The 72089-nt window shown below is 39.6% G+C and overlaps 1 protein-coding gene across 2 annotated transcripts; it reads right to left on the reverse strand.

Moving 5' to 3' along the window:
• Window positions 1–16577: 16577 nt before the first annotated feature.
• Window positions 16578–34405, reverse strand: wscd1b (WSC domain containing 1b). 2 transcript variants are annotated; one of them, XM_075486505.1, is made up of 9 exons: window positions 34096–34405; window positions 32356–32970; window positions 26138–26252; window positions 24899–25083; window positions 20483–20604; window positions 19744–19936; window positions 19089–19253; window positions 18787–18987; window positions 16578–17595 (listed from the first exon to the last, which is right to left on the reverse strand). In XM_075486505.1, exons 2-9 carry the CDS (start codon window positions 32744–32746, stop codon window positions 17243–17245), a joined length of 1725 nt encoding a protein of 574 aa, XP_075342620.1. In that variant the 5' UTR covers window positions 32747–32970; window positions 34096–34405; the 3' UTR covers window positions 16578–17242. The 2 variants fall into 2 exon arrangements, with proteins under 2 accessions (XP_075342620.1, XP_075342619.1); XM_075486504.1 differs by having other exon boundaries at window positions 34049–34405.
• Window positions 34406–72089: the final 37684 nt, after the last annotated feature.

A 72089-nucleotide genomic window follows, 5' to 3' on the forward strand; every position in this document is an offset into this window, starting at 1 on the left:
GCTTGTTAGAGGTTGGGGGAGGGACCTGAAAGTTGTATCAGTTTGAATTTTCCGACTTTAGACTCGCAATTTTGAAAACCTGCACAGCTTTAAAAACAAGAGAGCTATTACAAAATAAAAGCCATAAATAAGACTGAGTCATATACACTGATTACTTATACCTTTTTTTTTTGTGATCAAATTTTTATTGTATTTTGTGTCAAACAATGAAAAACAAAAAACAAATACACAACACATGAAACGACAATGGACGACTATCAACATCCATACCAGCAACCCCCCCCCCCCCACACACACACACACACACAGGTCTCCTTCCTAGCTCACTCAGGTCTCATTCCCAGCTCACTCACCCGGTCCTAATAGAGAACACAAAGAAAGAAGTTTATCAAAAAGAAAACAGCTCAGGATAGTTGATGTGTAGATACAAGAAGTAGAAGAGGATAAGAAAGTGAAAAAGAAAGCAACAGGACATCATCACAGGCCATCAATGCAATAATCTGTCAATAAAAGATGACCACAAGTTAATATTCTTGCTCTGAGCACCGTGCATACCGGCCACAGATTTCTCAAGTTTAGCCAGATCTATGACTGTATTAATCACAAAGCATGGGGAGTTTTCCATCTTTGTGCGATTATTTTTTTAGCGGCAGTTAGGGCTACCAAACACCAGCGTTGATGCATCAAGGAAAGGTCTAGCTCAGTAAAATCGTTCAGTCGCAAAATCCTTGGAGAGCAAGGGATGGTACTGTCAAGAATAAAGGAGATCTTTTTAGAAACCATTTCCCAAAATGTTTTTACCCCAGGGCAGTCCCAGACCATATGTAGAAATGTTCCTGTAGCTCCTAAGGAGCACAGCTCGCATGTCGGTGATGATTTTCTTTTCATGTAAAATAATTTAAGAGGAGTAGTATAAAGTCTGTGAATAAAGTTATAATGAATCATCTGATGGTTAGGGTTACGTGATGATAAAACTATCTTTGGCCATACTGTTGTCCAGTTGATTGTGGAAGGTGTAATTGAAAGATCATGGCTCCAAAGCGTATCAACTTGTATAGGCTTTTCCACACATTTGGCAATGTGAGTATAGAGATTGGAAACCAAACCTTTGGTGGATAAACAAATCTTTTGTATTGGGTGACACTCCAGTTTTTCTCCCCAGGGGACCCCGTATGCACGAAGAGCACTACGGATTTGTAGGTAAAAGAAAAAAGAAGTACCAGGTAAATTGTAGTGGGATTTTAAGTCTTGAAAAGATCTTAATGTATTATTGGATGTAATGTCGGAGAGGGTATTAATCCCTTTATCACTCCACTGAGGAAAAGAAATTGGGTGTTTCCCCAAATAGAGATCAAAGTTATTGAATAAAGGGAGGTGAGAGTGATATTTCAGGTGGGTTTTGGAATAACATTCTACAATTCTCCAGGTGGCAACAAGGTGTGAGACAAGGGAGCCAAACTTGGATGTACACATTTTAAGAGGAATATTGGAATGGATTAAATCCTCAAGCCTATGTGGTTTAACCAAGTTTTCCTCCAAAGGTCGCCAGGCCACTTGTGCTCCCGTATTAAACCAGGTGTTGAGAGGTCGAAGAGTTGAAGCCCAGAAATAGTGCTCAAAGTTTGGGACCCCAAGGCCACCAGAGACTTTCTGTCTTTGCAATGTAGACATTTTAATCCTTGGGCGCTTTCCTTTCCACACATAATTACACAGCAGTCTATAGCCGCTTTCAGACAGACCGTTCTAAGAAAGTAGTTATCAGAACTACCCTCCTCGAATTTCGTTCTGATAACTATCCTTCCCCAGCGGAACTGTTTCAGTCTGCATTCGCACATGAGTCGGGACCTGATAGGGACTGATGCGCCGCGCGCAGCCGTCTGCTTCAGTGACGTGTTAGCCGTTAGCCGTTTAGCGCTACATTCAAACACAAAACAAAACGGTAAAAGTAAGGACAGTAGAAAAAACACCACCAAGAAGCTAATATGGAGAGCGGGGAGGCCACTGTGTTTATGGTCTGCATGATGGTGATATTAATCATGGACGATCACATCAGGCGTCTAATATCGAGGCTGGAAAAGCTCACAGAGAGAGTCAGGAGACGATACTTTTTTATTTCATGAAGGAAGAAAGGAGAGCAGAGCGCTGCAGACAAATGAGACCAGTGTAAGTTTAACTTATTAAACATGCGCCGGTTGCGTCCGTGTCATATGAGGAGACATTTCAGCCGTGATAGCATGACATGGGGCGTAGCTACCGACCACCACACACCTCCGTTAGATTCGTTCTATAGAACCATGAAAAGACCCGACCTCGGAGAAGGAGCTAAATAGTTATAGGAACTAAGGGAGAAAGCCCCGAGTTCCTGTATGTCCGAACACGGGATTAAAAGGTTATTAGAACTGCCAAAGGTTCCTACAGTCCGAAAGCGGCTTATGTAATTTCTCCCAATGATCAGGAGGGGGAGCCAAGGGTAACATGGTACTGCAGAAATTAACTCGTGGAAGGATATTCATCTTAATAATTGAAACTCGTGCGCTAAATGTGTTGGGAATGGACATCCATCTCGCTAGATCATTTTTCACCTGCTCAAGTGTCTTATTATAGTTAAAAGCCAAGGTAGTTTGTAATAAAGGAAAAATGGATAATCCCAAGTATTTAAATTGGTCAACCACAGGCACATTGGTTGGTAGCGATACTTGCTTCGTAATATTGTTCAGAGGTAGTAAAGCCGATTTAGACCAGTTAATCGTGTAACCTGATATATCAGAGAAAGAATTAAATATCGATAATACATGTGGAGTAGATTTAGTTACATCCCCCAAGTATAATAAAATATCATCACAGTAGAGAGAAATGAAATGGTCCGTTCCATGTACAGTAATAGGAGTGTGTGATGATTGACGCACCTTCTGTGCCAAGGGTTCAAGTGATAATACAAACAAAAGCGGAGAAAGAACACATCCTTGTCTGGAGCTGCGGCCAACTGGGAATAAAGGTGAACAAATATTTCCCGTCATCACCATAGCAGAAGGAGAAGCATACAGTGTTTTTATCATGTTAATATAATTGACACCAAAACCCATATGGCGAAGGACAGCCCATAAATAATGCCATTCCAAAACGTCGAATGCTTTTTTTGCGTCTAGTGATAACACAGCATAAGGAGATTTGGCCACGGCAGATTGCTCAAGTATATGCAATAATCTGCGAACGTTGTCAGCGGATAACCGCGATTTCACAAAACCTGTTTGGTCGGGATGTATAAGTTTGTTCATAAGTGGCTCCAATCTTAGAGCAAGTATTTTGGCGAACAATTTAATATCGGTGTTCAGAAGAGATAATGGACGGTAGTTTGCGCAGTCGTTCGGATCTTTACCCTTTTTATGCAATAATGTAATCGTGGCGGTATTCACATCCCTTGAAAAGGCTCCACTTGAAATCGCATGGTTTATCATGTTTAACAATAAAGGGCCAAGTTGAGACCAGAATTTCAAGTACAGTTCAGGTGGAATCCCATCAAAGCCCGGCGATTTACCTTTATTAAGACTGTGTAAGGCCGACTCTAGTTCGGACAGGGTAATTGGCGCATCAAGAAAAGAAGCCTCATGAGGTAACACTTTGGTAAGATTTAGGTATTTAACAAATACTTCACATTTCATAGGGTCATAGGGAACCTCAGAACGGTAAAGATTAAAGTAGAATGTACGAAACATTTGGTTAATTAGTTTCGGGTCTGTTACCAAAGTTCCGTCTGGTGCCTTTATGGATGGTATGTGCGCAAAGCTTTCGCAGAAGCGCAGGCTTACGGCTAATGACTGGCTAGGGCGAGCTCCTTCAAAATAATGGTTTTGTCGTGTGCGATGAATAAGGAAATCAGCCCGTTGTCATCTTTAACCTTTTTACGTTGTGATGTTAAATCTACAGAGACAGTATTATGCATAGCGTATTCCAGTTGTTTCAGATCGCGCTCCAATTCAAAGACTCTGCGCCGACGGGTCTTATTTAAATGAGAGGAAAACGATATGCAGTTGCTCCGAATGTATCCCTTCACCGAGTCCCATAATACACGAACGTCTTCCACAGAGTGCTCATTAAAATGTAAAAATTCGACCAGACCTGTTTCAAGCTGATTCACAAAGTTCTCTTCGTGTAACAAGGAAGTATTAAAGCGCCAGCGTGGGGCACGGTCCCGAAACGTCGAAATGTTACCTCGACAGATGACCGCTTTATGGTCAGAGAAAGCCAAGGGGAGCATATCAGTACTCACGTTATCAAGAAAACTGTTAGATATAAAGATAAAATCTATCCTTGAAAATGACTGGTGTCTTGCAGAATAAAACGAGAAGTCACGTTTATTGTTATTGGTAGTACGCCATATATGCATTAATGCAAAATCTTGAGCCCATTTCCTTAATGCACCCGGCGCTAGCTTCTGATCACTGCCCTCTGTAATAGCCATCCTATCTAAGGAATGGTCCCAAACTGCATTAAAATCTGCTCCAACTATCAATCGGTAGTCAGATAGGTCATGCATTATATTGGACAAGCGCGCATAAAAGTCAACATCAAAAGTATTGGGCGCGTATACAGACAAAAAGGCTATTTTCTTATTTTCAATAATGGTCTTCATAAATGTGATTCTGCCATCCGAGTCATTACCCACATCTACATTGGTGAACTGAAAGTTTCGTCGAACGAGGATTAATACACCTTTAGTTTTATTAAGAGCAGAAGCACTTGCTTATACCTTTTTAAAAATAATTAAATGGTTGTCCTTGATAATAAAGGGTGTGGGGAGTACACAATGAGTTCACAAACACATCAGAAGTGGTTTGGTGTTGATATCTTTAAAAACAAGAGAGCTATTACAAAATAAAAGTCTAAAATGGAATTAACTATGCTCACTGAGTAAATGTTCTACCTAAAATGATTTTTCTGGAAACTAAAAGGATGTGAAAGCTTTATAGTGAGTTCACAAACCCATCAGAAGTGGTTTGGTGTTCATTGGTTGAATATCCAGTGAGAACAAAAAAAGGCGTTGCACTTTTGCGACGGTCCCTAAGCGCTCCGGCTGCCGTAGTTCACTTAGAAGTATATTCGGCGCAGTTACTCTGATCTTTCAGGCTTACTTTGGTGAGTTGATAAAGCCTGTGGTATGTTAGTCTTAGTTTTCTGTAAATATTAATACCATCCTGAGGCTAATTGGTGCGGTTTTCGTGACGCTATTACAATTACAAAGACGGAAAATAGGCGAATGTCGAATATAAAACCAACTTCACCCCGCTCTGCCTAGTCGGGACGGTTGAAACACACATGCGGGACAGATGAAAACACCTTATTTTAAACAGAAACTATTGAGCTTACTATTTTTTTTAAGCAACATACCGGACAACATACTAGTGTACCCGTCATTGCTCAAATTTCACATTATTTCTCATAATATAAATAGGTCAAAAAAATATGTTTGTCAACGAAATCACGATGATTACAGCTGACCTTTATGCACGCGCACCCACTGATCTATAACGTGTGTGTCAATCGCCCCGACAGCGACTAATAACACATAAACCTTTTTTGCCACTAAACTTCAAAACTCTGACATTGCACACTTTAGGACATGTTTAATTACTAATTCACCTGTTGTATAGTCATATTAGTTGGTTTTCGAGGAAATCGCTGTGTTTCAAAAAAATAAAAAAATAAATAAAAAATAAATAAAAATAAAAAAAAAAATTTGCTGTGTTTCAAACGATTGGGATTCGGAAACTATGGCGGCCAAAAGGAAACTATGGCGGCACACGCTCACACGCCACACATGCCATTTCTCACGCTGAGAAATGATAAATGATAAATGGCGACACCTATTTATTGATTTACTGAATTTACAGTATATTCATATATTAAAACACTGATTTCTTATTACCACTCTTTCAAGAAGCTCCTTCTCTGGCTGCCTAGAAGGGTCAGAGGTAAGACTTTCAGTTGTGGCTGTTTGGGTCCCTCTGCTCAGTCTTGACTGGGATATGTCTAGGATAAACCACAAAAGAGAACAATAACTATTATTACTTTAAAAAGACAAATAATCTTTACTCAAGAATAGTAGCCTAAATACCAATTTACATCTGAAAAGGAATAAATAATGACAAGCTTAAACTATATAGTCATCATTACATACTAGCATCAATTTTAAGATCTTGTGAACAATTTCACTTATGCTACTCATAATCAGTTTCCAATAGCCTTTTGTAATGTCTAGGAATTCCAACTAAGGATACAGCCATATTTGCCCATATTCACATTCAAATAAATGAAGATATGACCTGCTGATGATCCTGACGGTTCTCTTCCACCTCGTCTACAACTTCTGCACGCATTCAGAGCATAATAGGTTATGTCCGCTGTGCATTCATGGAACGCGTGCTTGCAGCTTAAAGGTAGGGTAGAATATCCTGGATTTTGAGTCCAGCGAAGCTGCATTTTGAAAATACACAGGTAAAAAGTCCCAACCCTTTTCTTCACTTTCCCCCCGAAGGCACGCCTCTAGAGTACATGAACGTGCACGAGCACGAAGGTGCACGAGCGCTGTTCTGACAGCAAGCATCGATCGCTGCCGTATTTAGTATTTAGTATTTAGTTTATGCTAACTATACGTTTAATAATGCTAGGTGCTAGCCAAGCTGGCTCTAGTTTAGCTTCCTGCCAAGCTTCGTTCACGGAGCAGGGTACGCGCACAGGGGGAAGGAGGGGGAGGGAGGAGCAGATTGCAGTTTGATAGACGGCATCAGTATCCAATCATTGTGAACGGTCCGTTCAGTATGATTGGATACTGTTTTTCCTAGATTGTACGTTCTAGAGGCCACTAAAACTTTTCATATTTGTGTCAAAACTTTTAATTAATTGGTTGCAATGGGGGTGTGAAGAGCATTTCAAGCAATATGTAAAAAAATGTTCCAGAAAAAGATCCCCTACCCCGCCTTTAAAGCTATTTCAGACCTCACCCAGCAACAAGAAATTCGGATTTCTGATTGGCTGAGAAATTCTATTTTGTTATTTGTCGATGGGTTGCTAAATCAAGACAGCTGTACCAGAGCTATAGTTCTGAGCTGTACGAGCGCACAGTAACCTGCCATTGACCCGTTAATAGTATAGGCCATTAGAATTTCTGTGCGACGAAGTTTATCATTTCTCAACGTGAGAAATGGCATGTGTGGCGTGTGAGCGTGTGAACTTGTTGAAATGCGTGAGACTTGAGAGCCCTGTACTTAGCTAACTTTCCGCTTAGCATGCTAACTTCAGAGAGCATGCAAACAGTCACACATTTCAGTATACACGTATATAAAGTATAGTCAAGTATTTCCAATAAAATTTGTGCTGTATAAAACGTAACACTGTATACCATCAATACCTACAAAAGTTCTCTTCAGAATTCTTTGAACCAATGCTTGTTGCTTGAACTTGCTTCCATGTGCATCTTTGCAAAATTTCTCCACTCCAAATTAGAGCTCCGAAGAGGGGGGAGGGGGAGAGGCAGGGCATGAGAAGTAGCAACGCAGCTGCGTCAGGTTTTAGGTCTAGAGCACCAAAGTGCGTAAGACCCCACTGTGCTCTGTTTCTTATTCTTAGTATTCTAATTAAATTAGATATTATTATTGTTGTTGTTGTCATTGCTCTTGTGGTAGCACCATTTTCACATTATTAACTGTTGTGGTTTAAAATACATAACCTAATCCACACAAATCCAATGCGCTCCCTTGTGGTGGCTAACGGGGTGGCAGCGAGTGATCTGATGGTGGCTGTAGCCACTCCAAGCCACCACGTGGTGGCGCCACTGTAAACACCGTAACAGGTGCGGCTATCGTCAGGTGGCTGCACGCATTGATATGAAGGTAGAGAGAAAATAGCGCCAAGCGATTGTGAGGTCTGACTTTTTCTGGATGAACAATTTTGTGATGCAAATGTATTACTCTTTTGAACACATATTATTTTGAGAAGCAAAACGCTTTATTTTTGTGGCCCCAGCCAACTAGCCGGACTACCTTCGTCAACGCCAAAACGAGGCTGGAACTCGGCTCACAGGACGCAGCAAGGGGTAAGTCAAATTTAATAAATTATATTTCTAATATGGGATATCATACAGCTTCATGACAAAAGAGGCAAACTATCTGATTTATACTGGGCTGATTTTTAGCCCTAATTCTGACACATTTAACCATCTGACTAAATAAACTTAAAAAAGGAAAAACCTGTGAATTAGAGTAGATTTACTGGGAATGGGGCTGTATTCATTTGTAGTATGTTTGAGAACGCGTCTCCAGTGGCGGCGTGCTTTTTTCACCCCTGCATCCAAACGCTTTGCATTGCACTTGGTGATGTATGGCTTGGATGCAGCTGCTCAGCCATGGAAACCCATTCCACGAAGCTCTCTACAAACTGTGTTCTTGACCTAATCTGAAGGCCATGTGAAGTTTGAAGGTCTGTAGCGATTGACTCTGCGCACTATGCGCCTCAGCATCCGCTGACCCCGCTCTGTCATTTTACGTGGACTGCCACTTCGTGGCTGAGTCACTTTGTTATAATACCACTGACAGTTGACCATCGAATATTTAGTAGCGAGGGAATTGTGATTGGAACACCTGAATTTAATCATTTGCCAGTATAGTGTATTAGACCTTTTCAAAACTGGTGTCCTGTCTGTCTTCTCAGCAGTCAAATTCATCATGACTAATTTCAGGTTCATCATCATCCTCAGCAGGTTGTTTTTTTGTTTTTTTTTTACGTAAAGGCTTTGGAAGCATTTGAGAAAGAGATTATGTTACTGCTCACAGAGGATGTGCTTTACATTTTTCAAAGATCTTGTTTAACTTTCTTGTTCAAATACCATTTGAAGAAAATTGTGTGACTTGTGATTTGATACTTTTCTGAGCAACACACTGACAGTGTGACATTTCGTAGTGATCACCGGACTCCCCATCATCATTCTCTTTACATTGAGTAGCCACATCTGATGTAAAATATCTATAAGTTTCACACATTAGGCTTGATTTTTTTCGTAGATGATCCAAACTCATCCGCCTATCTTTTGAATGACCCGTCTTTCCTCACCTCTTCATCTTCCCTTGATTATTCGTCCGACTATCTGATGATCCAAACTCACACCCCTCTCTGTTCTACGATCCGTCTTCCTTCACTTTCACCTCTCCACCTTCCCTTGAATATCCCAATTTTTCCGTAGATGATCCAAACTCTCTGTTCTATGATCCATACTTCTTCACCTTCACTTTTCTTCCTTCTCTTGAATATGCTGATCTTCCAGATGAGCCAAACTTATCCCTAAATTTTTCTCTTTTTCTTTCTTCACCTCTCCACCTTTCTTTGAATTTCCCTCTGGCATTCCTGTAGTAGATCGTCTAAACTCATCCTTCCAGCTCTCCTCCAACCCTTCCTCTTCCAATTCTCCTTCTCTCTTCTCCACCTGCACCTCCTTCCTGGCCACGTCCGATGTGTTAACACTCTTCTTTTCTTCTATCTACTGACACCTCACCACCCACTTTCTGTCTGTTCCTCCTCCATCTTTCCTCCGCCAGCCTCACCACATTGACTTACACCTCTTCCTTACAGACAGCACAGTGTCTCAGTGTTTAGCACTGCAGCACCACAAAAACACCTCCACTTAAGCCGCGTTGAATGTACTTCCCATGTTCTTCCCTGGGTTTCCGCCAAGACGCTCCTGTTTTCTCACACAATTCAAATGCATCAATCAAAAATATATACAAAATAAAAAAAATATTAATTATATTTCTGTATGTGTCTGCTTGTTCTCCATATAGTTGTTGGAATGAAGATTTAAATATGACTAAAGCTCTACTGTGTATTATAGCTACTGGATATAAAGAATATTGTGTAATAAACAACATTATAGCACTGTATATGACTCCAATCACATTATGTAGCTTCATAACAGCAGAAAATGTGCAATAGGGAAATTTTTTGTCCACCGTTCAAAACATTCAAATTTGTGTCTCAAATGCTGGGACAAAACTTTATTCAAATGAAAACAAACATATTGCCAAATTATTGTTCAACTCGTTGTAGAACTCACTTATGTATTTTTTTTATGTACAAAACTCTGATACTAAAGCATCTTTTAATTTTTTTGTCAAAGCCTACTTCTACCTGCATGCTTCCACAAGTTTTTTAGAAACCTGCAGGTTGCACCTTAAGCAACAAACAAACAAAAGAAATCTTTTCACTCGACCTGTTTCTTCTAGAAACGTAATATTCTGGACTCCAGTTTTCCTAAAATACCCTCAGAAAAGTCAAGATGTTTCACCTTCCTCACTCTGCAAAAACTCAGGCTTCTAAAGAAGAAAAAGATAGGTAAAAAGTCATTAATAGACGTATATGTATATGACTCATAAGTCCCGTATAGTCCTGTAAAGTGCTGCCCCTACAAAAGGTAGAAGGGAAATATGACTCGAGCACACGGCAAAGACTTTCATTTAAGAAAACAAGGTGACGCGCAGCACTTTGAATCATACACTTTTGTGTGACAGGCGACAGAAGGCGTTATATGACATTTCACATCTGAGTTATGAACAGTTAATATGACAACACCACTAAAACACCTTTGTGTCTTCCTGGTTCAGTTTACACGATGTCGTTGCTCTGGTTATGGTTATGGTTAAGACCAAACCCACTCTTTTTACAACACGACCATCACACTCATGAATGCCTTTTTCACACTTCATGTGCAATTGCTTTCAGCATCACTCGAAGTTACTTATTCTCCAAACGCAATTATAGGTTGTACCTGCCTGTCTGGACCTATGACCCATGTGCACATTGTGGCAAGAAAGACAGACTCGTTTGAAAGGTTATGGGGGTGGGAACTCCTCGAAAAGACGACCTTGTTTTCTTTGGTTGCATTTGCACTGCAGGACACCAAAGTGACAGCCAGTGGGTGGTCGACGACTGAAAATGTAATTCTGCTTTGCATACAAGCTCACTTTAAGACTTCACTCTTGGTACAGTCCTCTGGGTTTTGTTGAGGGTTTTAGAAGCTAAGGTTAAGAATCGTTCTTTACATAGGCAGCTTTTTGTAGCTGCTTATATATTTTTTGCACACACAAAAAGTAAGAGGAACGACCTTCAATACTTCTGAGAATTATGAAAAGGTGCCTGCAGTTAAAGTTCAACATCCAGCTGCAGAGTGTGGTACTCAAGCCCAGAGAGCTCAGCTTGACAGTCAGTTTTCTTGGAGGAGAAAGTGAATGCTAAGCTAAAAATCAACCAATAGTCCTCTGTTGTAGGAGTCGTTATTTCTAAAGTGTGTGGAGGAAGAGTGTATAATTTGTGGTCACAATATTTTGGTAGCACAAAAAACCAGGTTTGATCACAGAATTATATTTTCACCTACACTGAAAGTTTTAATTACACTGATATTTATTTAATCCGTTACTAACAGCTGCTAACCTACTCTTGACCCAATTATACTGCCAGTGTAGTTCTATTCAGGCCATATTAGCTGATTTTAATTAAACAAATCAAAGGAAAACTAACAGAATTTCTCAGGAAAGGTGTTAGGTCACCATTTGCCAGAAGTCTGTCAGACTCTACTGGAGCAGTGTAACATCATCCTTCCAGAAGACATTCCCTCGTTTGGTGTTCAGGTGACGATGGTGGAGAGCTTGTTCTCTGAGATTCATCCAGAACTGTCAGCGCTGGCTCATCTAACTTTCTGTGAGTGAATGACAAAAGAAACGGCATCTGCAGTCTACCTGAATCTTTCTTTCCTCTCATTTTCGTGTTGTCTTCCAGTGGAACTTTATTCCAGTAGTTAGAAAAATACTCCTTTTTGCACATTTAATTATTTTCACGTTGACTTCTCCAGTAGGGAAACAAAAATCACTTCTGACATCACACACTGTTGAAGCAGATGGTGCTGGGTGTCTTAATTCAAGTCAGCCTAGCTGTCAGTCCACACACTGTTGAAGACAGACACCTGACTGTGAGGCCTTATGGCATTGCTTCGCTAATTAAGCTTACTTTGAAACTTTCCATCCTCTGGGAATAACAGAACTGCTAAAGACGATCAACATGATGGCCCATGTCAATCAACCTCCAACAAGCTACTTTTAGCTTTAAATCACTAACACCTACAATATATATATATATATATATATATATATATATTTTTTTTTTTTTTTAAGATTACATGCTACATTTTCTACTTTCCTTGGACCACTATCCATCTCTGCTGGAGGCAGCATGCCAAGCTAATGTCTTTATTATGAACACAAAATGGTATTCCATTTCAGTATGATGTGTGCTTACGGCATCTTGATCAAAGTCCAACTTTCAATCTCTTTTAGCTCTGTTTTTGTTGGGATTTGTGGATTTTAAGACTTTGGATTTGTTTTTTCTTTTTCTATTCTATGTTGCACCGCTGTGAGGTCAAGTGTTTTTTTTTTGTCCTGTCTCCATGTCTTGTTTTGTCATTTCCTGTTTTATTTTGAAAACGTAACTCTCCTCTCGTTTCAGGTCTCTCGCCCTTCCTCGTACGTCTCGGTCGGATTGTCTGCTGAGTATTTCCACCTGTTCCCTGTCACCCTGTGCATTAGAGTCTGCGTCTCCCTTTGTCTTGTGCCAGTGTGCCGTATTCGTTAGTGTCTGCGTTCACTCTAGCTGTCCCACAGTTAAGTCACAGCTTCGTTCACAGTAGTCATTTTGGATTTTTCCAATTCCTCCTAGAGAGAGATTTTGATTTGTAATTTTCACATCTTAGTTTGGTTAAACCTATTGAATGTTTTCATAGCCTTTTGGTTTCCTCCGAGTGGAGCAATTCTTTGTTTTCTTACATTTTTCATAGTCAAGTGCCTCCAGTTGTCAGAGTGTTTTTTTTGTTGTGATTTTTGACCTTAGTCTGCTTGACCTTGCCTCCGTAGCGGGAGTGATTTTCTGTTACTTCTAACGTTTTACAGTCTATTGTGTTTTCCTCCTTTTAGTAGAGCGACTATTTTTTTGATAATTTTTATAACTATGCTTCTTCCATTTTTGGAGGAAGTGTTTTGAGATAATTCTATAGCCCGCATTAATTTCTCTCTCTCGGAGATTTGATCCTGTGCCCTTCAATAAAACATTGTTTATTGAAGAACCTTATCCCTGCATCTGCGTCCTGAGTTCCAGCCTGGGCCTGACATTCTGTTGTCTTTTTTGGACTCTTCTTGTTTTGAGTTGTTGGTTTAAATGAGTATTTATTCAGTTTGTATTTATTTAGTCTCGTTTTGTGCTTTGAGTTTCTGGTGTTTTCTCTGGTTTAATTGTTTCTTAGTTCTTTGCTTTGCTCTCCTGTGTTCTTAGTTGGTTGTTTGTTTCTTTAAAACTCCCTGGTTTCTCTGTGTTGCTCTATGTTCCTGCTTGGTATTTTGTTTGCAATTATAGTTTGTTTGTGATCTTGAGTTATAGGTTTTTGTCAGGAATTACTTTGGTTTGTATTTGTCTAGTCTTTAGTCAGTTACTCTCATGGTTTGTCTTTGCAGTTTTACTTTGGTCAGTTAGTCTTGGATTGCCCCAGTTCTGTTCAGTTTCTTGTTCTGCCTTCACACCAGTAGTTGTCCTCAGTTCCCCTGTTTGGTTCTTTGCTTTAGACTCACTTGTATTCATTCTGCCTCAGTTGCTGTCACTCACTAATCAGTCCCCCAGAGTATTGTGTGGTCATAGTCTTTGTCAGGTCCTCGCTGGTACAACCCCATGGTTTTCTCTTGTTGCCTTGTTAATGCCGATTATCACTGTCAGGTTTTTCGGTTCTTTAGTTTTTGTTTCTTACTCAAGTTTAGTTCCATGGTATTCCAGCTCGGCTGCGCATGTTGTTACCGGTCAAGTTCCCTCCAACCTCCTGTCTGCTTGGTGTATGCATGTGGGTCCTCTCTTCACTTCATCTTCACAAACTGTAATAGTTTTTGTCTCTATCAACTCCTGAGGGACTAATTAGGTTGTTTTCTGCCCATTGGTATGTTCTCTGATCAGTTTTTAACTGTGTCTGCTATCTACTGATACTGAGCATGCAGTGTACAGTTGGTTTTTTGACCTTTTAGTCTAACAAAAAAAAAAAGTATGCTGAATGCCATGAGAGAAAGATCTCGACTAGCCCTTATTCTCAAAACACTGAGCTTGAGAAGACCTGAAAGAAAATCCAGAGTAAGATTCTAAAACCCCAATTCTAGGTAAATTGGGATACAGTGTAAAATGCAATTGATAAAAACAGAATGTAATTATTTGCGAATTTCATAAACCAAGATTTCATACATAATGGGAGATGGAAACAAATGAAATGTTTTGTGAAAAACATTAGCTCAAAATGAACTTGATGGCAGCGACATTTCTCAAAAAAGTTGGGACAGTAACATGTTTACCAGTGTATAGCATCCCCTCTTCTGTCTGTAAACATCTGGGAGCTGAGGACACCAGCTGCTGGACCTTTGGGAGAGGAAAGTCGTCCCATTCTTGTCTGATATGAATTCCAGCTGCTGAACAGTCCTGGGTTTGCTCATGTCATTCTGTTGTAACAGATGCTGTATGTGGTTTAACTTTGTCTTGCTGAAATTTTGTAAGACCTTCCCTGGAAAACCAGTATATACCTTTTAGTGCTGATGGCGCCTTTCCAGATGTGCAAGTTGGCAGTTCCAATGACACGAATGCAACCCCATACCATCAGAGATGCAGGCTTTGAACTGAGTGCTGATAACAAGCTGGATGTCCATGACTTCCACGACAAATTTCAAGTTTTGATCCATCTGATCACAGAACAGTTTTCCATTTTGCTTCAGTCCATTTTAAATGAGCTTTGGTCCAGAGAAGACCGCAGGGCTTCTGGATCATGTTCACATATGGCTTCTTCTTTGCATGATAGAGCTTTAACCTACATTTGTGGAAGTTCCGCTGATCCGTGTTCACAGACGATGATTTCTGTATGTGTTCCTGAGCCCATGCAGTGATTTCCATGACAGAATCATGTCTGTTTTTAATACAGCGCTTCCTTTAATTTTACTTTCAACTTTCAACATTTGATGTTTTCTATGTTCTGTTGTGAATGAAATATTGGTTTATGAGATTTATGCTTTCTGGTTTAATTTATATTTGGTATTTGGTATTTTATTAGGATCCCCATTAGCTGAAAAACATATCAGCTACTCTTCCTGGGGTCCACACAGAACATAAAAACAAACATCAACATACAAGACAATATATATATATATAAAAGGAAGAAAAGAATGAATTCTCTTCTTGGGGGATAATACACTGAAACAGACAAAAACAAAAACAAACAACAAAACACCAACAATAATAAGTAACTAACTAAACAAAACAAAAAAATGACAGTACATAGGTAAATGACAAAACTCAACCACAACAGAAAATATACTACACCAAAATATTAACACAGCATCCTAACTTTTTCAGAGTTGGGGCTGTATGAGCGAAGGATCTTTTTTGTTGTGATGGGATTTCTGTGAGAGTGTACATTTTGTCATCATGTCTGAGTGGGAGGAACTCGTCAGATGTGTTTATGGAGTTACTTACTCATATACTTACTGTTTATGATACTTAAAAAGTGATGCTGACCAGAACAGGAAATTGAACAATCCGAAGCTACGCACCAGCCGTCTTTACCATCTTTGTATCAGAGTCGGTTTTGTCCTTCAGACGGATCCAGAATGTATGTTTGCTTAACTTCTTCCAGCTTGAAGAAAGCGTTTAAATCAGATGAAAATATGTTTATAATAATGATCCAGTTCACAGAGAGAGTGCAAAACGGCTTATAAAAGCAGGGGATGCATATTTTCTCCAGGGTTTGGATTTGGCGTAAAAGTTGCTTTGTTTTGTGCTACAGTCTTGTAGCTTGTCACTGGAATCAGTGGTTTGTTGTGACCCTGTGACAATGAGTAAACACAACAACTACAGCCCTGCAACAGATGTAATATTTGAGGAACACAAAAATATATTCACGTCCAAGCGTCCCTAATATTTTATTTAAACCCAAAATATTGAGTCCCATTCAAAAGGTCATAGTCTAGTTTTTAACTCCCCAATGCAATCAGAAGCCTTATCTGACTCTTAATATTGTCTGAGTCTTTTTCTTAAATTTATTCCCTGTGTATTCGAATGTTAATGGAGAACCCTGTTCACAGTGGGGTAGATTTCAGTCATTTTCTTCTGATCGTGTCGTTGCATTCTTAAATTCAGAGCTAATAATGAAAATAGATTAGCCGGAATTCTTCTTAACGTTTTTTTTTTTATACATTGCAGTAGCTGTTATTCAACCAGCAGGTGGCACTGTTTTTCCAAGTGAACAACAATTATGGCAGGTTCACAGTGAACACAAGTGTTTGCTTCGTGCCTCTGTTTGGAGTTAAAGATTGAAGACTGTGGGTGCACAACACATCTTAACATTTAAATGAAATGTGTTCTGATAAACCGCAAACAGCTGTATACACAACCTTGCTGAGAGCACCTTTGTCATCTGTGTCTATTATGGTGAAATGCATTCAGGTTATGCCGATGTACACAACTTGACTCCATTCAAACTCAATGCATTTAATGGAATAAATCGGTGATAGAATTTCATACACAGTTTAGAGATGTTTCTTTTTGTGAGCATATTTCTGCATTCAAGTACAGTCAAACTGGCTGCATGGAGAGTCCATCCGAGGTTTTTATCCATCATTATCATAAACCTGTGCCAACCAGTAGATAGTGCTTCTGTGTTTATCATCTTTGTTAGTAAGGATATTTCTATGAACATGGATGTATGATAAAAACACAATACATGTACTAAAGCAAATTTATAAAGAACAAGAGATAATCTATCCTGTATTTACACTTAAATTTGTGCAGTCGGGCACTTTGCTGGATTATCCCAATTTTGCAAGCTGACAAATCATGTCAAATCCTCTCTGAGTGTTTTTCATATTTACTGCTCTCAGAGAGGTGGTCGAGGCCGTGAGGCTTTCATGGCTGTTAAGGGATTTCACAATGAATTGTCATGTTTTTCCAGTGACCTCTGATGTGCTTCCATGACCTCGCGGCCACACGTGGTGCCTGGCATGTCACAGAGTGAGGTGGGCCTCTTACCTCAGTCAGCCTGTCTATTCCCTGCTGAGAATTTGGTGCAACACTTCCCTCTCTCAAATCGCTGCTGAAACAGTCATTTCAAAGATTACCTGTAGGACATTTTTGCAGATCATCATCTGGGAAGGTAATCCTGTGGAAGTCTGCTAAAGTTCCTGCTTTGTAGTGCCTGATCAACAGTATGAATGTATGAGTCAATCATCTGTCTCATGTCGGAAGTGAATGGGTCAAAGGAAGGCTGCTGCGCCCTCGAGCGCTTGAAATGCCCGTCCTGGTTGCTTTGTGCACATAGAAGCCTCTCCTCGGTGACTGTGATGTTTAGGAAGGCTGTGATGAGACGGAGCTGGGGGAAAAGAGCTCTCTGCAGGTCCTCGTAATGCACTACCAGCAGACGCTGCCCAAACTTCAGCCAACTTAGAGCATGGGATGCCCACCAAGGGGCGTAGTTGGAAACAAATTCTGGCCATTCTGCAGGGAAAAGAGGGCACCTTTGAGGGTTATTTACTGCTAGTTACATCATGTATACTTGTTAGATTTTAAGTGTGTTTTACAAACTATCTTCTTCTGTTAATGTTGAAAGATGAACAGCATACAAAAGTTTGACGATTAACAATCGAAAAGACATCCTTCAGTTTAAGAATTGTCCAAATTGAATGTCTTTCAATTTGGAATCCTGATTTCAGGGGCACTAGGGACATTTCTTGATAATAAACAATACATTACAGTGTTACTGTCCTATTTTTATCAGTATGATGCTGCAGCAGTAGTTCAGCCTGCAGTCTCTGTAATATGCATTGCCTACAGAACAGTTTTTCTTGAGATTATTTCTTTGATTGAAAACTGTACAAAAAAAGAACATTTTACGTTCCTTTAAATTGAAATTTTCAGTGTTCGTAAGAAAGATATCTCAAGACCTGCAAACATTTTGCCAGGCATATAGCTTAGATCGATGCAAACAGATCTTTTAAACACTCGACAGTTAAATGGTAGCTTCTTTTAGCATTGATTTCACAAAACACGCGGTTAAACAAGGGTGATTTTCTCTGTGCCAAAGGTTACAAACAGACTCCTGCACACATACGAACTTGCAAAAATAAATTGATATTTTGGTGCTAGATGTTGGAAGAGATGTTAGAGGTTTGGAGGGGTTGGATGTTCTTGTCGTGGTCTTGTAAATAAAAGTTTAGGGCTTCAAATTTATCCTAAAAGGATATCCGGGAATAAAAGCTTGTGATGTCAATCTGTCATCTGATGAAGGCCCAGAACCAAAACAAGGCTAAACAAAAAGTATGTTTTGTTTTGTGTGGGAGTCACACTTGTCTCACGTATTAGATGTGCCAAGTGTTCCTTTCTTCAGATTCTCTGTGTAGGAAGTGTTGTTGAATTGATGCCGAAGTCAATTTCTATTACAAGTTAGGAAAAGGCCTCCCAGTTTCAGCTGATTAAAAAAAAAAAAAGCTAAGTCTTCATCTCTTTAATAGAGAATCTTTCAAAGAGAACAGTGAGAGAATGTAGTTGGCGTGACCACAGCATAAAAGAAACCAGAAGTGTGGGCCTCATTATAAAAATGTCTCTGCTTCATGATGACCCTTTACAGCACTGACAATGACTATTCTTTGACAAAGCCATAAACCACTTGACTCTATGGGAGTGCGTTACCTTTACTGTTCCACTGTGCATCTGAGGCATGTCCCAAATGTCCGGCACACTTGCGATTGAATTCAGCCATCAAGGAGCGGTAAGGGTTTCGAATCAGGAGGATAGCAGAATCAAACATTTCAATGTCTTTCTGACCACTTTCATGGGTCTTTACACAGATGCTGCGGCCACTCTTCCAGTAGTCCTTCTCTCCTTTGAAACCTGGTACCAATGAATAAATGAAAACACAATGGTCAGCTCTTTTGGAATAATTCACCAGGCACTCACTCAAATGCTCATTACAAGAAGAGAGCCCTCCCTACCTCTGTTGTACAGAGTGCCATCGAAATAGAAGCTGCCAGTGTAGTAGCCTGTCACGAGCTCGATCAGGTGCCGGACCCAGGTGTTGCCTGCGCCAGGAAAACTAGAAAGGGCCACCAGGGAGGCAGATCTCTGAGGCAGAAACATCCTCTCTTTGCACCTGGAGTCTGGAATAAAATATTGTCTGCTGTATTTACACCAGTTGAGAATCTGCCGTGAAGCATTGTGAGTCATTTTCAAAACAAGTAACACAAAAAGCCCTGTGTGACACAAATTGCGGGATGATTGCGAAAGCAATTAAATAGATCACAGTTGAGATGTCAGGAAATTTGGAATTAAGACTGCTTTCAAATGTAATTTCATCCCCTGTCATTCACTTAATGGTGTTCCCAAGGAAACAATACAACACACGGAGGCAGTTTCAGAATATGGACTACTGTCATCAAAGGCAATTCTTATTGGACATTTTATAAAATGAAAGCACAACTGGAGCTTTCACTGGGGTTAGTGATCTGTAAAAATGACTGACATGGCAGAAAAAGATGGGAATAAAATAATCAAGTATTTATTGTACTGTGCTATCACCATCTGTTAAACCAATCATTATGAGGTTCGATTTTTACCCCGTTGCATGCAGATGAATGACAAAAGTCTCACCAAGCACAGGAGTATGATACACCTGGTAGTAGTCATCCTCTGTTGGGACAGTGGGTGCGGAGGTGGTGGTGGTGTAATTCGGTGCAGCGCTCTCGACACATTGCTTATTGTCTGACTGCTGGCTGATGCTGAAAAGAGATGACGTCCACATACATAGACAGTGGGGCCTCTTGAACACAGCCAGTGGGAGCTCCTGCCAACCAAAAACACAAATTCTCCATGTATTTCTCTCACTCTCCAAACTGATTTCTCTCTTCAGACTTCTATTTCAGCCAAGAGTGATGTGTTAGCTCCGTTCAGCAGGACAGTCTCCATCACATCCCCATTACCTGCCTCATTTTTGTTCATTATTATTTCTCACTTTTCCAGTCACAAAAGGTCACATTCAATGTTGAAGCGTGAGGAGGATGCAAGGTTTTTATGCATCCGCACACACTACACGATGAGAATGAATCCCATTGCAGTCAACACCAGATGATCTGCAATCTTTCCACCAGCTATTTCTCTGTTTTTGGAGGAGCTGCAGCCGCGAACATCTTACTTCTGGAATCAGAGAATCTTTTTCTCATTAGAGCCACATAAAAGCTTAAATATTCAGCAAAGTCCTAGGAGCCCTACACTCCCACATATGATCTCATAGGGGTGGAAACAGCTCTATGAGCTCGCCTATGCTGTTTGAGGGGAGAACGGCCTGTAGGCTGACTATCAAACTTCTAATTTCTAAAGCAGTAATTCAAACCTTATCAGTGCAGGTCTCAATGCAGGATTGTGTGGTTAGGTTCAGTTGAAAAGTGTGGATGGGGAAGGTGCTGATGGTGTTCGTCGTCAGCTTGAAGCAACCACTGTAGTGAATGTTTCTGACTGGGGAGAGACAAAAAAACAAGAGGATGTGATAACTTCTAAAATGGGACTGAAACTGAGTAAAAGACATGTAAATCCTAAGTATGTCTGCAGTAATTATTTGTCTGTACTTGACTGAATTCTGCTACACTGTATAATGTATTCATAACTCTGCTGCTAATCTCAAGAGACAATGAAACTTCCAATCATGAATATTAATACTGTTAATGATTATAAACTCCTTTTATAACAGATTCGCCCTCACCAACACCATGAAGGAGGTGTATTTTACAGAGCTGAAAACATATTTTAAAAGAGCAAACAATGGCCTTTCACTGTTGCAAAGTGGGTTGTTTCGAAACGGATTACAATATGCTTTAATCATCAGCATAAACATAGAATATGCGAGAAGAACCACATCTCAAGGATTTTTTAGTGAAAGAAAGACTTAAGATGGAAAACATGTGGAACACACAGGTTAAAATCATGGTGTTGGGCTTTAAAACTCTGACACACATGTTGAAGCAGCCACACTCTAATCAAACATGGCCAATTAAGCTTAAGTCAAAGATGCATCTGTTTAATCGGCATCCCAAAAAAACCTGAGTGTAGTCTCTGTCAGACAATCAAGGCATCTTCTTTGCTCACATTTTTGTCAAGAAAAAACCTTGCTGGCGTGAGAAGGTAATATAAGAAAAATGCAGCAGGATTGAATTCTTCTTATTTGCAAACATGAAAAGAGCAAAACCACAGGTTTCAGTGTCCGATGTCTTAAGGCTCTAGCATGGTTGCCGCGTCTGCTCGCGCGAGCGGTGTTGATGACGTCACGAGTTCGTGCCCGCCATAGGACCCTATATAGTGGCGCAAGTCGTTGCGCGCCAGTAGTTGCAATTTTCTCCGTCACAGAGGTGGCGCTGCTACGTGAAGGTTACCTCTACTCTACAACCATGAAAGTCGAGAAGAAAACAATGCCGCTGTCAAGAGCAAGAATACTGTAATTAATGATACTGCTGCAGTTTTCGGATCATTTTAATTTTTTAATTCAGTTAAAAGAGGTGAAGGTTTGAAGCCCCCGGCATCACCAATTGGAGTCTCTGCCCTCTTCTTTGCCTTCACGTATCTGTCCCGTAGCTTCTTCCACACATTCTTACAGAACTCTCCCTCTTTCCCCAAAGTTCTGCCAATCTCTGTGCAGCAGTTTTGGGAGTTTACGTGCTCCCTGTACTGTTTCACTGCAGTTTCGTACAGCTGCCTGTACAAACGCACCTCCTCACTGAGCCGGTCTCACATCTGTCCATCCGGTTCGTTGTGCTCGGCGCCGCCAAGTTACAAAAATCGACTGGTGCACGACAACGCGCTGCGCCGTCTTTTCAAGGGAAGCGCCAGGCCTGAAACGTCATTTTGACGTCACGGTCCACCACCGCCGTGACAGACGCGGCAACCATGCTACCGCCTTTAGGCTCTCTGCTGCATGTCTATTCATCCCTGCCGTTTTTCAGTCACAAGCATGAATAAACAGCTGAGCGCTGTCGTGCACAAGGACCTTCGATTATTCACATTTAGTGCTGTGGATCTCTAAGCATACAACTGATTGTTAGGGCTGTGCAATACTGCAAAATTTGGTATCGATCCAATACTAAGTAAATACAGTGCCAGTATTACCGATACCAATACCGATACTTTTTACTACTAGTGTAGGGGAGATCAATGTATCATAATTTATTAAGTGAATGCATCATCAATATGCAAATTTGAATGAAAACTTGAATTTTTATGATTATTTAATTAAATATGTAAGTTTTCCTTTAATTAATCATGTTTATGATGATAATTAACACAGGACAAAGTTTACAGGCAAATAAAAATACTTTTATTAAGGAACACAGAAATGTTTATAGAAAACTTCAAACTTAAATTTCCATTTTGGGGTGGCAATCTGCTGCATGTCTTCCCCATCTCTCTGTCCCTGCTTCCTGTCTCTCTCTCCAACTGTCTGTCCATTAAAGGCATAACCCCCCCCCCCCAAAAAAAAAGAATTGATCTCATCACACAAGTATCGATCAATACCCAATACGATATCGATATTATCGATATTTTAAATCGATCCGCCCACCCCTACTGATTGTTGCTAGTTTTGTTTTAGATTTGTGATATGAGGCTGCATTTACAGTGGCTTCATTTTCTAATGACAGTTTTGAGCGGATCACAACAGCTTCACGTTTATGCATTTTTGACTGCTGATGACAGCTCACAGACGACTGTCAAGAGTACTGTGGCGCACTCTCCGGCACACGAGTTTTTCAGGTGCACAACAGGCAGATATAATGACTGTCAGAGCTGTGATGGACAGACGGAAAGACTTGTCACCTAAAAGAAAGAAATTCTCACACATCTCAGAATATGTGAACACTTTACAGATGTGAGGGCCTGTAAGGCTTGTGGACACATCCCTATCTCCAAATGTCTATCTGCCATGCCAGATATTATGGCGCAGTTGGCGAGGGAGGAGTGAGTGAGTATGGGTCTAGAGTCAATGAGAACACGAGAGACGAGGTGAAGGAAGATGAAAGTAAAAAAAAAAAGGAAAATAACAAACAAACATAACAAGATTGCCGAGAACAAGATAGAGGCCAAGAAATAAGCCTTGATTGGGTAAGCAGAATGAATTCCCTCGAGAATGGGGTTATTATCACAATCAGCCCAAGAGTAGGAATATCAGAGACTGAAGTGAATACATCTCCACATACAGATGTGTTTCTGTTAGATATCAATATGGCAGAGAGAGGGAAACTAGATCTATTGACAGCTTTTTTCCAGCACATGTTAGAGAATACTATTCACAGTACATGCAAATCTATACAGACGGGTCAAAATATCCAGATCTTTGGTCAACTGGGAAAGTATTTTCACTTCCTCATAGGCAGATTGTTGCAAAATAGTGAACTTTAAATCATTTACGGATTTACACAATAGAAATATTGGCTGTGCTCCTGGTCCTGCAATGGGTCAAAGAGAAGAGGCAAAGAAATACTCCAATAGGCTCAGACTCTGTTTGGGTTCTCAAGAGCTAAGGGTCCTCCAACTCCAGTTGCAAAACATTCCAAATATAGCATTACAAGTACATTCCAGACTCATTTAACAAGGCATGTCTGAAGGGGCCTGACGAGATAATTCACCAATACAAGCACTGCATAGAAATGTCTCAGATTTACAAGTCTTATTAAGTCAATAAGAAGTCAATGCATGCTTTGAATAAAATGATAATTGAGTGGCAAAGGGAATAGAACAATAGTGTGAGGGGGCATCGTAATAAGAAAGTCACTATAACCGCAAGAAAAACATGTTGGCTAAGTAAGGAGGAGATAATGGAGCAGAAGGTGGCAGTAATGCACCTGATACGGTAGCTGCCACCTGCCATTGAAAACCAAAGAAGAAGAACAAACACACTAACATGGTGAAGGAGTACAAATTTCTCAGGAAACTGAGCAGAATTTGTTTAATGGTCGGCGAGAGCACCCATGCCTCTGTGATGTTTCTTGCATGTTTCTTGAGAGAGAACTTCCCTTTTCTTTTCAACAAACAGGTGAGAAAAACAGATTTAATCACCAGGTGCTACTGGTATTATAGTGTAACGTTAATCATAGGAGACGGACTTGTTTGCATGACAGCTGGAACTGCTTGATAAAGATCAGTTGAATGAGTTGGGGGTTAAGTCTGGGGAAAAAATCTTGTAGTATGTGGCCCCCTGCTGCAGATCTCTTGTGTAATATGAACTCACTATGCTCACAAAATTCCTGATAAATAGAAAAACATGCCACATAGTGTGAGCACCACAACAATCTGCGCCATTGAAATTCTTGTAGTGTGAACGTGTCTAAACACACTGTGCTTTAAATGAAAGAAAGAAAATCTTCATTTACGATAACACTAAAGATATGAAGAAAGAATTGTAAAAGCGCATTTCTAATAAATATGTTCGGTGACCTCTGAGTGAGAATGATAAATTCCTGGAAATTGTGTATCTGGAATTTAATAAGAATGAGCTACAGTGTCCATGTTTTAGGTAATAAGGAACATGTCCTGTGTGGCTGGGGTGTTTTAGGACAATATTAACCTCGGAGAAATAAGATATGCTGCGTGAATCGGTTTTACATATACGTACTGAATCCATAGTGGATTTCTTTTCTTTATTTTGGATTTCCAATTAAAAAGCACTGGTGGATGTCTTCACTTGTGTACAGACATCCACAGTGCAGTTTGTGCATAGTATAAATGGCAAAGAGTACTGTGTCATCATTGAGGAACATTTACTCACATTTTCTGTGACCTGGCAGCTGCTCCTCCACCATATAAATGGAGAGACGTCCCACACCGCCGCAGGGTGACCCCCTCTCCCCACGGCACACCAGATTACACTCCTCCTCCGGAGCCTTTAGGCTACTGATCCGGTTTCCACAGTGGCACTCGGTCCCATACTCCAGACCTGCGAATTGGTACCCACTAACCACACACACACACACACACAGATATAAATACAGTTATTGGCTTAGCCAAGGGCAGTTAATTTCCTGAAACTGTTACCCACAGGCTAAGCCTATCCTATAGGACACGAGGAAGGATTTCAAGCTTATCATTCAGCTCAAACTTCCCAGCTTTAAATTCACTGTTTACCACTTTGATATTTGTCAGTGCTGCTCCCTCTGCACTCACCTGACTACGTAAGCCCCGTTCTGGCTGAACTGCCGTCACCTCTGATCTGTACTTTAAATATCCAAGCGATTGTGACTCATCCCACCACCCCCTCTCCTTTCATCCTGCCTCCTTGGGAAAGACAGAGACCTCATCAAAACTGACCTTTTCATGTATGTCCTTTGAAGCTTCCTCATAAATTGCCTTGACTTTTTACTTTTGCTCATCGCAGTAATTGGCCCGCTCAGGTAACGAGTGCAGCAGCTTCCTTTAGGGATGGGTGGTGGGCGGCTTCTGTGTGCACTCAGTGGGTTTGAGATGTAAGCAACTGACTCTAAGTCTGACTGCATCCATCAGTCCTCTGCTGCTCTGTTTTAGTGGGGCTCCACTGCTGCCTCGCTATGACTTAAAAAGGAATATTCAAGCAGGTCATTCCTTGAGTTTGCTTTGAAACATTCCACCTGCCACTTTGCATTTCCTAGCAGGTTTATTAGAAAGCCATACCAATGCTGCTTATTCAGCTCACACTGACCCTATTGGTGATTTTCAAAGCATGGCTGCAGAAAAAGCACATTTCAAACTGCTGATTTATTCACCAACTGCTATAGTAAGCTCATTAAGCTTTCTACCACATACACACGCATCCCTTTTCCCTTCTTCTGCAACTGATCAAGCCTTCTGTCCTGGCCTGCTCTTCATTCTCCCCTCTTCCACCCGCCTCATCTTTTACTGTCACCCAGCCACCTGGCTCTCCACTAGCTCCAAACACAGAAGCCATTCATGGAGGAGACTGAGATCCAAAGCATTTACTCACACAGCAAGGCCTCTGTTGTCCCTTCATACAAGACAGCCGTGCGTGCATTACCTTTCTGAGCAGGTGTCCTGACACAGAGAGCTGGTCATTTTGCGCAGGTCATAAAGCATGGTTCCTCCCAGGGCTCGATCACTGGCATTGTGCAGAAAGCATCCCATGTAGGTTCCTGAATGTGTCAAAAAAGTAAGATTAAAACTCAGTCAGGCTGAAAAGTTTCTTGTTATGGCACTCAGAAAAAATCCTCAAAAGGCAGAGGCATCGGAGTAAAACTAAATTGATCAGTGATCCATGCCAAATGTAACTGACAGTAGCTTCAATAATGCCTACTTTCAAAACAAATTTCTCCATTTTTCAGCTCATCATATGTAAGAAAGTACTCTTTTTCTTTCTTTTGGCAATGTCTCTAGGGTTGTTCCATCTGAAATTGTCACCCTAGGCTCTGGGAAACAGTACTCTGAGATTTAATTGAGTAATTATTAACTAATTGAAAAATAATAAGCTTTTGAAGCTCTAATAATGTGAATTATAGCAGTCACACGTTTTTATTTTGATTTAAAATTAAACAAATTCCCTGAAACTTAATAATTACAGGACACACACACACACACACACACACACACACACACACATGCTTGTTTCAATGTCTTAGTGGGGACCATCAATTTTAACAATGCATTCCCCTTGCCCCTTATTTTATACTAAACCATTGCAAATGAATGCTGAATCTTAACCTTTACGGTACACCTAACTAACCATAAAGTAATTTGAACCCTAACCTTAAAAAAATTGTCTTAACCTTCAAATAATCACTTTGGACTCACTGAGTCTGCGATATGGTCCCCACATTTACAGAAGGTCCCCACAAGCTGACATCCTATCCGCTAGTTCCCATCATGATACAAAAAAAACCCAAAAAACAACAACCCACACACACTTAGCTGTAACACTCTCTATTGATTTGATTTGGTCATAAATCAGCCTTGCTGTGTCTTTAGTTTGACTCTGGACACATTCCCTAAGAGCAACAGCCCCAAAGCAGTCTTTCCATCATCACTTACAGTAAGAAGAGCAGCGTTTACTGTCAGCCATAATACCAAGCTAATTCGTAGCTGATGTGACTTTATTTCATTTCTGATTATTCCAGTTATTCTTAAACCTACACTCTATCAAACCTACATACTTTCTCTAGAATAGAAATCTCCCTTACAGAGAGAAAGAAGTAACACATAATATGCTACAGAAGATTATTATGTCTTGACAAGATCAAGTCGCCATATAAAATGTCACCCAAATTCAGTCTTTGATGTTTTGCGTTTCCTTGCTACATCAACCTTCATTCAGATTATGCATAAAAGCCTTCTTTATGAATGCCATTTTCTGTGTGGAGGGTAGCATATGTATTTCTTTTGTCTGCAGACTTCATTTGCATCTTTTCCTCAAGTCTGAGACCAGCATATTTTTAGGTTATGTGCTAAATGCTTTTATCCATACAGAAACTGCACACTGTGAAGGGGTTGACATATGTCTTTTAGTGCGTGGAGTGCATGCTGATAATTCCTTAGTGTTGGCTTTTAGGTTTAATGCACAATTCCTAGATTAGATTTGTATTTATAGATTATTTACAGGTTTCAAGGACAAAGAGGATTTGGCTTTCGATGTGAAGTTTACCCCTTGCACTGAACGGACTCATGCCAACAGCTCAAAAGGGGGATTTTAAAAGTGTTGGAGGAAATACATGCCACTGGGACTGAGGAGATGTGGCAACAAGGTGTGCAGACAGAATGGAAGCAAGCAATGGACTGTGAAATCTCTGGCAGCCAACCATCACCATATCGAATTCATGATTCAATCAGTCTGCGATGTCCTCTGAAGCCCATCCAGCCTGTTGTGCAGCCACCAGCCGCCTGTGCCCCAGGAGACTAATGCTGGAGTATACCAGCAGTTACTGCTTGAAAGCACTAAGAGGCAGGGGCTGCCAAAGTCGGTGGAAAGAAGTATCTCTAGAGGCATCACCCAAGGTGAGATTCCCCTTCGCCCCCCTAGCCCGCCAACAGGGTAGGTCATTGCTTTAATCAAAGTGAAGGAGAAGCCCCAGGCAGTTGCAGCTGAGGGTTAATGGAGGGAAGCAACCTGAATTCTCACACATGATAGAAATTACTACACTTAGGCCTGACACTGTGTGGCTTTTTTAGACACTAAGACAGATGGCTGTGCTGGAGCCGATTCCTCCCTGCAGGATTGGATGGAGGAGGCTAATGACAGGATGGCCAAGTATGAGGACGTGTGCTTCTGCCAAACCTAGCAACTGTGTATGTTCATTAAAGTGGGCGCAAGGAAGAATCACAGTGATTCTGCTGGGTTTTCAATATCCCCACAATTGTGAGAACAGGCATCAAAAGCGTAGCTAAGAGAATCTGAATGCGTAGAAGACTGACCTAAGACAAAGGAGGATCATCTCAACAGGATTTCAGTTTGCGGTTCTTACTTTGCTACTTCTCTATTTCTAACCGGTGATACATCCGCACATCTCTTGGTGTGATATACTTGTGGAATATATATTTATTTTTTAAGGAATTTGTGACTCATCCATGCAAGTCTCCACGCGCAGCCACGGAATGCATATCTCATTTTGATTCGAAAATGTTGAAATGAATAGGTCGGGAGCCTGAATCTATGAATATCTGGACCCCCAAAAAATGCATGAGGGAACCTTCCACAAGGCTGCGTAATAGCATTACTGTGGCATGCCCTGTAATAGCTTAGCCTCTGAACAAAGATGGGGCAAAAGGTCAAATAAAGAGAATTCTTTTAGGTATTTTTCAACCTTATGCTTGTCAAGAAGGGAGTCTGACAGATAGCAGCATGTCACAAGCAATAAAACACAAGTAATTGTTCAAAGACCTCAAACAAACAAGTCGGTCATTACAGTTGTATACGCATTATGCATCCGTTTTTCTCAGTGTTATCATTTCTTCCACATCATGAGTCTATATGTGTCTCATCATGACACAGTGTGGCCTTGAAGACACTACTTTTTTTAATTTTTTTATTGTAGTTTACAAAACCAATATTTTTATTCAACTCTATCTGTCTGTGGACAGATTTTGTCGCCACAATCTTGATCCCAACCAAGCAGATTGCTGTCAGAATACTTTAGAATTGTACAGCTGACACCAAAGTGTTGAGCGAGTTAGAAGATAGGTGTGGTAAAAGAACTACACAGGCTTAATCCCATCGAAAGAGGGTCTCTGGTCAGCAAGATTATTTCTCTTACTTCTAGTTTGTATTCTGGTCATAAAAAAAATAATTTACAATTTTTTTAGTGAAAGGATTCTTGTTACTTTTTTTTTTTTCATTATATAATCAAAACAAACAGCGGCCAATTATTTTTGATGAGATTTTTCTCAACTCATGAAATAATCAGTACCATCTCAAACGTTTGGGCTCTCATCCAGGGATTTCAGCTTTGAGATTTGGATAACGAGATTGTGTTGGATGGATGAGAGCTGTTAAATGACAGCAAAGCTTGGCTGAGTGCTTTATAATAGTCCTTATAGTCCATTGTGCGTGCTAAGGAAGAAAGTGCTTCTTAAGCCATTTAAGATGTAATTCCACAAATGATGAGTACAACCAAGACGGGTACGTTTCATATATATTGAGCTTTTTCTTTTGATGAACTATTTTGTCACTCTGTCCACTAATTGCCTCAGTTTTTTGTGGGAGGTGACTTCTTCCAACGACCCTTTGGTTGGAGAAACTGTCCAAAACACGGAGATAATCAGTTGACATCTCATGCATGTTAACATAGGATAAGCTGGTACCGGCAGACATTTCTGTCATTTAGTTTGACATTATGGAACTCGTTTGCTTTCTTGACACAAATAAATTGAGCAGATTGGTATTACGCTCTTGTCTGCATGCTAAACATGAAATTACAGCAAATTAACTGTTATCTTAGCACAAAGAGTCAAACTTGTGGAACCAAGTAGCATGGCTTTAAGATGTGCACCATGAAATGCCTCTTTAGTTCAACAGTTAGCATATTAAAAGCTGTTTGTTTCATACATCCAAAAAAAGACACGTCCTTGTTTTATGAGATGTGAGCTGGAATACTTTTTGATAAGAAACCGTGGCAGCTGTGGAAAGAGCCATGCCAGTTGTTTCCACGCTAAAGACCTGCTGGCTGTAGTATTAGTGCATTTCCTCAACAGATGTGATTGTAGCATCCATTTACATTTACTATTTACCGAAACAATTTACACAATTAGATGCTTGGAAATGTACTTGATTGTTGGTTTGCTGATTGTTTCAGCATCAGCTGAAACCATTAAAAGAACAGTACACCTGTTTTTTTTTGGTTAGGAAAAATACCACAATTAAAGCTGCAGTCTGCAGGATTTGTTGTTGTCATACGTAAAGTCCTACTTTTTGGCATTTTAAGAGTTTACATGATCTATCAGAACGCTTGAAGTTGAAAACGGTGACCTCCGTAGTCGCAAAATGCAAGAAATGCTTATTTTTTAACCGAAAAATAAAAAGTTATTCAACTTCCTGTCCCGCCCCATCAAAACACATGAGAACTCGTGCACGTAGACGTGCACGCCAGATGCGCTTACGTGACTCCTCATTCATCAACTCACCTGTCATTTGCGATCATGGAAGACACAGTAAGTAGACTAGCCCGTAATGAAGTTCAATAGTCTAGATAAATAAGCGTGGGGACGAGCCTACCTTGTATCGCGCGTGCACAATCGGTGATTGACAGGCATTGGTTTCCTTTTACCGGTCCGGTCTGCAATTTTGTAAACAAACCTGCTGGCTTTGGAGGGACCTAGCGGGACATATGGGGGACCTAGAGAACTCATTTTTTTTTGTATTGGGGTATTTAATGTACTACTTTCAGAATCCCCGGACAGTTCCAGGCATTATGCTTGAAAAAGAGTTGCAGACTGCAGCTTTAAGGAGGCCCTTAACTTTTCAACCAGTTACTTCCAGGGCAAGTGGCACGACAGACCTGAGTAATTGCATTCTGTGTCCGGAGTAATACTTTTAAAAGAGAGCCTTTGCCAGAAGGCTCTTACTGAAACTGATCTCATTCCTGCCGCCAACGTTTTTCATCAGTATTACCCCCCTTAGTGACTGAATGGTCATGTAGTGTCTGTTTATATAAAAAAAAATAAAAAAAAAATAATAATAAAAAAAAGGATTAAAAGCTCTTGTAGGATGCTTTTTAAGAATGAGCTGGAAGAACAAATGTTTCACTGGAGAAAATTCTGATCTATTTATCATTTCAACAAAATGGCAAAAGCACTGACAGGCACTGTTTAACAATCGAGTAAATCTCAAGGGATATGTCTAAGTACTTCAATAATCATGAAAGCTACTTGACAAAGAGCAAAAGCAAGATACTGTGTCATTTTTATCCTCGTGGTCACTCGTTTATTTTGTGAAAGTTACTTTGGCTCTGCCTGCCTTTTCCTCATCTGGTTTGGAGCGGATTGGTGAGCTCTCTCCCCCGTCTACAAGATTCTGCAGCACTGACATTAAATGTCATATAAATGTATAATGAAGCTCTTCGAAGTGTTCCAAGGTCATGATTATCTGTTCATAAATGTAGAACGAATCTCTGTGAGCATTACGAGTCCTGAGCAGGGAGTGCTTTTGCTTGGCTCCCGTATCGCTATGAGCTTAAAAAAGTAAAGCACAGAATAGAGGATAAACTTGTATATTTGCTGCTTCATATATTATTGACCAAGAAAATCACATCTCACCTAGCGCACCATATTTCTTTTTCCTCTACCCTCCACTTTTCTGTTTCAGACAGCAGGAGTGTACGAGTTGTCACACGTTTCTTTTTTTAATCTCCTTTAGTTTAATGGCAAAAGAGATGTACAGCCTTGGCTTCACACTTACAAAGGCAATTAATAATTGGTAAAACTACACACAACCCAAGGCCCGCTTTGGAGGACACACTACGGTAAAAGTATCTGACTTTAGCAAAAGCAGGACAATAGGAACCGATTGAATTGATCAAATTACATTTCTGCATTTTCAACAGAATGCATTAGGCTTGCTTCTTTCCTGTGGTGTAAAATCCATCACATTTTGCGTTCACACAATGCTGGTGAGTCCAAAGAGTCAGGAGTGACACTTGTGAAGTTAAAACTCCACTGCTTTTGATTTGCGACCCCAAGCTAAACACACGGCCTTGTTTCATATAGAGACCAAATGTATTTACAGACTCAGCCGAAATATCTGCAGTTATTTACCTTTGTGTTTGCTGTTCCGATGCAAAGACACTCTTTGTTCTGGACTGTCTGGCAACAGATCGTGAAACCAGCGGCGATGTAAGTGTTGGACCCCTAGGCTTCGAGAAGCTTCCCAGTATCGCCCTGCCTTGGCTCCCACTCCGGATACAGACTGAATAGTGGCCCATCTGGAACGTGCCCTTATGCCCAGGCCCGTTGTCCTGAGGGCAGTTGGAGGTGCTGCAAGAGACAGCAAGGGCGGCAGGCTGGCAGGGTTTGGCTGAGCCACTCTGATGCTGGAGCGCTGCAGGAGCAGGATGCTGCCTGCCATTAGATAGGCGATTCCCAGGCAGAGCAGCAGCATCTGAGCCCTCTTCAAGAGGCAGTGCAGCTTGCAGAAGGGTGCCCCCATACCTGCACAGTTCTCTGTCTCTCACGTCAGTGAAAGTCCATTTGATGAATTGGGAGCTGTACGAATTTTGTAGAAACTCGCAGCATCCGGCTGTGGTGTACATATCCATCCATTATTGCCACACAGTCCAGCAGCAGTAGTGGAACAATGGATGTGTCACAAAGAGGGGGGCGTTAATATCCCAGGCTGTGGACAGTGACTCCAGGAAGATATTCGAGGGAAAGCTGGGGGACAAAATGGAAAACCCAAGCAGATGCATGTAAAGCACAACCATAAGTCAACATATGTCAGTATATTTAAAAGGACCCCATGTATAAGGCTGGTGGAACAAATGCACTGCTCATTTTGGGGTATGGGCTTGTGTTTCTCTCTTGCAGCATTTTTCTACACATCCTTTGGGGTCTGCAGCTTCATTGTTTTCCTTCCTACCATTTGTACTCAAATAAAGAACAACCTTGAAGTTGCATCCTGCTATTCCTGTGACCTTTCTGTGCAATTTTTTATTTTTTATTTTTTAAAAATCTAACCAAACCTAATATATTTCTTTTTAAATAAGGGATGACACTCAGGTTTTACACTACCAGATTATGTATTTTGACCAGAAATAAACCAGAACTATCTCTGCGCCTCATAATCTGGGTCTTGGCTATCACAGAGAAATAACATGAAGTGATAAAACCTGTCTAAGAGGGCATTATGGGCGCTCATGAAATGGGGATTATGATAGCAGCATGCAGACCAACTCTGGCTTCATCCGTGGATGAGTGATAAAAATATGCAAAGATGAGATGCTGAGGCTCTACGATTAGGATGCAGAGCACCCATGTGGTGCTCTGCATCCTAAGTGTTTTATGAAGCTTGACACTTTGAAAAGAGAAGCAGTGAATTGAATATCCTACTATATCCATTCATGCCTCGTTGTCTTAGTGGCCCTCACTCTCCGTTATGCCCTTCAAGCTCTACTTTTCCTGACGGGGCTTTCGGGACACACTGCAACACCCCACAAACAGTAACAGGGGTGCGGTGGTGCTCCCGAGGACAGAAGCAACAGTTTGCACAATGAACAGTCTCCGATCAAGTCCGGATAGCCAAGTTATGTTCAACTTCAACGTTTTTACTATTAAAACAGGCCTAACTCACAAACGCTGTTTCCATCCCTAAACACACACACGCGCGTCTGATTTGGTTTAGTGGGATGGATGGCACGATGAAAGACAAATGAGGGTAAACACGCATCACCTATTTAAGGAGCCGAGGTCTTCCATCTTAAAAAAAAAAAAAAAAAAGAAAGAATCCTCTCACCGTGCCTCCACCATTTACAGTAGAGGGGCTCTGAACGTGCGGCTTACTTTCGGTGGTGGAGCGGTGCTCATCCTTCCGATCACTCATCAGTTTACGGCTGTTATGATCGCTGTTTTTCCCGCTTTGTTGACCAGTAGCAGTCTACTCGGCTCTCCAGAATTTCCCAGAGCTGGTGTTATATAAGCTCCGTCTTTCTCACGCAGTCCAACTCTCTCACTCTAAAAGAGCCAGCGTTGCTCTCCGTCGCTCCGAAAAGGCTGCCACGGTGATATAAAGCACAGTCAGTATGCGCGTGTGTGCGTACGTGCGTGTGTGTGTCGGAGAGGAAGAGGAGGTAATGGGGTGGTGGAGGAGGAGGGGTAGCCGGGCTCATTTGCATTGGTGATCTAAACGCGTCACTGCTTGTCCACTGTGCAAAGGGGAGAGTCGTGTCCAGCAGTGCGCAGCTTGTACTGAAACAGCGCGTGCCGCAGCTCCACATCCATCGTGCACTCTGTGCAGGACAAGCATATAAATGCATGTAAATCTAAAGTTCTATCCGGACTCAAGGTCCTAAAAATAGATGGGTATAATTTGGAAATCCAACTGTCGGGTAATTTGCCACCCTGACCGCTTTTATTCCCCTTATTCATGGTCGCCTTTACTTTAATCGAAGCACGACGTGAATTGTCTTGATTCATGCATGATGCGTCATTCAAGAGTGGTTGACCCGTGACTTCAGCACCACGAACAGCGCTCTTTCACAGCCCTGAATACATGGCTGTTGTGTTCATGGGTGCAAAGAGCCAAAAGCATAAGCATCTGCAGTCTTTTAGATTAGCAGTAGTGCCTCAGAATCTCAATTCTGTTGAGGGCTGTTATACAGAACAGCAAGGAGATCTTCAAAAATGACTTTTTCTTGTTTTTTAGTGGTTTTGAATTCGGGTAATCTGGGACAGGTTTGGCAATTTTGACTTCTACAGCTCATTCCAATTACTAACACGTTAGACCAACACACTAGACCTTTCTGAAATCCCTGAGATGTCTTCTGTCCACACATAAATTGTGTTTATCGTGTCCAGAGGAGATATGCCACACCTTTTTGGATTTTTGCTACCAAAAGAAAAAAAAACATGCCTTGATTTTATAATATGGGAAGGTTCACTTTGTAGTGTGGCATTCATTAAGGAACTTAAGCTCAGTCACAAATCTATATAATCATTATATAAAAGAGAAAATAAGAATGTTGATATCTATGTAGACTATGGAAACAATAAAATCAAAATCATTAATAAACATTTTCATGGTGTTAATTCATATATAGTAGTCAAACTGTATGGCATCTTTTAAAGATCAACTAAAACTGAACCAATAACTAGCAAAAAGTGGATTAACCTAGTATCTGTTTGGCTGCTCAGTTTAAGTCATCTGATCATGTAAAAAAAAAAAAAAGACAATTTACAGCATAAACGATTATTTGAGGATAAAACACTGGGATTTAATGTTAAGACACAAGGCTGCTTGGCTACTGTTTAACTGTTGTATTCAGATGTGTCACCCAATGACCCCCATGTAACAGTGACAGCTCTGTATAACCTTAAGTGCAAGTTTATTGATGAACAAAGATCTAATAACCTTAACAAACTATACAGTTCTGTACAAAAATTAGAAGTACCTTACCATTTTCAGACAAATGTTAGTTTGTTTTTTAGACCTCTTAACACCAACCAGTGAATCATTCGAGCATAAAAAAAGGCACCTAACTCAAGGGATGGACCAGTGTTGTGTCTACCTATAACAGACAACTTAACAAATAGAATCTTTTGTTCATTTGTTCCAAATTCTTTAGTTGCATTTATGAAAAATGCGAAAGAGAACACATTTTTAAAGACATAAAATAGTATCTTTGCACCAACGAGGTGATTCCGCGCTGAAAACTTGGCAGGGTGTGCAGTGTGTCCTTAAAAAGTGGAGGACAAAAATGTGTGTCGGGTCTAAAAGACTATTGAAAAGCATCTGAAAGACTTGTCCTTCAGAAATGGAAAAAAAATCCAGCAAAGACCTAAGAGATGCATCTATGTCATGGTCTGTGGGGCTTGTTGTGTTTGGATGTGTATTTTGTTATGCTGTTAATTCCAGTTAGTTTTTCTTCCTGCACTTGAGTTTCAGGTTTTTGTTTCTGCTCTACATTAAGCCATTTCTTTCCCTCAGTGCATGAGCTCCTTGGTTTGCTTTGTTCAGTGCAAGATCTTTGCCATAGTTTCCCATCTTTGTTCCATTGTCTGTGCCAGTCTATACATACACTACATGAATAAATGACAAGAGAGTTTGTATGAAAGGATTGTGTCGAGGAACAAAGGTAGCCATGTCAAATATTGATTTTCATGCTCATTCGAAAAGTACAGGAAAACCTTCTTTGCCTTATATACTGGGTTTCCATCAATCTCTGCTTGTTTCAATAAGTCACTGCACTCATTTTCCATTTTACTGTCAATAAGGAATAATGAGTGGCTCAAGATTTTTTTTAACAGTTCCGTATATCTTAATTTTACCAATTTCAATTTTTTTATGCAAATCAAATCAAAAAGACTGGTTTGGGCAGCAGTTATATGTTGCCTGTTAGATGAATCAGAAGAAAGGGACAAATCATCTATATGGTAATTTCTTTTTTTTTTTTTTTTCTTTTTAGAGCATGTGGTACTCTTTTGGGAATGCGATGACTTTGTCAGTCACTTTAATTTGGGGTTAGATTGACAAGTCTGAGGAAATATTGAGTCCTGCCACATCACGAAGCTAGGTCTCCACTGCACTGACATCTCTTTTAATATTGTTTTGTCTGAATTTTCAAAAACAGCCATCCTAAAGGCCAAATCCCTTGAATGGTCTGACAGAATAAGTTCAGTGATTGTTCTTTTTTTTCACTGAGTCTAAATGTGTGTGTTGGATGGTTGCGTGGTTTGTCAGTGTCTTACAGAGGATGGATGATTGTAATCTATTCTCATGTCACTAGCACTTGAAGGTAAAGGTAATTTAGAGACCTGTGGTAAAATGTGTTATGTAAATAAAGTACCATTGCTTGGCCTTAAAACCACTGCGTATTGTGTATTACTGTCTTGGTTTGTTATTTTACCAAGTGGGAGTAGAAAACTATTAACTTCCTGTTGCCCCCAGTTGACAGGTGCTTTGATGAGGTTTGTTGCATATCCAGTATATGAGGAGCACTACTGCCTCCCCCACTGAGCTTAACAGCCCTGTTATTCTCCCAATCTATATTGATATTGCTTGGCATTAACTTACACCTTCACGATAGGGTTGCCACCTTTTGTAACTCGTCCTCTTTGCATGAACAACTGCGCAAAAAAAAAGAAAAAGGCAGCTCATCCACAGCAGTAGAAGGACACAGGAAATCCTTAGCTCTATGTCTCGCCTCCTGCTTGCTTTTTCAGAGGGACAGGACCATCCGTCCCTCGCTTTGCAGTCAATTTAACCTTTTTCAAACCCTTTCGGCCAGCTAGTGCTCGGAGCAGTGCAGAGACAGGAGGCCTGAGCTGTCAGTCTGCAGTCTGGACAATAGAGCTCATCTCTCCCGTCTCTGCCTTTCTGTGCCGACATTGATCACCTCAGACAAGCCAGAAACACTTGCTGCTTTCGCCGCGCTGCACAATCCCTCAGTCTCTCCTCCATCCTGTAATTCTTCTCCTGTCTCCTACAGTAATGTTCTTCTTCCTTCTCAAATGGAGAGTCATGCCACTATAAGTCTTAATTTAAAGAGGGTGCTTTATGACCATGGAGTGCCTATTTTCCAATGCAGCTCCTTGCAATACAGTTGGATTTATTTAAATGCAAACGTTTCTGCTGTTGCTGAAAAATACTGGATGAATATGTGCATAGAGACAACATACTTATGGTTGAATTTGGATTAGCATTTAATTTTTTTTTTACAAAAGAATCATTCTCTTAGATCGGTCTCTATGATTCAGCATGAAGAGCACTGAGATTTGTAATGAGCAAAGTCAGGATATGGGATTTTATATATCATGGTCAGTTTTATACACTGATACATAATAACACAGACGCACTCTAAGCCTTTTGTTTTCTTTTCATGTTTTAATCTCCAGTGCTACTTGATGTTAATCTCCAAAGATAAGATGGTTTTTTTTTACAGTCTTGTGATTATGGCTGAACAAGGCAGTAGCTGGATCTGTGGGTTTTGCAGGAACAGAAAGCCTTGACACGATACAGTTGTGGTCTGTTATTCACTGGCTTGAATCCACTCGATCAGAGCCTTGGTTTCCCAATCTTTTCATTATAATGAAATCTTTTCAATAATGACTCCTTTTTCATGTGTTTCAAATGGATCTTTTTCATTTGTGAAACCTGCAAAAGTGTAAACAGAATGCCACTAAATGTCAGTTTTCAGTCCACACAGATGTTTTCAGGCAGCTTCATGACCTCCCTTGATAGAAACACATGTTATTATGGCATTGCATATAAATAACACATCAATGTGGAATTTCAACACATTGACTTGGCATGGTTTTCATGACGGCAGGTCCTGTGATTGACATGGACATACTTTCCATTTTTTCTTTTCGTTATGATGTGACGGTTAAATATCTACACATTTATATAATTTTCAGATGAATGATGAACTGGACATTATTACTCTGTGACTGAAAAAAAAAAAACAGAGCTGTGCTTCATGAAAGGGAATTTTTATAATGTTTATTGGCAACACATTCACATGGGTTGGACAGTTGCGAATGAATGACACACCAAATGACACAGCTAACCGTATTATGTCCTGTTCCACCTCACAGTAGTGCACATTTGTGTAATTATCATTATGAAAATATTTTTATGATACTGTTTTTAATCTTACAAATATCATCCTCTATGCAATTTTCTTAGTGTGGCTTAGTTTCTCCATCCTCTTCAGACTACAACGTTTTGGCACAATCTGCTGTCTGCACTTTGTTGCCCTTCTTTTGATCTTCTATGCAACTGTAGAATCACCATCCCAAAGCTTTGCAATATTATCTGTAGGACCACAGAAAGGGATAAAATAGAAAGTCGGTCTCAACTCAAAATTCAGAAGAAGACACGTGTGAAATCACACAATTTCCGTAAAAAACTAGACTCTGTCTTTTCGTCTCAGGAGTTATTTGCAAATCACTTAAACTTGTTGTATAATTGAAGCTAGTTCAAAGACATCACATCACATTACATTTACAGCACACGTTGTTTGCCAGAAGGTAATTAAGAAAGGATGCAGAATTCTGAAACGGATGGTCCTCTAGACCAACGAGACCAATAAACTTGAATGAGAAAGATGGAAAAAGCAAAGTGTGTGGGAGTGAAGAAAGCATCTCACCTCATCTATGAAACATGGAGGTGGAGGTGTAATAGCCTGGGCATGTAAGGCACATCACGGGAAGCTTATCTTCATCAACAATGTAACTGCTGGTGGTTGCAGCAAAGCAAAGTAACTGTATAGAAGACCCTAAGTATGCTGTCCGAGCAACAGACGATAAAAATGGAAAAAAAAACATTGCAACAACAGTGTGCAATTTTGACCCCAGTTGTGTGAATAAACAGGAACAAGCAGGATATGATGGTGATGGCATTTTAGGCCTGTCAGAACATCACAAGAGAAAGAAACTACGCACCTGGTGATGTCCCGCAGATGACATTAGTCACATATATATGACACAGTATGTTCCAAACATTACTTCCCTCTTAAATGATGGTGCTGCAAATAATAAGTGCTGCATGTAAATTTTGTTGGTCAAAGCAAATTCTGTGCACAAATATCCTCAAATAAATTCTGGAGGATAAATTTGAATCACAAAACAGAAACAGTCCATGCACAAATTATGTCCCACCTACAAACATTAATCTGTTATCAATTCAGTTGTGTTTTACAGTTAAGTCCACATTTTTTTTCATTTGAAACTCATTTGCTAATTAACTATAAAACATAATTATTTGGGGTTTAGAAAAGTTTTTAAATGAAATTAGCTTTAATCTGTGTGGGTAAGAAATATTATGATCAGCACTAGTTTGGTCTTACTTATTCTAAGTTTTCAGAGTTAGACTTCCATTTTTATCTGGGATTATAAAAGTGTGGAGAAAATGTCATCTGGAAAAGAATCTATTAGTAACAGAAGTCTGGGTTTCAAAGATGACCTCAACAGGCCGCTCCTGCTTTGAAACCTACGAAGGCTCCTGCCATTTCAGCTCACCAAAGATTTCTTGAGATTCAAAAACTCACCAGGCTCTGTGCTGTCACTTAGATCCCCTGGGCTACAATTCTACTGCTGCCTCTCTTATCCACAACTCTGCTGTCAGATACCGTATCATGGCTGGTGCTGACAACAAAAAAAAAACTCTTCTCCCATGGACACACATTTTGAGCCTTGTACCTCTGCTGATGTCTGCTGCTGGATCTCTGCCATCCACGTCAATCTTGACAGATCTTTCTTTTTCAAATCCTTCCCTTAGAACTCCTCACTGGTTTCTGCTCAGACTACCAAGAGTCTATCTGAAAAACTTTCAGCCTATCCAAATGCTATCCAAATTTCAGCTACTGCTTGTCTGTACTGCTACAACTCTCTCCTGGCTTGGCTCCCAACCAACCTTTCCTCAGCCTCTACAACTGATGTGGAAAGCTGCAGCCCGTCTTATTCTAATCCGCACTCTATTCTTCGATTTCATTCCCTCCTCGCTCGCTCTGTGGCTCCTCATATTGAATTCAAAACCTGAGCTCTCTTCTTCTCCTGTTCCCAGTGGTGCAGTGACCTCTCCACCCCTGACAGGACTACACAGTTGCTTTCTGTATCTATTTCTAAACTAAAAACTCTGTCCAGCTTAAATATTTCAAACTCATCTTTACTTCATCCTTCTTGAAAACTTGTATCTGATGTCTCTTTAGAATGATACACAAGGGACCTATTTCCCTCCCCTACATTTTCTTTGCCAACATGCTTCTCTATACGTGAACAGTCAGCATGCATGAATTTCAGAGCGTGGGTTAGGCTTTAATGTTTCTCATCTGCACTGCAGAGAGACCTTTCAAACAGTCTGTATATAAATTGTATTGTTTGACATACATTCATGAAAAAAGAAAGTACATCTTCTTTCACTTGAAAGGTGTTACATATCTGTACATTATAATAATCTAACAAACAAACAAAAATGTTGCTTCTTCTTCTTCTTAAAATGAATTGAATGCAACTTCAAATGATCAGCAACACATGACACATTACATGGTGTCAGATTTACTAAAAATATCTAGAAGCAGTGTGTGAAATACAAAGTAAACCCTTTGTGTTCCCATAGTAATTGAGTAAAAGTAGTAGCCATGCGCTGCTAATCAAATACACCTGATTAGTTGAACATCAGCAAGTGTGAGCACCTCTATAAAAGCAGATGTGTTGAGAAAATGCCAAGGAGGAAAGACTTCAGCAATGACCCTAAAGAAGCAACTGTTGCTGCCCATCAATCTGGGAGAGATTATAAGGCAATTTCTAAACTATTTGGAGTCCATCATTCTGTAGAGAGAAAGATTATTCAAAAGTGCAAAACATTCAAGACAGCTGTCAATCTTGCCAGGAGTGGACGTCCCAGCAAGTTCACCCCAAGGTCAGAAACCGTGCAACACTCAGAGAAACTGTAAAAACCCCAAATCATGTTAAAGTTCATGACAGCACAATTAGAAAAAGACTGAACAAGTGTGGCTTGTTTGGAAGGGTTGCAGGAGAAAGCCTCTTCTCTCTAAAAAGAACATGGCAGCACAGCTAAGGTTTGCAAAGTTACATCTGAACAAACCACAAGACTTCTGGAACAATGTCCTTTGGACAGACCAGACCAAAGTGGAGATGTTTGGTCATAATGCATAGCAAGACGTTTGGAGAAAACCAAACACAGCATATCAGCACAAACACCTCATACCAGCTGTCAAGCACGGTGGTGGAGGGCTGATGGTTTGGGCTTGTTTGGCAGCTTGGACACCTTGCAGTCATTGAGTCCACCATGAACTCCTCTGTATACCAAAGTATTCTAGAGTCAAATGTGAGTCCATCTGTCTGACAGCCAAAGCTTGGCTGAAATCAACAGGACAATGATCCCAAACACAGCAGCAAATCTACAACAAAAAAATAAAAGAATCAAAATGATTTTTTAACCATGAAAGTTCTTTTTTTTTTCTAAAACATGATTTGTCACTTTGTCAATTTATCTTTCAAAAGTTTATTCATTAAGCTTTTTCAATTTGTAGAAGATTAATATGCTGACATAAAGCTTTCATACCAGAAATAATTCTTAGACAGATTCTTGGGAATCTCTCCATTAGTCATGCATCTGGTGCACTATGCGGCACCAAGTCAGGTAAACTGACACCCCTACAACACAACTATAATGTATTTTATCCCTAATCAGTTGTTTCTATTTGACAAATTTCCCCCCACAAATTTATGGCACACATAAACACATTCATTTTTCTGCATAGATTACAATGACTGCAATTTCAGTCGAGTCATCAAACCTCAGTGTGGAATAGTTAAAGGGCTCTAAACCACTGTGCTATCTTTGTTCTTCGCACCAGGCATGATTTCTGCCAACAAGGGCATGTCAATCAAAACAACAACAAAGGCAAAGAGCGCTTATCATTATGCTAACAAGTCTCCTTTGCATTTGTATTGCTTCTTTGCATCTTGGCTTCTCCCTGCAATGATTGTGAGAGATGGAATATAAGTGGGGACAGAAGAGTCAAAACAGCCTGAGGAGAAATTCTTTGTTATACAGCATCAGAGTAAAGTGTCAAAATGTGTGCTACATGTAGTCGTGAGACTTATATGTTAGGCTAATAAATAAAAAGGCCAATATCTCCAAAAAGTGGATCATTTAGGGGCTGGAAATTCCTTTAAGGCAGTGGAAGGATGGGATTTCTGGGTTGTGGTTGACAGGAAGTGACAAATCGTAAGTTACTGCCAGGATTTTATGATCAATTCCACCAAAAAATCAAATACCTACTCTCATGGACACTTGGCTATGTTGCTAATAAAGGGGGAGCAAACTTGGCAACTATCAGTGGGTCCTCAACAGAAGAATAGAAAAGTATTCGAAAAGAACTTTCCAGCGTGTCCATCTAACCAGCTGAGTTAAGTCAAGAAACAGCCACCAGCATCAGCCAAGATTTGTTAGTTGGAATGTGCAGTGGAAACTAGCAACGCTGGAGAGGAAATTATGGAAACTGAGAACAGCCAAGCTTGAAATTATTTAATTAATGCCGATATCTCAACATCAAGGCTTAATTATCTTAGTATCTCGAGCTGATAAAGCTAGTTTAGATGTGATAGCATGTTAATTTATGCAGTCTCAGCTTAATAAAAAAGTGTTTGCTCAGGATAAGAAGTTAATCATGAGTAAGCAAAGAGACTTACCAGACATGAGCAGTACCTTGTCGGAATGCATGGATCCTGTGTTGACAACTGGAGCAACTGATTTAAGCTGAAAATGTCAGATAGCAAAGAGGAATGGCCTCATGTCTTCAGCAGTTAGGTCTGATGTCTGGTTTATTTGAGCAGCTGCTGGCTAAAGGAAAGAAGTGGAAACTGGTCAGCCTCTTGTGTTTTCCCAGTATAAGAAGACGCCATCTGCCTTGATAAACTGCAGCGAGTAAGACTACACATTATTGCCATGACGTAGTGTTCAGTTATGGATCACCTCATATTCTACAGATCTGATTGCAAAAGCTGAAGTCAGTGTGAGCAAAAAAATCCACTCATTTTCACATTCTCCACAACTATTCAGTGATCTTGTTTTCCTGAAACTGCCTCCTGAACAATCTCGTCACAAGAAAATGAGGAAAGGGAAAATTGAAGAATTTTGTATTTTTTTCTTGAGACAACAAGAAATAAAAAATGTTCTTTGTTATCTCAAGATAGCATCCAAATAAAGGCATGTGAAGGTAGACTGTTGTTCTCAGCTTCCACCAGAAATTATTACTGTTGTATTGCTACGTCATATTTCACATGCTATTTATAAAAATGACATATTATATATAATATATATATTATATGTAATATACAATACAATGTTTTTAACACTGGACAGCTTGTTTTTGGACATCTTAATATAGAGATTTTACATACTTTTCAAAATGAAGCTGGAGTGAGGATATAACTAGTTGAGCATAATATGAGCTCTACAAGAGGAGGGGAATGGCTAACTTCCTGCCGTCTTATTATTACAGTGTTCAATAAGGTTGCTCTATTAGAAATCACTGCTCTCAGCTAAGAAACTGCTAAACAAATTACATTAAACAATTTGAATTAGATTAAAGTAATTACATCAGCTTTTACGGTTGATTGCAGCTGCATATAGGTGGATCTGATTACCTGTGGGCTACCTTTCAGTCTTCATGCTAAGCTAAGCTAACTGTATATTGATATTATTGCAGTCATGGTTAGTAGAGTTTGCGTCTTGTGTTGTTATTACGTTAAGCACTTTCCTGTCACAACACCAGTAACAATAATTTCAGTTCTGCTACACACATACAGAATGTTTGAATGTTTTTACAAAGCCTGGTCTCCACGAGGTTGAAGCTGGACTGGAAGGAATTCCTCTTCCCCTACAGAGGTCTCAGAATGGTTGCAGCAGGGAGACAGGGAGACAAAGATGTGATGAAGCTTGAAATGATGACAGAATGACTAAAGCTGCAGGCTAATTGGAGAGTAATTATCCTCAGCAGCACTGCAGTTAGCAAATACGCTTTGTGAGTTAAAGTCAAATATCGAGCTGCCAAATGGTACAGAGTTGTAACCGAGGAAATTAAACTCTTTGCAGTAACACAGCTTTTTTTGCTCCCACCTATGTACCCTGCCAGCTGCTCATTTCAGCCTTTCTGTCACAACTTGTCCTGGGATTACTGTTTTGTGGGCAGACTGTGCCTCTGTAAAACCAAACCATCATTGGCAAGTTCTTCATGCAGACGATTCATCCATCTTTCCACTGTTTACTGAGTTATATGCCAAGAGCTCTCCTTTTCTTTTGACAGAGCATAAATCACTGATGATGGAAATCATTTGAATCTCTAAGAGCATTTTTTCTCAATAGGATGCATTTACTTTATCTTTCTGGTATTTCACCACTCCCTGTCCTTGAAAGAAAAAACTATAATGAATAAATGGCACTTCGCTTCTTTACTGAGCACACTCTATTATTCTGCATATTATATCCTAATGAAAGTGTCACTGCAGTATGCACACTGAAAACCCTGAATTTACACTTTGCCTTTGTACAACATACAGACTTTCTTTCATTTTAAATGCAAGGACTAAAAGCCGTAACACTGTCAATGTCCTCCTGGTGAGACTGTCTGATATCTCCGTATGACAATAGCACATCCTCATCCTAGTCATGCTGTGAGCCTATTTATCAGTCAGAAACATGATATGTTTGGACCAACCTCCCTAATGAACCAACTCTGACCACAAACTGCAAAATCGCCCTGTTCACATTTGGCGCTAACATACATCCTGGGTGATCCAGTTGTAAGTGGGAAGCTCTAAATATGTGTATTAACACCTCACATTTCAGTGCAGCCTCACATAAAATAGTTCTGAGTACCACTTGTGATCAGATCTCAGTTGGATATAAATGTGCAGCTTAGGTCACACAGTCATGACATGAACTGGTCTTTTTTTTTTAATAAAATCCCAAATACATTCAGTAACCGAATAAACGACTGCACCTCTGAAGGACCCCTGCTTTTTGCTTTGCTATCAACATCAAATCTCATAAATAGTTATTTAGTACACTGAACTGAAGAAATGAATATGCTAATAATGGTCTACCAGTACTTTTTAAAAAAAAGTTTTATATCCCAACAAATTTGACTTCTTAAAAAAACATTCTTTAATATCTTTACGAGTTGGAAGCTAGAAATTTACCAGTTGTCCTTGAATGGATCATTATTACAGCATAGGTACAAGCTGACCGTGAGGAAGAGAAAAGGTGGAGTCGAGCGGGTCACTCTAAACCCTAAAATGATCCCTACTGATAGAGGTCTACATTAATGGGTGAAAAATGAGTCGCTGTAGTGTGTCTCTGTTATTTTGACGAAAGCATTCCACTGATATTTTAATACGACCTCAGGAAATTGTGTTGGCTTTTAAAAGAAGGGCACAACATGTCCGTTTTAACACTTCGGATTCGCCTGAGTCATACTAACTGTGGAATTATTAACAAACATTTCAGTAATGGTCAGTTATGTAACAGAGATGATATGAGAAAAGTAAAGGAGCATATAATAAATGATTTGTGAGCTTGTAGAGCTCATTGTTGGCACAACACCTTTCAACGGCTCATATTCTGATGGATCACTATCAGACCGTCTGCTATTTTTAAAGCACTTTCCCGTGTTCACGAGTGCTGTGTATATGTTGGTACACATGCAACACACTGTTGGACAATTAAGATTCTTTCTAACCCTTGCATTAGATAAATGTTTCCTGGACAAAAAACCATAAAGAAGCATCTCAGACAGAAATAGATTCATGGTGGATGGTAGTTGGCTTGACTGTTTACAATTTAAGATTGACCTTTAACCATGACATTTTTTTTCTTAGAACAAAGAACTGGATCTGTTTAAATTTTCCAGGCTTATCTCCCGGAAAAAAATAGAATTAGTAAAATACAATACAATAAATACAACGTCATTTAAACAATACAAGTGGAAAGTCAGTCAGTCACTTTGTTGAGGTCTGACCAAAAGTCTATATTTGGAGGTAGGAGAAGATGTTAGTAGGGCCGCATAGATGCATCCCTTTAAGAAAGAGACCCAGTTTTGAGTCCATTGTGGAACCAGTGTTCCATTTTCCCACTTTTCAATGTATTAAAGACTGTTGTACGAGTGAGTATTGAGTTGTATTTACAGCTGCTGTGTAGTTTTAGTAGTTTTTCATTGAACCTCCATTCTGTGCTTTAAGGTTGTTCCAAAATAAATAACCTGATCAGGTTTAGGAAACTTTGAACAAGCTAGTGTTAGCTGACCTGAAACATGACAAAAGCTCTCGATTTTAATTAAAAGTCAAATCACTCAGCAGTGCTGTCAAAACCACCTCGTCAATTTTATTAATATGTATAAAAATACAGTCATTACAATTGATCTTTAACTGGACATTTATTTATGTACCAAATTTTATGGCATTCTGTTAAAACTGGTCAAGACAGAGAACCAAAAATGTCAAACTGCTTGTGAAGCAAGAGGAGTTCACTGAAGTTTGGATGACAAATTCTCAAAGGGCCGTGAGACACTGCGATGAAAATTCATAGTAATTCCTTAAATCAGTCTATTGATTTCCCTCCATCTGGACCAGAGACATCTATTGACTGAATGTCAGACAGAGCCATGTCATAAACATAGCTAAAAATGGCAACATCAAAAAAGGAAAAACATTGTATGTCTAACTGATGCTTCTAGGTTTTTCACCTTTCTGCATCAATCTCGTCTTCCGATGACACAGCTACTCAGGCTCTTGCTCTCTGATTTAATCAGCAGGTTTTAGTTTTAACGAGAGTCTTTTTTTTTTTTTTTCAAGTGTCCATCTTGTTGACATGGTTCTGCCGTAAGATGGCCAATGCTAACCGAGCAATCTTGTTATACGCTTGCTCAAGGTCACTGAACAATCAAGAGATTGACTATGAGAAAGCGCACTTTCTTTCTTTTTTTATCTCAAAGGGATAAACTGGATTAAAATATTGTGAGAGCTACGCAGTTAAAGCTTTAGAGATTGAAAACACAACCAGCGTGTCTCTACATGCCTTCCGTCTTTCAATCATCCACATGTAATCAAGGGATGGAAACCCCCATCCCCTTTGCAGATCAGACAGAGGGGAGACGGCAAAATCTATCAACTTTGTAATATGTCTCTTATGAGCTTTGTGTGCATCTGAGTGAATTCACATCTGCTCAGCTCAGTTTCCATAATAACACTCAGCAGATATGGACATTAAAACTTAATCATAAGCAGTGAGTCATCCAAAATGTGACACTCTGTCAGTATTAATGTTAAGAGCAATAATCTAGGATATAATTAACCTCAATATAAATATTGCATGGCACATAATCCACATCTGACTCTCTTGGGTGTTTAAATGTGTGATTTAACATCATGCATGAATGGAGCCACTACATTATTTCCAGTTGTACTGCTCCACCTGTTCCTGACTTTTTCTTTCAAAGCCTTTTTAAGGAGCCTCCACTGAGATTTCCATGTAAAACGAACATTTTCTATCAAAGAAGAATTGTCATCATCAGTCAATTTAAACTGTTTTAGCTATTGAAGACGGTATAGAATTTTGTAGGACAAGCACATTTTCACTTTTAAGCAGTCTGAAAGTAATCACCATGTATCTTATCTGGTTTTCTGAGGGAGAAATCATGTCATGTTTGCCTACCAAGTATATACGTACCAGTCATCAAAAGTGCAGATACAACCAAGGGACACCCCTGCGGCTCATTCGTCTACCTTTGTGTGCGTGCTGGAAACATTTTTTTCATCTCAGCGGTGACCCATTTTTTCTCTCTGTTGTTCACAAGTGTCTCTTCATGTCAAACATGTTTCAGCAATAAAACTGTGTTTGGAGCCAATAAAATTCAGGATACCAGAGACTCGTGAGATTCTCAATGCTCCTGGGATGTCTGAATTTAAGCAGTCTTTGTAAAGGAGAAGCACAACAAAAAAGTCACCTTAATGTAGAGAATGAAGATATCTGTACAAAGCCCTATTGCCACTGAACAGTAGAGTCTGATACCAAAATTGGTAGTAGTTCAGATCATATCTGCCAAATTGCATTTGTTAGATATTAAATCATTGGCAGTGATTGCAAATAACCATTCAAGTTGAATAACTAATGCAATAACTAATAACTAAAAAAGTTCCTTCTTTAAGTGTCCCATCCAGTACATTTCTGGAAATTTCAGGCATGCGCTCCACTAACCCTTGCTGTCAGTCCAGGAAAAGTTGACTTAAGTGAGATTGGTTTTATAGCTGTTTCAACAAAAAAAAGTATGTATGAATACATGATTTTAATCAACATGGCATTGAGACATAAGTAAGATTACACTAATGTAAATAAAGGAAGCACAGGGGTCACCTTTTTATAGTGCTAGCAAAGTGAATTGCAGAATAGCATGCTAATGTTAGCACTTAGCTGTGCGTAATACCTCATCAGATCAGATTTTATTGTCGTGTACATGAAGGGATATAAAATATATATATTTTTAGAACAAAAAAAGAATAGCCAACAATTACCTGCTTTACTCTGTTGACAGTTGGTAATTCATTTTTGAGTGATATATTAAAGATCATGTTTAGCTAATGCTGTTAATTAATTTAATAAATTGATAGGGTGCTATGCATCATACAGAGTGCATGCATCTTTCCTCAAAATACACACATAGTAGTAATATGCAGTAATTGCATTGCTATTTTTGGCCCTGTTTTTGTCATGATAACAATCCGTTTGCATAGTCCAATAAAAGAAAAGATGAGAAAATTTGCATCTCCCAAAAACATCTCCTTATGTTAATAAGGCCACAACATAACATCTCAACCGAGTCACACAGAACAATAGTAAAGAAACAGAAAACTTTGTATTCATGACGATACAGATGAAGTCTTCCGTTTTTTCATGCCACCCAGCACAACTGTTAGAGTTTTCTGTGTTTGGCGGAGAGGATCTATGCAGCTGGTAAGCCAGAAAAACGATATTTTGATATGATATGTTGCAACAGTCTCTGTTTTAATGCAAGCCATGATGTTTTCCTAACATTAATTTAAAAGTAAACAAACTCAAACTATCCTTCAGAACGTTCAATTCATATTTTGAGCCATTAACTCAGCGCAAGAATTTAATCAGAGCAGGTTTCAGGGGAGTTTTTCTTATAATGGTCTGGTGCTTCACAGGCTAGATTGCTGTTAATATACAAATATTGACACCATCCTTTAGAGACACCAAACCAAACTCAAGGTTAAAAACCCTCTGTAAATGAACTTTATCATCTCAGGTAAAAATAAAAAGCAAATGTGTTCCCCTTGGTGAACCACAGCATTTTTTTTTTTCAGTTTGATTAACTTTTTTATCCTTCAAGGAAAACACTTCCAATTGTAGACTCAAGTCTTTTGCACACCTTAGAGATTTAAGAGTACATTTTATTATCATAGATGTTGGCTCAACATAGTTTTGCAGCATCGACGACAAAATGTTCCTGAAGTACAACTGGAAGTATACAAAATTTGCTCCAAATTGTGAACGCTTTGTACAAGGCAGTTTATGCTGCAAGGATATAACATTCTTTATTTTGGAGTTATGGCAGAGGGACCTATTTGGTGTTCAGAGTCATGCCTTGACCTCTTGGGATAAAAGTAGAAGGACATGTTTTGATGTGCACAGTCACATCTCTTTCTTTGAGGCCTTTGCTCTTTCATCCTTGTTGCACTCTGCTCGTCAGCCCATCTCTCACGCTCTCTTGAGCTGCAGTGATAGCCTCCAGTGTTTACGTGTCATACCGCATGACTTATACATGAAGAGGCTGCTCTTTATTCATCTTCGGGACTCCCACAGAGTAAACGCGGCTCTCCACCGTCTGTATCACTTCAGCTGTTGTGTCTTCCCTAACCTTTTCATCTTTTCGCATTTACAGACTTTAACTCGACATGCATTGAAACCGAGGAGTCCCTGGGAGACCCATGGAAGTGAAAGGGACAGCAAAAGCAGCTGCCTTACACTCTACAGTTTAGATTTTAAATTGGTTTATATAGATTATTTTGAATGACTGACAGTTTTCTTGATATTTTTTAAAACAAACTTGACATGCCTGCTGGTGTCAGAAGCTATGGCAGAGCTTTAGAATTTTGTGAGGAATGGCAATTTGCACTTGTTTTTCTGTCTCTAAATAATTTTCTGAAATAGATCTCAGACGTATCATCACTGACCAGCTTTGAGTAAAATGTCTGAAAATCACAGAATGGATTGCCATTGAATGCCATTAAATCTAAAGCCACAATAAAAAAAATAGAAACTAAACTGCAGCAGTTACACAACCCCCAGTGATAATGAGTTCTTGGACCACAACAGTATCGACCACCAACCTGCTAAGGTTTGTGCAAAAAGAACACATGCCAGGGGGACAATAAACTTTAAGACAATGCCACCGTGATCGTCTACATCTAGAAGCCATTACTGAGAACCCATGGGTCAGACCACACCAATTGTTTAACAAACTGCAAGCAAACACCGCACAGTTGTGATGGTACTGTACTGGCAAAATATATCCACTGGCAAAATATGTCCACTGACAGAACGATATAGACAGACGTATAAAAAGAAACTTACAACTACACATTTGTGCTCTGTCTCAAATTAGGTGTATCTTAAGATATTCAATTCCATGAGTCTGGCAGCGAGGTCAGTAAGAAATATGACATTTTTTTTTAAATTGGGAAAAAGTATGTAGCTTTTCTGACTGCACCAAGTAAAAGAAGACATTCCTTACTGTAGTGGAATGTAGTTCAGAGTCATCTGCACTGTTATTAACTATGTTTTCACATGTTTCAGCAGTACCAGAATCACTGGCATTCTTCAAGGTTTCGTTTTAAGGGTATATCTCTTTAAGGAGACCTGTCAGTCAGAGGTCCTGCTGATGCCTTGGCATAACATTATATTGTTTGAACTAAAAGTCTTTTTACCTCACATTTCTGAGTTGCCACTCCACAACCAGCTTTCTTGCAGGACCTTGGACCTCACAGGTAATACAGTCTATTAGCTCTGCTGATTTCAGACAGGGCACTGGATTCAAATTAGTGTCTAAGCCACTTTATAGAATGAAAGAAGGAGCATCCAAGAATACATCAACGAGATGGTCACCCAGGGGGATGTGATAAGAGTCTCTCGGGCATCAGAACGCAGGATGCTGTGGATATATAGGAAGCGTTGCAGAAGACAAAGATTCACAACAGGCTGTATCATAAGCAGATAAAAGAATTCCTACTAGTGGCTAAAAAAAACATTATGAAGTACAGCACAGATCATAGGCTCTGACCATAGCAACATAACAAAATGTCCTCAGTGACAGAGCTATAGAGGCAGGTCTTTACCACAGGAAACAGGGCCTTAAAGATGCCCCCTGAGACTCTACAACATATGGTAGCAGGATGTAAGATGCTATCTGAGAAACGTGTGCTTTTGTTTGCTAAGCCGATTAACGCAGGTCTTTGAATAATTCAAGCATAAAAAGTCACCTAACTCCAAGGATTAGCCATCCTTCACATAACTGACAACTTCTCGAAGAATCTATTTTACACAGTAACTTTTGACACACACCGATCATTTTCACAGAGGACGAAATAAAAGGCAGCCAACATCCAAAGAAGAGCTTTGGGATGTCCTTCAAGAAGCCTGGAGAACTATTCCTGAAGACTGCTTAAAGAAATGACAGAAAGAAATCTTGTCTATGAGGGTTCAGATGTGTTGAAGAATAAAGGTGCTCAGACACTGTTTTTGCTTTATATACTGTATTTATATTTATTTTTGCACAATTAATACCTGTTTCCTGTTTTCTTGGCAATAAATAAAGAAATGAGGGATGTCTCAAAACTTTTGCACCATACATAAGCAACTACAACAGATGTGGAAACCCCCAAAAGTCGCCTTAAACTGAGATGAAGGTTTCAACAGGTTCAGGCTCAGTTCCAGTATAGTTAGGATAGTCTGCAGTACCTCACACCATTCCCTCAGGGGAATAAAGAGGGACATATTTTCTTTTTATATGATATTTATTGTTTCTTCCCCCCTCTGTCAAAGTGATTTCTTACATCTTTCTATAAATTTCCATTACATTTTTAAAAAAAGGTTCACTCTCAGCCACCCTTTTTCATTAGAGAAGAGTTCAGACTATTGATGAAGAGTGCATTTAGAAAATTATCTACCACAAATACCATTAAGACCGTCAACTTTCTTTTCATCAACAATTCATTATGGTTATTTTCTCTTTAATCTACTCTAATGCTTCTTCTGTGGAAACTTGATCAATATCATAGCTCTAACAGTTTTAATCTGACTTATCCAGCTTTTTGAGAGGTAACAGGGTTAAAAAGAGAAATCTTCACTCCATATTTGTTATTTGATTTCTGTTCATATCCACCCATTGTGTTAGTTAAATGCGAAGAGGAAACTGCAGGATTTGCAGCAGTGAGTAGGCTTTTTTTGCTGCTGCGATTGATTTATTTTACATATCCAGGCATTATGTTTTGAACTCCATTTCACAGGTAACATTTCCAGTCGGCCTCAGAGAGCTCTTCAGCATACTTACATCCACAACATGTTTTATCTAAGTAGGTAGTTGCTGCAACTACAGATTTCCTCACTTATAAAGTTCAATCCCAAGCTGTTTTCATTTGATTTACTAAAAAAACTTACTCCAAAATCTATAAAGCTCAAACTGGGAGATTCGAGAGGCTTGTTTTCTGTTGAAGGTAAACTCAAAATGGGATCTTTTCCCTAACAATCCTGTAGATAAACCTAACAAACATCCAGTTTAAGTCAGATATATGCAGCAACCAGCTGAGTTTCCATTTGATGAGCACGTTCACTTGTTAGCCATATTAGAAATAGTGCACCAATATCTGACAAATCACCTAATTTGTTTTATTCACTTATTGCAAAAAAAAAAAGCCATTTACAGAAAGTTTTTAGTATGAGAAAATGAGAAGTCAAAAGTGATTCATTTTAATTTGGGGCTGTATCTGCTCCATCTGATATGTTTGTTTATCAGAACTACACTATGATTAATTGCTATTCCTCTTGCAGAGAGCTTAATGAGACCTCTGATGAAAAAATTAGTAATGCTCTGCAGGAAGCGTAATTCTTAAACTCCCGCATGTTATATAATTCCATAATGATCTTAATAAGCTGTTTGGACTTGTTGGATGTTGCCTCAAAATATAATCATTATAGAAAGGAACGGAGGCTGAAGATGAGAGATTGCAAAAACAAATGCATCAAATGTTCATAGTCAAAGGCCTTTTTGTCTTAGTATTTTCTCAGAGAATTATATATAACTCTTTTTCTCATAGAAAGAAATTAAGCTTAGTTTGAGGGAAATCAAAGCTATACCTGTAGAGATGACAAAGGCACAGCTCTAGATTTCATCATCAGCGTCAGCTAATGAGACTACTCACAAAGCAATTAGTCTGATCTAACTCTACCCTCTCTTCCCCAACATGTTATTAGGCTACACTAATGGGCTCATAACCCTCATTACATATAGGCTGTGGAGGTGCTCAAAAGTTGAAAATGTTTCAGAGCTGATTATACCTAATGAGCTCATTATATTTGGCAGTGCAGCCTCACTTTTGAGTTTCAGTGTCTTTGAAATAGATCACATGGCATCATATCATCATATGGCTTCAAAACCAAAGAACATGTGTCCAGCAGGAGTGCGAGATGGGATATTTGTTCCTATGTCTCATCTCCTGAACCTTCTCTGAGAAACTCTCAGCACAGTAAGTGCCCCTGTGCTCAGTCTGATGATAGCCTTGTATTACTGTACCTTGACAAACAACAACAGCCCCGACCGAATTTCCCTTGACATGCCGAGAGGCTGAGCTCAAAATGTGCCTCAATTTTATGTCACTGTTATTACTGTCATAATTTGTTCTCTCACAAAATGCTCTTGTGCTCTTGCAAAATCGAATCCTTGCTATTTTTATCTACAGGTTTCCTGTCAAGAATACCAGATTATACCCCTGATGGGGCCACAGCTTGTGTGTACAAGGGGTTATTGAGGTCTTTTACATCAGTAATCTTATTCATGCCTGGGGGTCAGAAACACAGAGATGATACACAGCAGATTCAGTGAATCATCGCAGGGCAACAACAGATTTATTTTTCAGCGTTTCTCCAGACCGCAATGGAAACTCATTTATATGCTGCTCTTTGCAAGCAGATGATAAACTGCCATTGTTGCCTCTAAACTTATTCCGTCTTTACCTCTGATTTGAAAATATGTGTTTTTCTAAATTAAGACACAGAAATAAGATGAAAAAATAAGATGAAAAAAAAAACTATTAAATGTGTTGCTCTTGTAGCTCAGCAGCTTACATAAGAGCAGAGTTGTCATGGTGAAAGTAGCAGTGGAAGTGAGTTTCCAGGGCCCTGACATGAACAACCGGAAAAACTAGTTTGTTCCCTTTTTTTATGGTAAATCATCAACATTAAAGGTGAGCTGTTTGTACACCTTCTCAGTTGAGTGAGCAAAAATACTCTGAAGGGGATACACAACCCAGTCTCATGGTAAAAATAGACACTGAACCTGGCACAACTTTCAAAGTAACATGTTTTAATGGGAGGTGTCTTTCCTTCCTGCACATGTTAGTGTCTTTCACAGATGAGGCAGGACTTTTCTCCCAGTGAGTTGAAAAAAAGGACATTTAGATTGTGGAATACATTTTGAGAGTATCTAGTAGAAGGCGTGCATTTTAAAGCCTGTGTCTAACCAAACAAAGTAACTAAGGGTTTGAACCAACGACAACCTCGGGTCTACTGGAGGAAAGTCTCACTATTCTACTTGTGTGGTATATTCTTGTATATATATGCATACTTTGAATTTCCCCCATTGGGGGATGAATATAGTATTTTTCTATTCTATTCAGGTGATCTGAAATGAAAACCTAGAGTGTGAAAGGAAACTATCTGGAAAGACACCAGTCTTGACATTTCAGTTTTATTGTCTTTTTCTGGTTTGTGTTGCCATCGTTATTGCTTCTGCTATCTATATTATTATTCAGAGATTCACTATGTTGCCTCACCAGATGAGCTTTCAGATCTGTCATGCCACTGATTTATTCAATCGATGCGCTACAGACCTTTGACCAATATTTCTTCATTCTTGTAAAATTCAGATGATTTCTAAATGTTAGATTTGATGGTGCATCATAAACAGTGTAAGGGTTGAATGCTAAACATGTCTTACTTGTATGATAGTGGGCGTGTACCCTACTTACGCTGCTAAGTGGGGCATCTGGCAGTTGTTTAAATGGTGGGAAGACTCCACTTATTTGTCTCACCTCTGATGTAGGAATGGTGCAGATCCACTCTGACATTTTTCACTCTAACGCCAATATAGAAATCCTGCTTTCAGACTATTGGGCCATGTACCAAGCTAATTAAATCATGTCATGTATTAGTTAACCTTATACCAACAGTGTGAATGCATAGAAATGATAAATAAAAAAATAAACAAGTTGAATTTATCAAAATGTCATGTTTTTCTCTATAATGTACACAAGTAAGATGAAATAGTGGAATATATCAAAGGGTGTATTTCTTGGGGGGGGGGGAAATCCCTTTGTTTTTTGCTCGAAAGCACATATTTGGGTTTGACTGCCAACAAAAGAACTTCAATATGACATAATCCTGTTACTTTGTTTGGCAACGACTCGGTCTGAAAATATCTCAGTCAGTGAGCTGTTCAGATTTGCAGCCTAAAGTTGGCCACAGTATCGGCTCAGAATCAATTTATCCAGCCTCCCCATCTTCACCCATAACATCACATCAAGCTGCATTAGCTGTACCTCACAAATACAAGGTGGGGACTCTTTTTTGTTTTATTTCTCCCGTTGCTCTGAGCAGACGTTTCTCATCAACAATTATATTGTTCACTTTATGTAAGGAAGAAATGTGCTAATGCTCCAGCAGTACTTTTTAAAATGTTTTATTAGATGTTCAGAGAGTGAGTCGGGACAATATTGTGCGGAGTACTAGCTATCCATGGTCCAATAAATGCACATGACTGAAATGTAAGCATTAGGTATCATCAGGTTGATGTGTGGTTTGCCTTTTGTTCGAACGTGAGCTTTAGATTAGCCTCTGTTTGCTCTCTTATATGCTAAAAATGTGCTTCAGCGGTGACTGGATGTAATCTAAGTTTGTGTGGTAATCCAAGACTATACTACCAATCTCAGAAGAGGTGCAACCCATAGCTGCTGTGAACACTCCTCTATAGACTGAGAAGAGTGCTGTTGAACTGTGTACACAAGATCTCATGTAAAATCTATGAAGCTATAAACTGCATTTTAATTATGGAATGGCATTATATTTTCACGACTCAGTTATTCTCCTTTTTTCCTGCTTATGTGCGCATTTAGTCTCTTTTAAGACTCCTGTTACCTGTAACAAGTAATGTTAAAGAGTTATCGATAGCTATTCATCTCCAGCATTGCCTTTTGCAATAAGATTTTTTGCTGAGCTTTTCTGTTTGAAAAACAAAACAAGAAATGGCAAAGAGAGAAAAACATCACTGGAGGAGCTGGGAATAAACAGATCCATAGATTCATCCTTTTTTTTTCTGGTCTATTTTTATGTCCTGGTCTGGATTTTAAAGCTGTCTCTAAATCACCCCATGATCTTGCACTACAGCAGCGTTTTACTCCAGTAGACATTTTAATTAATCAGCCAGGCTCCAATGCACAAGAGGAGGGACAAATGTAGAGGAAGGTACTCCCTCAGTATTTTTTCCTTTAGAGTAGCAGATACAAACTTTGTGGAATAGGTTTTGCCTTTTGATAAAGAAGCAGAATTGTCATTTGAATTCCATCTTAAATGACAATTCTTGGTAATACCAGAATTATCTTAAGACAAAGCTTTGCTGTAATTCACATCACATCCTTCATATCTATTGAGTCTAAGTTTTATTCAACCTTGGGCACAATCTGGCTTTGCTCACGCAGTGCATTAGCTGTCATTTAAGAGCATAATGACTCACTATCCACTGTTCCTCCAGGCGCCATCAAAGGTCATCCCTTCAACTGTGTCACAGTCACTCATCAGAATACAAAGGCTGCTGCGAAAACATATCTCATCTCCTTTAACAGGTGCCTTTTGAGAGCTATGTCACAGCAGTGGAGCATTTTATCATTCTCTGCACCAAATGCGTGTTCAGACAGAGACTCAAAAACTGATCCAAACAGTTCTTTGTTCAAGGACATTTTGAAAAAAAACCTTCCACTCCCGAGAAGGAGATAAAGACACCCACTGTGCATGCTTTGAAGATTATAAGGACATTTGGCAATGTCATATAGATGAGAATACATGTTTAATTCCATCGTTATTCTTTTTAGCCTGTAATTTTCCTCGTAAGCAATGATGGTGGGTGGTTCTGAACAAATTGACAATCACCTGTGTAAAATGTAAATCAAAACAGAATTAGATGATTGGTTATTCTCATAAACCAATAAGTTCACGACACAAAGTTTATTCACAACAGAACATATCATACATACCGAAAGTGAGACATTTAACTCTGTATGAAAACTATTAGCCAGTCTTGATGGCAGCGACATGTCTGCATGTTTGCAAGTTGCCAGTTCCATAAGTACAACTGCACTTCCAAACTATCAGAGATGCAGGTTTTTTCAGTAAGACCTGATATGAAGCCTCCCTCTACTCTTTAGTCCGGAGGACACGGCGTCCATGATTTTTTAAAGGGATTTCAAATTTGGGTTTGTCTGAAAAACCACAGAAATGGTTTCCATTTTTTCTCAGCGCATTTTTGTTTTTCTCTGGAAATAATGTTGAACAGATAAACTGAAACATTCCCTCTGTGCAACAGAGTCACGCTTATAGACCTCGATGCTTCTGTAAAGATGTGCCAAAAGTGCAGACTTGAACCTAGAGCATCTTTGAGCACAAAATTGTAAACAACTAAATTGAAAAAGTCACATCTAATATCTACAGTTACTGATGGAGTTTCCTCACACTCAAGCTTTAGGTTGGTTTTATGCAGGATGACAGATACCAACATCTGAATAATGCCACCGAAGAGCAAACAGCAGGGAATTTTTCACGCAAAAAGCTGACAGAATCGGTCATTGTTGCATCACAGAGTACATGCACTCTAAAGCCAGCAAACAGATAGTTCTGCCTCATGTACAAAAGCTAAATGATAACCATAAGTCAGAGGCAGCATTTAATTGAACAGAATTTCTGTAGCGCTCATTAATCTATGAAGCTTTGCATACATCATTCTGCAGAACCTTGTTTATAATTACAATATTATCAGTAAAATAGCATGGTAAAAATGTTTGACACATCTGTAGCAAGGGTGACAATTAAAAGCACTTACTGAAATAAAAACGTGCATTCTCCGATTGGTAAAGCTACAGCCTTTCTCAGAGGGGTTGGAACATGTCTGTGCACTGTGGCAACAGGAAATGTGTCTCCAAATGTCAAAAGGAATACTTTGTCTGTGAAAAAAGTTTCCAGTCAAATGATAAAAGGTTTCTGCAGCATGCAGCCGAAGAGGGAAACCATTTCTTCCAGTCGATGCGCACACACACAGCAGCCATTAGGCTCCAGAACCTGAGAAAAAGAAATCCTTAAAATTGAACTGTGTGTAAAAGAGAGTTAGCAAAGCTCACACAACCAAAGATTTAACTTCTTCCCCATTTGTACGCTTTGGTTGTGGTCAGTTTCAGCACTCAGGAAACAGGAACACAGCCTCAGTCCATTTTAAATCAACTTTGGCTCAGAGAAGATTTTTCAGGATCATATTGTGCATGGCTTCTTCTTTGCATGATTCAGTCTTAACCTGCATTTGTGGAATTCTTTTCAATTCTATGGTTGAGGAACATGATTCTGAAATAGCTCCACAGTTTGTAGATGCAGTTTTTTGCATGTAGCTATCACTCTGCCCATCTGTACTTCTGATCTATTGCCAATAGGCCTAATCAGTTGCAACGTATTCCTCCTGCTGTTTCTTTTTAGTACAATTTTGCAAACCTTTTGTTGCCCCTGTTTAAGATGAGTTCATATTTTTCATGAACTTATAGAATGTCTCACTTTTCAACATTTTAAATCCCTACAATGCTCTTTTTCAAAATAAGATATTGGTTTATGTTATTTGCAAATCATTGCGCTGTTTTCATTTACAACTTTTTTGGGAACACAGGGTTCTTAGAATTCTATGAAAAATTCACACATTTTACACAAATTTTCTGCTCCGATTCAGTCTGCTCATTTACATCAACACTCAGCAGAGCTGACGTTCCACGTGCCAGCTTCAAAGACAGTTTTGGTCCCAGAGGAGTCGTTTTGGAGATGGAGCTGTACAGACTGGTTGCATATCTGCTCGACTGCTTTCACTCCCAAACCACACAACCAGCTCATCTCTCCCGGTCTCACTCTGCCTACTGTGCTTTTCTGCAAGACAGCTCAAAACGCTTTGTACTGGATTAATCTTTGTCCTTTTGAGACAGATAGAAGACATGAGATCTGAAATACAAGGATTTCATCCTTTTGACTGGAAAGTCCAGCCTCCCACAAAACACCTTCTTTTGTCAACATGTTTATTTGCAGTCCACCAATTCCACCTTTTGTAATGTCTTCTTTGATTCCTGCATCAATCACTCAGCTTTCCCTAAGCTTGGGCATTGCCCACAGATTGATTACCTTTCAGGAGTTCAATGTAATGACAGGGGGCCAAGCTAATTTCTGAAGTGATAAATGGCAAGCTAAGTGACTGCAATCCACTGGGAGCAAATAATCATGGGGCTGCTTTCTGATGTGGTTCCAGCTTTGTCTGAAATCTCTAATTCCTTATTTCAAGCATAAGGAAAGATAAAGACTGCTGCTAAACAATAATGGAAGAAAAACAAAGAGATAAAATCAGCCAGAATGAGATTACCTCTTCTTTCATTTTAAGCTTTCAATAAAGAGGCTTGAAGGCCAGATATGTAATGGCAGAACAGTGAAAGCTAATGAAACGTCACATCAAGCATTGCGTCAAAGGGTTATGGGATTTTAGTCATTAAAATGTTTATAATTGTAGGAATAAACCAGGCCTGCAGATGAATTTGAGATGAAAAAGTGCATTCCAAAATTGGATTTCATACCTGCTGTTGCCTTACTTTTGAAACCTTTAGGTGAAGAAGTTCTATCCCAAATGTAGGATGATGTGTTCACTTTGACGTTCAAACGCAAACAAAATTCCTGTTGTTTTCTTTTTTTCTACAAATTTTGTGCCTCATGGCCGACACTCATTTGTGGCAGAAGGTTTGTACTTTCTTAAAATGAAAAGCTCCATACGGCTGAAGAAGAAACTAGTTGCATCAAAGCACACTCAACTAACCTTTAAGAATACATCCCTGCTAGACTTTTAACACTTTCTTCTGCCAACAGTCTGTGACTGAAGTCAGATAGTTAACACAACCCAGTTTCTGCTGTGCATAATACCAGCTGCTGCGTAACTACCAGCTTACATTTTAATAAGCTTTCTGATTATTCCCCCAGCTCCCTTGTGTACTTGGAATAAACCATAAATATTCTTAAATGCAGAAATTGATTTTCCTTCACATATGTCAATTAACTTTAGCACAATTTACAGATATGAGATTAGTTTGTGGCACAACAAAATGCCTTGGCATACTAAGAAAAAGGTAATAACTTGAAAGAAAATGTATTTAGCTATTAGTAATTTATATTCAGCTATTCGTCTTCTTTTAAGGAACCAGCTCCCAGTCTTTGTTGGGGTCACTGTCTGCTTTTAGTACAAAGCTTAAAACTCTTAAACAGCGTATTGTGACAGTGTATTTTCTTTTTGACATTTTTTTCTTTAGTTTAACTTTTTTCCTTTGATCTTTATTGCTGTTTTCATTGTCATTTGGAAAATGCTCACGATCTATACTTCATTTCAGCATTTATCTGTTGAAGTTTTGCTTTTTTGCTCCTTAAAGCACTTGGTGCTGCACTTGAGCTGAAAAGTGCTACATAAATAAAGCAAAGTCAAGTTGCCCACACCTTAACACAGTGACTGTACAGAGTCAAGCCACACGGTTTGTCTTACCCAGTCAGGTTGTACTTAATTCCTTAGTGACTATATGAATCATGGTTTCTACCATTCTCAATGTTCAGCCTTTTCAAATCAGATAGTTTGTTTAATTTCTTTGTGTCATTTCAGTGGATCGATTGTTAATTGATCTGGACTGTCTGTTACAAAATGTTGTCAGATTTCCCGATCATTTACGGACTAGAGACTTCTTCTTCTTCTTTCGGCCTCTCCCTTTATCAGGGGTCGCCACTGCGAGTCAATCTCGCATCATCGATTTGGCACATGTTTTACGCTGGGTGCCTTTCCTGACGCAAGTCTCACCATTTATCCGGGTATTTATGGACTAAAGACAAAAAATATTGCTCCTACAGTTACGTTTTCTGCACTTCCAACCCAGTCTCACTTGAAAATGTGCAATTGGCACGTTTGTTTCAGTGTCCAAAACGTAGTTATGTCTTAATCCACAGTAGGAAATTGTGAGATGGTGACGTATCCCTGGGCTGTTGTTTAATGTCAGGCAGCGCTCACACGACATGATGAGAATCACAGGTTATGAAGAGTAAAATCTTTTTAACAGTCTAACCACGTAGTTTTCTAACATTTGAACCTAACAGTATGCATTAATTCTACTTTTAACCATCAGGCCTGTCGCAAACGGCTGAGAGGCCAGTAACAGTAACATGGACAATGGCTCAGGTTATCTCATTGCACTACAGAGAAAGTATGCCTGCTTTAGATTCAAAGGTTTTCTGTATCACAATGTAATTTGAAAAATCATCTGGTCATTGTGGGTGTCAGATAAATTAGATAAATACAGACTTTTTATATTTATTCAACAAAAAGTAATACACACATGAAAAACTAAGAACACCTTCTGGTGTCATTTGGCATAGCTCAGCCTTTTCTCCATGTTTCCCTTTCTTAAGAATGGCTTCTTGACAGCCACCCTTCCATGGAGACCATTTCTGATGAGGCTTCAGTCAACAGTAGATGGATCAGCTGAAGGTCCAGATGCATCTCTCAGGTCCTGTGTCGGGTCTTTGCTGGATTTTTTCTGCCTATTTCTTCAGGACATCACTTTTGGACACTGTTCATCTGCTGTAGATAATTTATTTTAGGCCTGCCACTTCTTCTTTTGTCCTCCCCTTGTGCAGTTTCCTCAAATTTTGCCACACCATGCAGAGACATGCCTAGTTTTTTTATCATTTCTTAAGTTAGGTGCCTTTTTATGCTTGAATGATTTATAAGTCATTGTTAAGAGGCTTCTCAAACACAATGAAACACATTCCTTTGACTGAAAGTGAGTGAAAAAACAGACAATGTCCAAAAGAAAAAACTTTGAAAGACCTTCAGAAAGCCTGGAGAACTATTGCTCAAGACCACTTGAAAAGATTACAAGAAAGTCTGGCGGCTTGGAAACAATATATGAAGAAACGAGGGGTGGCTCAAGAATTTTGAACAGCATAGATTCAATAGAATTGAGACAGCTATTGGGCATTTATAGGAAATTGCTACAGATACCTCAAAGAGAGAGGAGAATAGAGGTTTAATTTGAATTTTAGCGCAAGCTCTTTTGCTACATGTCCATATGAAATTGTTGGCTTGAAAAGGCAGTTTTACTGTTGTCATGGTGGAGGTCCGTCAGTGATGCTCAATGCCTATGAAAGCGTAAGTGGGCTGGTCATTATGTGCATTAGGAGTAAATGAAATAGAGTAGCAGTGAGTTCCATTCCCTGGGTCTGTCATGCTCTCCACCTGCCTCTGCTCCATGATAAGAATAACTAGATATTGGAACAAAAAAAGGTCTTCAGTTTTGAAACCTATCTTCTAATGAGGGTTGTTGTTGGACTCAAATAACATTCTGCTAATGGACTCGCTCTCAGACGGCAAACTCCATTGACCCACAGTCATCTATGTCTCTTAGCCTGCTCATCAGGGTAAGTGTACAGCATGCAGGCAGGTACAGAGGCAGAGCTCATTCTCGCAGCCTTCAGCACACAAACTCAATTCTGCTTTAATGTCGTTTCGTGCTCGTAAATTATTTCAGTGCATCTCAAGCACTATTCAAAAAATCGCTTCTAATTTTGTGTGAAGTGAAGTTTAATAGAACCGTATTTCTTCAATATGCTACAAAGTAATCTTTGGCACATGCCCCAATTAAGGGTGCGTGACAGGTGTCATCATTTATTGTTTTATTCCCTCATTTTCAATAATTTTCCCCTTATTTTAGTTATATCTCTTATTCAAAAAAGCTTTTCTCTATAGCTGTCTTATTGAAAAAGAAGGCAACATAGTCAATTCATTTGACAAGCACATGAATCGGTGTAATCGGTGCACACTGTAAACAAGATATCTTGAGCTACAGTTAAGGCTCACGGTGTTTAATCTTTTCGATTCCATGAAATTATATGCAGACCAACTGATTACGAATAACTCTTTATTGGAGTATTACCTTCCCATAGTAATGCACTTTCCTCATGCTGCCCATTAATTAACTGCCATGCGTCGAACAAAATGATCCATTTCTTCCTCCAAGAAATCAATCACAGATATTTTTGTACCATGAATTGGATCAATGCCCTTAATTATCGGAGTGAATTCTGCTTGCTGCTTTGTTTCTTTGGTTTTCATTAGTTTGCTGAATCATGAGCACAAGTTAATCTTGTTCATTTCAAGTCATTTCTAACAAACAAAGCAAACTTTTATGACAGAAAATGTACCACAAATATGGAAACCATAGTATGAAAACAATAAAACAGTCCTATAAAAATCCCTTCAACAGTAATTTAGTATTCTGTGACATGTAAAGAGTTTTACTCACAACCTCCTAATAGAATAACTTAATAGTATGAGTTTTATAAGCAAATCTTATATTTATAGCACTCATTGGTGGCTCGAAGTTGTATACTGCAGCAACACAACACTATGCCTGCATGTACAATAACAAACAAAAATAATTTATTTTTACTTTGGCTTAATCCGCAAACAGTGAATCATTTCCCACCATAAGCTTTTTGTGGTTTTGCTAAGTGGCCATTCATTGCATTAACATAAAAAAAACATCAAATTTCAAATTGGATGCATGTCTGTTTCACATTTAACTAAACTCACAAGTTTCCAGTTGACATCCATTTCTAAAAGATCAAAAGGAGCTTGATGAGCCTTTCTCAATCCTCAACACTTGATTGACTGTAATTTTGTGCAGACCTCTCATGATAACATGTTACGTTTCTCGCTGACTGTAAGTGCAATCAAGGGTGCCTTTAGAAAAGACTTTGTTCAGGCCAGATAAGATTAAAGGAAGATCCTGGTGTGACAGTTACAGTTTGTGAACTTCAGGTTAGGCCAGCTTGAAAAAATGATTCTACAGCATGATATCCACTTGAATTGAAGACATCAATGAAAAGCCAGAGAAATGAGAAAAAAATCAAGGATAACATTGACCTGCGCTGAGAAAAAAAGTCTGATAACCAAGCACTACTGCGTATCTTGAATCTGATATTTTAACTTTCCCTAGAAATCTTTAATCAATTTCCAGTAAGTCATTAATTCAAAATTCGTTCATTCATTAATTTCCTTATACTCACTTTATCCTGTTCAGGGTCGCAGGGGTGCTGGAACCTGTCACCCTATTTAAAAATATCTTATTTCCAGTGTCATGATCAAAAAGACTGAGCCTTCTTCAAATATAGTGGAGCAGCCTTTGCCATGTAAAACATTTAATTATTAATCTACAGGTTTAGTCAAGCTGGAAAGAGGTAAAAGCTCAAAACTTGCTTGTAATGTTCATTACTGCCCTGAGTGCAAAAGCTATTTAGTGGGCTTTATTGGAGCTGCTGCTTTTCTGTACTTTTAACGTTATACTGTATAAAAGTAACTTTTTGAAACATGTTTAGAAAACATTTGCCACACTTGAGAATTTGGTCACTTTGCTCTTTCGCTGCCCCTGCAGTTGTGGGATGTAACATTACAGTCAAATTTCTCTCTGAGCCCTGCACTTCGACCCCCCCCCCCCACACACACACACACACTAGAATGTGTTCTCATGCTGAAGATGCTGGCAAAGACACCACCAGAAGCCACCAAAAATGTCAAGTGACAAGTTAGAGTAATGTAACAGGAACTTACAAGAATTAGACTGCATATTTTTTTAATGTCAGTGGTGAACAATCAGAAAAAGACAAAAAGAAAAAAAGTTGAATTAAACATAGAAATCTTTGATTTCCCAGACTAAAAGGGAATTTTGTGACACATGTTCAGGTAGGTATGCTGAAACAAACTTAAAGCTATGGTAGGTAATCCTAGAGAGCTAACAAGAGAGCTAGCAAGATTCGAAAGTGTCCCCTCCTCTAAGCTCCAACCCCCCCTCCCCATTCCGTCAGTGCTTCATCCAAAGCCGGTAGAACCGCGTGCGGACACGGAGCAGGGAGCCGACAGAGGGGGGCGTAGGCAGAAAGCAGAGGCATCTGATTGTTTTTTTGTAGGCGACCAATCCGAGATCAGCGGGACTGGTCAGCTTATTTTTTAGTCCTGCAGCTGCCATAGAGGTCTGATTATTTTCGTCCCTTTTTCTAAATACATCTTGTATAGATTTCTCTCAGGATAGACGGACCATTTCACCCAGTATTACAAAATGGGTTTCTGAACAGGATTACCAACCATGTCTTTAACCTCTATATTTTTAAATAGAAACTAAAATGCTGTCAAAATGATTATTACCTTTTCTTAATTCAAAACCTGCACCTTGACACTTTTATCGACTGGGCCAAGAAAAAATAAACATGACACTGCACGCAACAAGCGATCTAATTGGTTATTGCTTACCAATAGCAACAAGTGACACGATATTTGACATGACATCCGTCTAATATCCTTTTTTTTTTCTTTCTTAGAGCTCTCTCCTATAGTTAAAAGTCAATCTGTCTGACTCTAGTCCCCTGGGACCTTCAAGGCAGTATAAGACCCATGAATGTGTATAACGAGTATCATTGTACTTTAAAATGAGTCAAATACACGTCGTTTTAAGGTTCACTCACTTCTCTGGTTTTGCTTTAGGTAATTATATTGCAACAATAGTTTTAAAAAGTTTTTCTTTGGGTCATTCTTCTCTGAAAGATGATGATGGAGGAACACTCATCAGCCATAACACCATGACCTCTGACAGGTGAAGTGAATAACATTAATTATCTCTTTTAAATGGCACCTGCCAGTGGGATAAATTTGACCACAGAAGAACATTCTGTTCTTGCAGTTGGCGTGAAACAGAAGAAATGTGCAAGTGTAAGGTCAAACTGTGATGGCTAAGCAGCTGGGTCATAACATCACCACAATTTCACAAATGGTCTGGAGTGGTCTGACTTATCAAAAGCGTCAAGGAGAGAAAACCAGCAGGAAGATAATGGCCGGTCGATACTCATTGAGACAGCGGGGATAAAAGGCTGGCCCTTGTTGTCTGACTGAATAGAGGAGCTACTGTGACTCTGGAAAGGTTCATGCTGGTTCTCATAGAAGGTGTCAGAACACACAGTGACTTGCAGTTTGTGATAATAACAGCGGTCTCGATCAGCAGGATATAGTGCCCTGCCACGCTGCAAAAATGTCTCAAGAGTGGTTTAAGAAAGACAGCAATCACTTTGAGGTGTTGGATTGGCCTCCAACTTCTCCAGATCTTGATACAATCAAGCATCTGTGAGATGTGCAGGACAAACAAATCCAATCCAGGGAGACACCCACCTAACAACTCCCAGGACTTCATGGATCTGTAACTTGGGGGCAGGCATCTACTGTACCAAGTCATACCATCAGAGATAAAGTTGAACAGATCAGGGCTGAAAGGAGACCTACTTAACATTTTACTGGTGTTTAAAATGCCATGGCTGATCAGTGTATATTTCCTTGTGCAGTTGATCATTTTGATTTATGCATCAAGAGGATGACCATGATGATACCAAGAATATCTGATGATACCTATGATCAATAATGTTGCAAATTCCATGATGCAAACAATTAATACATTTCCACCACAGGTGACTGTTAATGTTAAAAAGCAGATCATGAAATTAAATGATGACATACTTGGTCTTCTCAAGCCAATGAGATACAGGAATTTTAGGGTTAATCATTGCACTCTGATACTGTAACATTATAGCAACAATGGACAACTTAATGCAGATCATATCAAAACTTAGCTGCATAATTTTCTCTATTATGGACTAATAAACTGGACCTGCAGCAAAGATACTGCAGACGACTGGCAAGCTCAACTAACTCTCTATTTTCACATTTTTCAGTTTCAAGCAACCTTCAGACTCAGCTGAGACCAACTCAAGTGACACTGCTGGAAGCCTTTTATCAGATTGTGTGCAGTCTCTGTGGAAATGATAAAGTTTTCAACATTTTTTGGTACACTGTGACACTGTTAAAGAAACTTCAATATGAAAAACTGTTAGTTTACTTTCAATGATACTCCAAAGCTTATGTAGAGTTTCTAAGTACCAAGAAACAAAAAGTAAAACCTAATTTTGGATTAGCCTAATCATAAAATATAGATTTTTGTGTAGGATCAAGTTAGATAACATTAATATGAGTCATCCTTTTTGAGACGTTGCACTATTGCTTATCAAATGCAGAAGTGTTGTAAAGAGAACAGTGTGTGTCCTTATGGATAAACTCATTGAAAAGAAGCATGTTTTTTGCAGCCCCACTGTTTTTGTATTTTATTTTTGATTTAAAATGCAACAACAGTCCCTTATGGTCCTTCCATTAACGGCCCCATGACTTCTGTGACTGTCATGTCTGTATCTAACTGTTACTGTGTCATGTTACCCGAGGGTTTCTCTGTCTACAGCCCAAGCAGTGACAGTAGAGCTCAGAGGACCCTCTCTTTATGATCGGCCTTTTTGGGTGCTCTGTTCATCTTTGACGAAACACCAAACCCTTTCCCTGCTGTTCAGCAGCTCCTCAAAGATCAACTGCTCAACTGTCACGGGGTTCTATTGCCAAATGTGGGGGCTGATGGATACTAGCCTCTCCTTCAGCCGGCTGTTTAGACTTGCAGGCTTTACGGCTTTAAGTATGACTCTTAGCTGTTCAAAATTACAACAAAATCTTTTTTACCTCTTCAAGTGCTTGTCTGCAATATTTTGGATGAAATTCTTGAAAAGGGACGGTTTCTTTTGGCCTGATTTAAAGGCTGACCACCCTGCATCCAGCACATTTGGAAGGCTTTATTGAACTGCAGTTAAAAGTAAAGCTCTCCAACTTTTGAAGCTGTTCCATTTTTTAAATCAAAAAATGTATTCAAAAGCCAGAGGACACACTCACATTAGTAGAAGGCCATGACTAAAATAATTATTAATCATTGTTGTTCATTTTAGTCTAATGGAAGGAAGAGAAAATGCTAAACTTAATTCCTAAATCACAGAGCACTACTTCTAGTTAACCTCAAGCTCTACAAAATGAATGAAAAAAAAATAGTAATGAAAATAGTACAAATACCATCCCGATACAAATTTATTGGGAAAAAAATCTGGAAATCTCATGAAACTATTTTGGATTCACAATAGATCATCAAAAAAATGTGAAAAACAGACCGAAAAGAAAGAGAAACTTTTAATTTCATGAAAGATTTTAGCTCATCTTGAAGCTGATGGCAGCAACACATCCCAAAGATTCCGAGTATCTGTAAATATCTCGGTGCACGTGGAACATGGCCAAAAATCAACATGGCGAATAGGAAAACTGTTCTTTGTTCTCCGTTCCCAGATGTTTATGTGCTGTTGTCAAAGGAAGAGAGGATGCTAAACAGTCCTAAACAAGGTTTACATTTACGAAATTCTGTGTTAAGCACTGTTGAAAACGCATATGCACAGTGGCCCTCATTTATCAAACTTGCGTAAGACGAAAAACGTGCGTAGGTCGTGTGTACGTTCTTTTCTGCGCAAAGGTTGGCATTTATCAAATCCATCGTGAGCGCAGGAAAGATGAAATCGCCACGACAGGTCTGAGGCCGTGTACGCACTTTTCCATTTTGACTTGCGGTGACTGCAATAGCATACATAAACAGCAGCGTCACTAGTGCGTGCCTTATGAGTCGCAACAAATCCCTTGGTTAAAATTACAGACTTATCACTTCAAAGAAGGCCCATGTTTTATTTGACTTCAACATAAATATAAACATAAACGCAAATTAAATAAATTAAACAAGTACAACTCCGTAATTGGAAGAGTGATGGCTCATTATTCAACCGCGCACCCTCACACCGAACAGGAGAGGCGCTTTAACACTGCGCACTGTGGAGAGGTTAGGGCACCTAAAGGGCAGGTGGATCTGTCTCTCGGCTGCGGGGGAACCCTTCTATATACGCCCGAAAAGGTATGCAATATTATTATTGCATGCGGGGTTCTCCATACATTGCCCAAAAAAATGGAGTGCCATTTCCAGATGTACATCCAGAGGACCCCGTACCCAGAGATCCCACCAGCCTGCACATTCTGTTATTCAAGGAAAAAAGACGTTGCTCCGATCAGGCCAGCCACCCTCTCCTCCAAGGCACTCAAATCCAAACCTGGATCGGAGCTCCCCCCCACCCCCCCACCCCCCTGTTTGTGACATGCTGCGTCCGAGAGCTGCGACCTTTTTTGTGGCCAATTTCATATCGGACCACTTCTTCCTGATCTTATTGGAGAAAAAGTAAAACATCGTTCAATTTTAGATTTCATTTAATCTGGAGTTTATCACATTTTATTGACCATCACAGTAGGGGAAAATACATAACTCGTCCGGTCTGCGATTTACATCACCAACGCTGTTGACAGCCGTCCCAGCTGTCAACGCTGTTGGCAGCGTTTCTTTGCCGTCTTTTGTCTATCCATGTCGCAAATCTAGAGGTGCGGCCTTTTTATAGAAGGCGTGGTTAGGATAATTACGATGGATTTCACCCGCCAGATTTATCAACAGCCGCTCTGTTTTACGATGGGATTGGTGTGGTACGCATGTTTTGTAAATCTCACTTGAGCTTCTGCGTACGACGAGTTCTCCGCTCATATCTACGATGCTTTCTACGACGGCTTGATAAATGAGGGCCAGTGTGTTTACAGCCTTTTTGACAGGACTGATCTACACCTTTCAGTGTACAGGTGATGCAGCTTAGCGACTGCAACAACAATGTCTGGGACATCTTGCCATTTTTCAGTGAAAGCACTTCATTCTCAAAGTCATCCCACCATCTCAAGGTCTGACCGGGATGGCGTCAGGTCCTGTGTTGAATTTTTGTGGCAGTGTGCTCCATAATGCATTTTCATGCCTCAATATACTGTAGTTTGCAAATAACTGAACATTTATTTCCAAACATTTCACAAGTCCTGTTAACAAGTTTAGCACCAGCTATATATATATATATTTGCCTTTAATGTACAGGTCAGTGGATAGAGACGGAGGGGGGGGGGGGACTAGCACAGTTGGGACTTGAACTGGTAAGCACTGCATTGGGCACCAAGCAACCCCCATTGTTCTCATATTTCTCATTTTGTTATCTGCGTTTTGGTTTGGAATGTTCTTTCAGCCACAAAGCTTGTCTTTTAGATGGCGGAAGTTCCTGTAATCTGCCGCAGATGACAGCAGCTACTGAAATATACAGAAAGATGGGCATGATTGAAGATTTAGGTTGAGCTCTGCCACATTTACAGCATTAAATTGTACCCGCAACCAGCCTCCCCCGAAATTAACAACCAACCAGTGTGTAAATAAACTGACATCAAACAATGTCAAGAACAAAAGAGGTGTCTACAAGGTGTCTACAACCATGGATGTGATTAAAACACATGATATAAAAATGTTAAATTAAATATTTTACACACTTCGTCCAGAGGACCATAACTGTTTATCATGATTATTTCATCTAACCTAAAACAATCCCAGTGTACTACACATAATCAGCTTTCTGGGCCTCATCCATGAAATACAAAAACAGTTCACATACATCTGCACAAAATAGCAGCAAATAGAGATGTTTCACTATCTTTTGAGCTACAAACTGTACATGCTGATGCTGGCTAAAAGAGGGACAGGTCTTTACATTGCAGCAATTTCTATCTGATTAAATCTGATCTCAACTGATTGTCATTTCAAAGTCTGATTGATGTTTTCCATTAATTAACTTGTCTAACTTT

The sequence above is a fragment of the Odontesthes bonariensis genome, chromosome 16 (assembly GCF_027942865.1).
Source record: "Odontesthes bonariensis isolate fOdoBon6 chromosome 16, fOdoBon6.hap1, whole genome shotgun sequence".
Lineage (NCBI taxonomy): Eukaryota > Metazoa > Chordata > Actinopteri > Atheriniformes > Atherinopsidae > Odontesthes > Odontesthes bonariensis.

Coding starts and splice junctions, on each gene's coding strand:
- wscd1b (XM_075486505.1), bottom strand. CDS start 32,746: ATGGGGGCACCCTTCTGCAAGCTGCACTGCCTCTTGAAGAGGGCTCAG. Junction 26,253..32,355: donor TCGGAACAGCAAACACAAAG/GTAAATAACTGC, acceptor TGACACATTCAG/GAACCTACATGGGATGCTTT. Junction 18,988..19,088: donor TGGCACTCTGTACAACAGAG/GTAGGGAGGGCT, acceptor CATTGGTACCAG/GTTTCAAAGGAGAGAAGGAC.